Genomic DNA, 72,089 nt, shown 5'->3' with positions numbered 1-72,089 from the left:
AAGTGTTTAGATAAACACGTACAGAAGAGACCGCTAGACACACATGTAAAATGTCAGCCTCCAAAACAATCCGCATGGCTAGCTTTTGGAGTTAATGACTGGGGACAAGTGGGGTTGAATGGCTGTTTGAACCCAACCCGAATCACAGGGGTTGCTATTGGCAACCACTGTAACATATGTCTGCTATTAACCTTCCAAATGCCTACAAATCTAAAGAAAGTGTAAAATTCAAAGTCCACCCTTGTCTGTCAACTACTCAAAGTTCTAACATGAAAAGCAGGTTTTGATCTGATACTTTTCCATGTTTCACTAGATATTTTTTTTCTATTGATTCCAAATCTAAAGGATTCTGTAAAAGTACAGATGCAGAATCAGAAATTAAAGAAGTAATTTCAGAAACAACTGAGCAAAAACATTTATGTTCCTTGCCATATTTTGGGTCTTCCTATCACTCCATTAAAGGCAAATTTTCTACATGTTAACAAACAGCCTCTTCTTCAAAACATTCCCATGAAATAGGGAAGGTAAAAATTAAAGGTACCTTGCCTGAGATTACACAACCTTTCTTCTAGCCTGATGACAGATCAACTCATTGGGGAAAAAAAACCCCAAATAAACCAACAACAACAACAACCAAACAAAAAACCCAACCAAACAAAAACCCAAACAAACAAACAAAAACCAAAACACACACACACACACACACACAAAAGGCAAAAAAAAACCCAAACCCACAAAACACTTTAATAGCATTCCTTTTAATAGGAGTCGCAGGTTATCATACAGTCTCCAGGCACATAATGAGACGTTCATTTTGTCTATTTTATTGGAGGAACCACTACCACAACCTTTTCTGTCTTTTACAACTTCCATTTTCAGTGCTGATATTGTAGTTTGCTTCCAATTATTTTAAGCCTGACAAGATTTCTAGCAAACATTACTATTATAAAAGGCAAAAATGCAGGAACTAAAGAATTGTGAACGCTCTCAATGCAAGGCAGTTTCAGTGGATTCACTTAAACTGAAACAATGTATACTAAGTCAGGCCCACAGTGACTTCTATCATATATTTCTAAGTATGAAATGTTAAATTTCCCTAAGTACACATTTTAGCTTCTTTCCCATATAGGAAGTTTAATTCTTTCACATGTATTTTCAGTCTGCAATTCAACTGCCAGAGTTGCAGACCTTTTTGCAAAGGCATACTTCTTTAATAAACACAGAAATAATACAGAGTTGAATTATTAAATAAATGTATACAAGGATATATGACTGCAAGTATCCCTATTATATATGTATACATAATGTATATTAAAACATGAGGAAAAAATCATCTGTATACCCACAACATGAACCCAGTTTTCATGACATCCCACACTACTTTCAAATGCTTCTTGTTGTATAAAGGCTCTTAAAGAGCAAGACACATACATCCTTTTCAATAATTCATTGAACCAACAGTTTCCTTTACATTGCTTGTGTTTCTTTTAAAATTATATCTGACTAACAAATTTACATAATCATTTAATGCAAATTGAGCTATCCATAAGTGACACCCTTACATTTTTGTAAAGCCCTGCAAACCTCAAACATAACCTGACGAAGGAGAGAATGAGAAGAGGAAGTAAGAGGTTTAAACATGTCTTTGGAACTGAATGTTTTGTTGCATAGCATAAAATTTGCTGAAGTCCCTGTTAAACCCGAAGCATTAAATCCTTGTGCAGCATCTTTTATGTTATAGTTCTTCAAACTACAGTCAACAAATCTATATAGAAAATTCTGTTATGAACTGTACTAATATGCAATATCCCACAATCTTACCACCTGTTTTCTCCTTCTGTGCCATTTCTCTGACATCTGGGAAAGTAACATAAGGCTGATAATATTAACAGAATCAGTTGCATAATTATGCAGTTATCACCCACGTCAGGAAAACACATTTTGTTCCTATTCTAGGTCAAGTCATTATGAAAATTTGTACGCCTGACTAGCAGAATAATTTGTAGAATGTTGTTTGCCCTGACATTTTGCTATCATAGTACCTCTAAAAGCGAGGGCATTTAAGCCTGTTAAACTTCACAATTATGTTTCAGCTTCTGGGTGCCACTGGACAGGTCATGAGAAGCAGACAGGTGGGTGGTGAGGGTGTATTTCAACACTTGCAAAGGAAGTGTTCCTGAAACTGTTGTCTCCTTGGTAGGTGTTCAAATTACCTTTCAACAGTGGATTGGCACAAAGTAATGGTCAATAACAACAGTTTGCTGGAGGGAAGCCTTCCACTCTGTCACCATGGTTTCCAGAGCTGAGAGCCCCTTAAAAGTAATTTTCAGCAAATGGGACAAAATCAGGAATTGGATGTAAATATTCTTTTCCAGTATGTTAAATCCCTGCGAGAGATTCCACAGCTCTACTTTACAGCTGAGACCAACATGGATATCCTGGCTTGTATTTAAGTTTAAATAAGCACCATGAAAATGTACATGTTTTTACACTATTAAATGGTATCTAGAATGTTATTGTACATTATTATAAACAAGATACAGGAACGTCACAGTTGACTAAATTCCTATCAATTATGAACTTAATTTTTACACACACTTAATACTTATCTCATTTCAGACTTTTCTATACTGAGAAATTTTCTTTTAAAGAAAAATGGTTTATACAGTTCACTTCCTGCCATAATCAAGGTCTTTCTAACCTGATATCTGAAGGTTATGCTTCAGTGAATAATTCAGTAGGTTAGTGAAACTGTGGCAGCAAAGAAAGTGCTAATCTTAGATGGAAGCTGTGAGGGATATTAAGAAACAATTGCAAAAAGTGACATATTTAATAGAGAAAGATTACTCTGTGCTACATCTATTTAATTTGAATTGAATAAATTTTGCCAGTATTTTATGAGATGCAGTCTGCAAATTATGTGAAACTTCATAGTGTCACTGAAGTCTAGAGGAAAGAATAAAGGGATTTTTTTCTCCCTCAACCATTTCATGAGTATTGTGATTTTTGAGGACTTCTCACTCTTTCAAAAGAAATTTCAAAGGAACTCAAGAATCATTCACTGCAGGACTTTATTAATTTGAATTAAGAAAGAAGAAAGGGTAGTAAAAGGTGATAGTACTGAAAGATAAATAACAAGAGGCAATAGAAGGATCTTGTGTAATGAGACTTCTTGAAATAACTGAATTCCTTCTGGACTGTGACTGAGTGAGGCTGGATGTGTTCTCAATCTTTCAGGGAAAATTTAGTTGATCTAGCTGAGACAAGTCAGAAAGTATGAGTAAATGCAAGTGTGAAAAATGATGGGGGCAGATTTTGCCCTTAATCACTAAACAGATCCTTAATGTAAACCCAGTCCTGACAAAAATAATTTAAGTCTGTGTTCATGTGATACCTTGTATGAGTAAGTTGAATAGGAATATGATGCTACTACTAAAACTATTAACCTCATCCTGTGTTATTGTAGAGATAGAGAATATTAAAAAAAAAACCTTTTCTGTCTATTCCAAACAAACATTAATACTTCTTTCCTTCGTATTACTGATTTTTTTCTATAATCTACCAGAGTATTAACAAATTATACAACAGGGGTATCCTCTTGACATATTCTTTGAAAAAATAGAATAATTTGCAACATCTGGTAAAAGATAACCAAAGACTTATTTACAGAGCAGACCAAGAAACACCTTGAGAAGATAAGAAGATTCCAGGTACTGTGAAAAATAAAAGCATATGAAGCTATGTATTAGTGCAGCTTATACATTCAATTCTATATTTGGTCTATATTTTACTAATTATGGTATAAAAAGTAGAGACCTTGCCCAAAATTTTGTTCAGAAAACTCCCTTTCTGAGAATTTTGAACTTTGTCCCTGCACCACCACCACCTCACCCCAAGTTATGCTGATGCTCAATGCAAATTGGTAGGGGTTTGTGGGTTTGGTGTATTGTTTTTTAAGTACTTACACCATTTTATTTTTTGAGTAGATAACAGACAAACATAAAATAACTCTTGAATACTCTGGGAAGGTGCCAACCACAGAAACTAGCTATACATTTTGAAGTTAAATTTTGCAAGCTGTTGGTCCCAAATGTGGATTGTTTCATATTTTCTTTTTCTCTAAATGATCACATTATTCAAAACCGAAAGGAGACCATAGCTCCTTCCCCCACAGCCCTGTCCCCTCCAAGTGCAAGAATGGGAAAACCATTAGAAGTCCATACTATGGACAAAATTGTTCTCTTTGATCTGCATGGTGGATCCAATATTCCCAATGGGAATTCTGTGCCATGTGAACAAAGAGACAAATTTCACTAATATTATGAAACATAATCATTTTACTATGCATGCACTGGTATTGTTAACACTATAATTTCCACTTTACCTATTCAGAATTCCTTTTGCCTGCTCCAAGTAGACAGAAAGGACAAAAACACAGATCTACTGTGCACTTCAGAGAAAAAAAAAATATTCTTTTGTATGCATGATTAACCTTATACTGAACAAATTCATATATAAGCAGGAATGGAAATAGGATACGGAGCATTTCACCTCTGCTATAGGTTACCAGATCAAGTCTGGTTCAGGTCACTGATAACCTAAAGATATTACAGCCTAATGGCCGGTTTGTGACCCACATGAAATGAGCTGGAATTATTTAAATTCATGGAAATACACTTCCGTATCACATAAAAAAATAAGAACCACACAAAAACCACACAGGACCAGCAACCTTCCTGGTAACGTTAACAGCAAACAGTAACTGTTGAATTGTAGTACAGATCGGACTATCTTTTCACTTCAAATGTTGGTCATATGAGAAAGCTGCAGCAAGAAAGCAGTCGAAGTGTAGGAAAGACAGAGAAAGAGGCAGAGAGGGGATGCTGTGTTTGTCTACGTATCGTCTGATATGTGTACAAAGAGAAGACTTCAGTCTCAAGGCCTGTCAGTTCAGCACCTTTCACAAGTACAAAATGTCATGTACTACATACTGATGAAATAAAAGACAAAGGTGTCAAAGGAACCATTACACTATATTCTAGCAATGATCAGAGGATCAACAACTTCCCTTATAGATTGACACTATGTTAAACTATGCCAACATATTTGGCCTAAGCCCCTTCTTACCTGACTCAGTTTTATACCATGGGTGGAACTTAATTTATCACAATAGCCTGACGCTCTGTCAAGTAGAAGAGAAATGAAATACATATGTATTTCCCTTCTAGGTTGTCTTCTGGCTATTTTTCAATAGACAATATAGCTGCATACATTCATATGTATTAGTAAGCATACTGTTTCTTCTGTTACCAAAAATAAGGGATGTATATTTACTCACCATACAGATGCAGTGAGTAATCATAGAATAACACCTTACTCTGAGAGGGCTGCTTGCAGCTGGGAAAGCAACATGTGAAAACACCACTGTTTCAACTTTGCAACATCCTGCATATTTGGATCATAATTCATTTCTTGCATGAACAGACTCTTCTGTAAGTACAGATAATTATGGAAGACCTCTGCATCTCAGCTATCATTAACTGTGATGGCCTCAGAGATACCGGAATGTATTATCCTATGGTATATTCCACCCACACCAGCTAATACATGTTAGGAATTCTCTGAGACACCAAACATTTGAAAGATGTTCCTAGCAGTGCTTCTGACCTGAAATGTCAGAAGTGACTTGACATGACTTTCCAAACTGATATTCCAATTAAAAACCTCTGGTTTGATTACTGAACTTGAATAATCAGTGCGGAAGAAAAAATCTGTCTTTTTTTTGGCCATTACAGTGGCCTTTACAAATATAATTGCTGCAACAGCAGTGTCCATTTGTCAAGTTATGTTACCACACCCAGTCAAAATCAGACTAAGTGGCTCTAAAAAGTTGAGATACTTGCTTTCCTCACAAATATTTTTACTAGTTCACCAACCTGCAACAGCTTTGATTATTCAGCTAATGTAGGCTAATTGCCTACAGGTCTCCCTGTATTACGCCACTTATGTAAATACAGTCATTAGTCTTCAAAGAGTAGCAAGCTGGCTTTTACAGGACCTAAAGTGAAATAATATATAGCTTACTCTTTCCCAGATGCACCTTTTTCCTGGCAGGAGATTTCCCCAATCCATTCCAGAAGCACAGCTGTAATGCACAGCTATAATGATGGTCAACTGCTGCGCAGAGCCTCCTGCTGCTGACCAGCATGCGTTCCTGGTGGAACGGGGGCTTCTCATCCTCACAAGGAGTTGCTGCTCTTAGGCTCATGTCTTAATAAAGTCACCCTAAAATATTGTTCACTTTTAGTTATATCATGTAATGAAAACCTTATAACAACCATTATCTGGACAGATGCTATTCCAAGGGCTCTGTCGCATAAATGGCAGCCTGAAAAAGGAAGGAAGGAGGAAAGGAAGGAAGGAGAGAAGAAAGAAGGAAGGAAGGAGGGAAGGAATGTGGGAAGGAAGGCAGGAGGGAGGGAAGGAAGGCAGGAGGGAAGGAATCACAGAATCACAGAATCACAGAATGTTAGGGATTGGAAGGGACCTCAAAGGATCATCTAGTCCAATCCCCCTAGGGATTGGAAGGAAGGTGGGAGGGAAGGAAGGAAGGTGGGAGAGAAGGAAGGAAGGAGGGAAGGAAGGAAGGAAGGAAAGAAGGAAGGAAGGAAGGAAGGAAGGAAGGAAGGAAGGAAGGAAGGAAGGAAGGAAGGAAGGAAGGAAGGAAGGAAGGAAGGATAAAAAGTCATCATTCCCACCATGCTGCCTCACCATGAGCTACACCTCATAGATAACTTTTCATCTTTTATTATGTTTGCATAAAGAACATATCTACTTCTTTATCTAAAATTAATATTAAAATTAACATGAATTGTGGAATGAGTGCACAGTACCAGGGACAGTCACAGTGAAACCGCTCACATGGCCTACCCTAGTCTTGGTAGTAATTTACTTAGTCACACCATGAGAGTCTCAGTTCCACAGATTTCTTTGTGACTGGTCATTTTTGTGGAGACTCAGGTAGCTTTTCTGCATTTTTTCTCCCATTTTCTCCAGTTCTTTCAGCCATTATACTGCAGGCAAAAGGCTCTAAACCCCTTTTCCTTTTCCTAAGCTCACAGGACAATTTAAAGTAAAAGAAGAAAAGCACAGAGACAGGCAGTTTCCTGTTGATAAAATGTCATTTTAAAAGCCCTTCTGTGCTTCTTACTTTAGTCTGACCTACAGCAGTTCAGTAACTTTTCCTGAAGGTTTTGTTTGTTTGTTTGTTTGTTTTTTAAATCTAGAAAGAAACATGGAGGTTAGCTAGGATCATTCTGCCTTTCTAGATCTGATCAGCACAAAGTTGGTGTTAAGTTCCAGCTTTTGTTGTTCTTGTCATACACAAAGAGATGCAGTCACAGTAACACTTCAGAAGAGAAATGACCAAGTAGAAACATAATGCTGCAGGATTTCTAGACTGAAGTTGCTCAGGTGTGTTTATATTCTGATCTATTAGTTAAGAAATAAATTTTCAAGGCTTGCCACTCAGACAAGAATTTACAAAGAATTTCTTTCATGCTCTAGCACAATTTGGCACATCTATCAGATGGACATACATTACACAACTATTTCCAAATAATCTCACAGGTTTTACCAATCACAAGCTGGAAGATATCCGATTAAGAATGTATTTATATAAAATGCACCTTTTTAAAAAGGTGACAGCGACTTCATGAGCCCAAAATAATTTTTCTCCAATCTCCCTTCACACCCCTCTGTATTCTTACAACATAAAAATGTCTAAGGTAACCAGAACTTTGGCTTGTGCAATGAATATCAGTCTTTAAGTATCTCAGACTGACACCATGCTGCACTGCAGGCTGGAGACACCTGCACATGTACACTATCATTAATATTACCTAAAAGGCGCTGCTGGTTTATCAAGCCCTTGGTTCTTGATCCTAAATTGCAAAGAAAAGGCAATCCCCAGTATAGAAGAACCTTTGATATCTGACTAGTATTCTTAAAACGGGTCACAGGATTGAAATACTTTTTCCAATTATGTGTCAAAAATCACCCAGACTCTTTTGGAAATGTCAGATTACCAGTTTCATGCTGGATCCAGCATCAAAAGAGGAATAATCAGATTTATACAGGGTCTAAACTACTGAAGACTTTATTAGTCAGACGCACATCTCGCATTTAATTGAGAAACAAATGGGAAGCCAGTGCAATCTCTGGGGAAGAGATAACAATGCTGCCCCCACTAACCAGGTACATCACTGCTTGCTGAACCCTGAGACACCCTTAGGGGCTCATTGCAGCCAAGCAAACCACAGGCAGCAAAGGTTTAGATAGCGCCAAGAGATCTTGCATCTGAACAAAGATTGTGCCACAGCTGTGCCTAATACAGAACGAAATGGACACACTTGGCCAGTTGAAGTATCCCGCCCTTCATAAACAGCCAAGGTCTAAAAGGACATCCATGGTTGTGAATCTGAGTAACAAAGCACAGGCACTTCCATTAAAATGATACTAGCCCTGAACCTGCAGACAGTGAACCCCAAGGGCAAGCACACTTGTACATCTGCCACACCCGACTTTTCATTATTTTTTTTTCTCTTTCAGTGTTTAGTGGTATCCACCGCTGGGGGTCTTGACCCTTCAAAAAAGATGACGTGATAACTAGATGCTTAAGGCTGGTACAAGGGTGTTGAGGTCCCACTTGAATAAGCTGTCCAAGAGGACTAGATGATCTCCAGAAGTCCCTTCCAACCCCAACCATTCTGTAAAACAAACCAAAAAGGAGCTTTCTGAAAGGTAGACACTGTTCTGTCTCTTAGTTTTGGGTACTGAACACTGAACTCACTAAGCTTTACAAAGACAATCAAATCCTTGATTTCACCTGTCTCTGAATAATGTATTGGCATTGTGGACATACTAGACATCACTCTGTGCTTTGTCACTTCATTCATGAGAATAACAACTGGGAAGACATAGCTTTTTCTTCTTGCCTACAAATGCAGAGAAACACACACATGCACACATATAAACAAATAAGCGCAGGCATACAGCCACATAAAAATTCACAGTAAGGCTCACAATCAAACAGAAAATTTGCAAATGCTCTAAACGTAACATGCAGGCTAACTAGACATACAACAAAAGACTTCTGAACCTTTATCAAATACAAATTAACAGGAATACATTTGAATGGTTAAGACGAACATTGCCTTTCAAATAGGTTCACGACTATTTCCTCCTTAGCATAAGGCCGGGAAAAATATTGTTGCAGCTCCACCCAGTGGAAAATGGGGAAAAATACAGCGACAAAACACAGTCCAGGGGGGCCGCGACCCCTCGGGGGACGAGTCCCCGGCAGCGAGCGGGGGCAGCGGGGCCGCCCCGGCCCGGCCCCGGCGGGAGCAGCACCGACCCCCGCGGCCGGCGGAGCCGCAGCCCCCGGCGCAGGCAGCGGTCCCACACGCTGCTCTCGCTTGCGGGGTGCGGGGAAACGGTCTTTTTCAACCATAAAAAATGCTCTGCTTTGGAGATCAAAGATAAGAGGTCAGTTGTTTTATTTTGTTTTGGTTTGGGTTTTTTTTTTATTTCTCAGGTGAGGCAGCTTTGTCAGAAAACGGCACCCTTTAATACTGGCAGGGTCATTCATCAAAACAAAAGATAAATCTGCCAAAATTATATATGAATTGAATCAAAAGGAGTCTGAATTTTCCTGTATGTTCAGAATTTTCCTATGACCTCTGCCAAATTAAAGGTAAGGGGATTTACTGTGCACACAGTTTACTGAACTATTAATTTGTGCTTCTCTAATACATTCAATTGCTTCAAAGTTCTTTCCAAATACTAATGTGGCAGTATTGTACATGTAGCTAGACATAAGAGAATCAATGGGATTGTTACTTTACCTTCGCTTGACATTTCCAAGTTGACAAAATATGAGAATCATGATGTCATACAAATGGATTACCTCTTTATGGCAGATATTGAAGGTAAGAACTGTAGAAGAACTGTAGGCAGGGAAAAAAAAAAAAAGAACAAGAACAAAACCAAGCCCCCAAACCTTGTAGGTATTAGCTCTCTAGCAGCATTGTTTTCTGAAAGGCAGTGAATGCAATGGAATGTTCTCAGCGGAAACCCTTGATTTACTTTGGTTTTATTATTCACTCTGAATATTTTCTTACTGTTTCTTTCACGAGCAGTCTGTGTTCCATTGTGGCCCATTAAAAGGATCCATTTATTTTAAAAAGAGCACTCTGTTAAGGCCTATTACGTAAACAACATCTTTTGCTTCTATATTTTTACCAAGTTGTTGCGCTACGCAGTTTCTTTGCTCCACATGTGACAGCCAGAACTGACCTTACATTTTGCGGGGCTTTAAACCACTGGCACTAAATACCGGGGCTTGAGTAGCCAATGCACCAGCCCTGCTGCCAGAGGGTCAGTTTGACACTGAGCTGTTTCCTTCTGCTAGAAGAGGTAATATAGAAGAGAGAGCTGCAAACAGAAGAGATATTAATGGACAACAGACTGCAGATGAGTAGGGCTATACTGCTTCTCCTTTAAATATAGCATATCCACAGATTAAGTTAAAGCAGAAATATAAATAATTTCATCACACAAATAATTTCATTCATTCCAAAATATATAGTATCTGTTCTATACAGCAAAGAGAATAATGGCAATTTTGTGCATGCTCTTACGAAAATGCTTGGTACTGTCTGGGGTAAAAATGAAAAGAAAGAAACCTTACTGAATGTTTAAATAATGAAATAAATAATGAAAATATTTAGTCAGATTGAAGCTTTCGAGTATTACAGCTAATGGGACAGTTTACAGACTTTAATTCAGTACAGGAATATATATTTGCAGAACTGACTCCACATAAGCAACAGTGGGAAGGGATCCATCCACCACAATTATTTACTTCAGTATTTGTATCTATTTTAGTTTGGTTCTCCTGAGAATGTAAATATTTTTTTTTCCCAAAGAAGAAACCTGAAAGGTGCATAATGATTTCACTAAATTCACGTTAACTATACAGGGTAAATTAAGCAGAAAGCATAAAGGCCAAACACTGTACACAGTAATTAAGCTCAATATTACAGGGCTGTACTGTAATAATTGCAGCGAGCATTGCATGCATACTCTGATAATTCACTTAAATTGCTTTCAGAACATGCCAAGAAAATCTCCTTTACTCAGACAGCAAAAAAGATTTAAAAAAAAAAAAGAGATAGAAAGAAAAGCAAATTTGTACTTTTCATTTTGAAAACTATCATTTTTTCTTCCCCCATCTTGTCTCTTCTGGAAAAAAAAGCCCTAAATATAAATAGAGCATTTGCTGTTGTCTTTCTACTAAAGCTTTTAAATTTAAGGAATAATAGATGCCTGTCTAGACAACCCTAAAATTGTTTTAGTTACTGATGTATGGATGACTGATAAATGTCATCTTTTCTGCCTGCAGTGCATTTTGCATCCAGTCTAGTGACATTTGTCTATAGCTGACCTGAGTCTGCATTTTTCATTTGCATTAAGCATTTAAATTTTACAACTCTGGAGCTTCAGGATTCACTGTTTACTGGAAAATACAATACCATTCCCTCCTCCCCGCTCCCACCCAAAGGAGAGATGCTTTCTTTGCGTGTCACATGGCCATTTTTAATTAAACCAGCAGGGAAGATTCTAATCAGACAAAGGCAATGGAATTTGCTTCATACCTTTCCAAGTGAAATAATTATTAATTCCCTAGTTTCACATTTCTCATACAGATAAAATGAAATATGTAGCATGGGCAGTGAAAGGAGTTTTTTATTTAAATATGGACAGTTTTTGAAACAATGCAAAGAACATTTAAGTATGGCAAATAACAAATACGTAGAGATGTAAGAAATTAATAGGTTTACAGCTTGCTTTTAAAATATGCTTTCTGGTATTAACATCTTTAGGCATGTGATTGCAAGATGGTAGAATCACCTCATATAGAGATTTCCATTGCAAAACAGATCACTGTATTTTTACACACTTCTACTGAGAAATGTTTGTTGCTGCCTACTTTGTAATACAGATGGTTCCAATATTTTACTGTGTGTGAACCCTATTCTCCAAGCCACCATTGCTCAAAGTATGATTTTTGTAATATGTCACCTCAGAGAACTGAACTCAATCAAAAATATTTGCAACCTATAAGCAATCCCCCTGTTTTTGAGCATGGCTTGTATTGTAAAGACCATGCAAATCTGGGCTTGCACCAAGCCTTTGCTATTCACAGTTATTGCAGGTTTTTAAACTTTGGGCTTCTTAAAAAGTCACCAAGAAATAATTCCTCAGAAATTGTTTTCTGTTAACATTTTTTGTGACAAAACTAGAACTCTTTGCATTATAAACACTTAATACCATGTTTTCATGGCAGGTTTTTCCTACCAATACTTTCACAAATGTTACCAAGGTAAAAGCTGGAGGGACTGTTTTGCTCTTTTGTTGAACTAACAACAGAATGGCTTGGGTGGAAGTAATGGAGACCTGAAGAAGTGTCCAGCTTTACATACATGAATAGTGCCATCGAGGCCAAGGGATTTGCATACTTCCCACTAAGCTTGCACACAAGTAGTCCACAATAGACTTTTTGTTCTACTAACAAAGCTACATCAGGTATCTGCCCCACTACAAAAGCCCTGGGCAAACATTTTGCCCCACGGACTGGCACCAGCACAGTTCCTCACAGCTTTGGGAAAGTCTCACTCCTGTAAACCATTTTCTTTGACAGAATTAGGAAAAGGTTTCTCTTTGGTGTAAGCCTATCAGGACTGTTCAGCTGATACAAGGAAAGGCAGGGGCAAGCACCTATGTTAGCCAAATCTCACCCTACCTGGTAGGGGACTCCTTGTAATGCCTTTGGTCTAGAAAAATCTTTTCTTGGCAATTTTTTTGTCAAGCTATACCTTGCTCACTTTTCGTTCAACAGAGCTGGCTCTAATATTTTCACCTCTCCACCACAAACTAGCACAGACAACCATCAACCATCAAGCACTCTCAGCAGTCACAGTGACTATGGGAAGAAAGAATTTGGGACATGTATTTTTCTACTAACCACTGCTGCTAAAAATACAGCTGGACCCTACCAAACAAAGCTAAGTGGAAATTATTGTTGTACATTTTTAACACGCATAGAGGGTACAAGTCTTAAACGGGACTTTTTACCACATCTAGTCAAATAACCCCACCCTCCAAAAGAAGGTTCTTTTGAAACAGTATCAAGAAAGCAAGTACTCTGAGCTTGGAGGAAGTTGTACCGAAAGGAAAACAGAAATCAGTTAACCTCCACCTTGTATATAAATCAGTGCAACAGATGTAAAAGTAAGTGTACATTTGGAACCTACTGACCCAGAACATCAGCACTGAACCTTTGTTTGCTTTCCAATACAACTCCATCCTGTGATTTTTGTTCAGAAGACACAGAAGACAGAGTAGTTTAATTCTTTTGCAGGATTCACTGAAAGTAACATTTCTGCCTTGTCTTCTAATGCATCTCCTTTCCTCGGGAGAGGTGAGGAAAGGTGTCATCGTAGGACAGCATCCAGTATTCACGCAATCTAAGCTGCCTGTTATTCTTAAATGCAGGGATCAGGTATTGCCAGACCTGAAGGAAAAAAAAATAGCACAAAATCACTCTAGGATTGGCCTAAGTAGTCTCTCATCAACATTCAGCTGCTGTGCGATAGCGAAGAGGAGAAAAAAAACACACCCCACAGACACATGAGAAAGAGAAAAGATAAAAGGAGGCCTGAATGAAGAAAAATGTGTTATTTCTTAACTGGGCTGTGGATTAGGAGGAGGAAAGAGGCTTTGACATGGCCTGCAGCTCTTTATTTATAAGAACATCCTTCCAGTGATCTGAACCAACATCAGATGGGAGCACAGAGATACTCTTCACCTGTTTTCAGTACTCTGGCTCCTATGCAAACTTAGGGAGATACTAAGTGCAAATTTGTGTGAAAAGGCTTGTTATCAAAGGCTAGGAACGGATTTTATTTCAATGCTTCATGCGGGATCTTTAAATTCAATGCTAGGAAACACACTAGAGGTTTACAGGCTTCTCAGGAGTGAAGTTCTCTTACAAGAGCTCACATGTACTATACATCAAGGTCCCAGTCCTGCAGTTAAGCCCCTGCAAGAATGTGAGAAGCCCTGTGCAGTCCATCCCAACTTCAGGAACGCAGAGGCCTATGAAAAGATGAACAGAACAGGAAGAGCAGTTCAAATACTGATTTGGCTTCTAAAGCAGGAGGTCTGCACCAAACAAACAAACAAACAAAAACCCCAAACAACAACAACTCCTCCAAACACACACAAACACACACAAAAAACCAAAACTACCCACCAAACACCGGCTGAAAAACCAAGCAAACAACCAAAACTTCTAAAAATGTGTATAATTTATTTTTCTATGTAAGTACTTGTAAATACATGTATATTCTAGTTAACAGAAAATTGGCAAAGCTCTTACAAGGCTTCATTTATTTCCTTTCTTTAGGAAGGTCTTCTCAAAGTCTTATTTCCTTTCTAAAGGGCTAAGTAAGCATTTTTCTTTGGGAGTCTGGTCTACTCTACATTGCAAACTAAAACTCTTTAATTTCCAAAAGAACTGAACATTGTATTCCTGTGACATAAGAATTCTCTCTCCATAGGAGCAGACCCTTATCAGAAAGCTTAGGTTTTAGGATGCAGCTTGTACATGTTGGAGAACAGTTGTGTTAAACTGAAAGTGAAAGCACTTTTAAGGAACCGGTTTTATGTCACTGAGACAGGCTCAAAATCATCCTTCTGAAACTTCTTGTGTTACACCAGTACAAAACTGATCCAAATTTGACCATTCAAGCTTTTTCAGGAGAAAGAGAATAAATATGTTTTCTTTTACAGAGGGGCAGATTATTCTCTTTCCTGGGGCTTTTTTGTTGTTCTGACTGCTAAAGGAGACAATTATTAGGACTGTCCTCTATAAATCTCTCTGTTTATCATTTTTATTTGTTTATTTGTCTATTTTTAAGCCATCCTTCTGTCTCACTTGCCTTGATAATAACAATAGGGTTTGCTTGACACCTACAGGGAGATTCTTCATGACTTTCTGTATTCTGTGCATCCATTTATGTATATAATGTAGCATTTAAATACAGAAATAATGCCATGCTATATTGGAGAAGATTGCATCCACCAAATATTTGCCTGGGAGAGATAGGAGGCTAGATAGATGGAAGTTTGGAAATGACATTAAAGGAAGGACAGGTTGCAAATTGCTTGATCAATACAGTGAAGCAATGGAGGGAACTGAAAAAAGTCTATATCCTATAGGGATAAGGAGGAATATGGGTCAGTGATGAGAATTCAATTGCCATAATAAAAGAAATGGAAATGAAAAACCGCAACTTTCATGCAGGGCCAATAATTGTGTTTGCATCCAATGGCTAGTGCTTGAAATAAAAAAAAACAAAGCTATAAAAGCAGAAAAATAACACAAAAAATAATAATGAACAGTTGGGTCCCACTGTGCGTGACTGCTCTCTCTGTGCCCGTTCTGCCTCTGCAAATCTCTGCCTGTGCTCAAACACATTTTTGGAGTTGGTCCACACAGTTTTTATAACCTGCTTGTAACAGCGCTGATATTTAGTAGACATCTACACTCAACTCTTGCTTATATTCAGGGATCTCCAGGGGCTGTGGAAATGGCACACACTAGATGTTCTTCATTTGCAAATGGGGAAACCGAGGCCTACAGAAAGCAGAATTTGCATGTGGTCCCGTAGGAACTGAGTGTCAGGGAGCAAAAGCTGCTGTAGGAGCCTCCTTAACAGCAGTCTATCTTCAAGCCCTCTCGCTAGTGACCAGCCAAGTCCCTGTCTCCAAATGTGAAGCTCATAGGAGGTTTTGCTGCCATAAGGCAGAAAGAAGAGTAGCATGGCAGTTCCTGGGCGAGGAGGCACAGTGCCCTTGGTACTGGTGGGTGAAGGGCTGCCCCTCACCAGCTGTGAGGTTTTGCACAATCCCTGTCTGCAGCTGAGGGTCCTCACCCTTTCCTCCCATTTGACTCCACGGTTAGCTGTGTCCTGTAACACTGGCTCTCACGTAGCACGGTCTCTACAGCCAAAGCAGTGAAAACATGAGAGTTCTGCCTAGAAATATGACTTAGCTCTGTATCTTTTAACTCCCAGCTCCAGACACCATTCTTTTCTCCAAGAGAAATTCCTGTGCATCCCCCACGCTCAACTGCATGACTGTAACACATCTCTGTCTTCCAGACGGTGTCTTTCCTGCCATCGTATGAATCAGATGTATAAAACATGAGTCTTCCTTCTCAGCATGGGAGACTGCTGGTACAGACTCCATTACAATACAGCATCAGTTACAACCCTTTTCATGTTCATCATATCAAATTCAGACCTTCGTAACTTCCTGACATACCTATTTTGTGGGCTGAAATTACTTGAGTGTAGCTTCTTCCTAAAGTGAAATTGTTTAGGCTGTAAAAGTTTTCCAGCTATTTCCAAGTGTTAGCAGAAAGACATAGAAACAAGACAAAAAAAAAAAAAAAAAAAAAAAAAGGAAGTGCTCTAAATCTAAATGTTGAAGAGATTCAGAAACAAAACAGTTTTCCATAAAATGAATTTTGGCCTAAGTAAGGAACAGTGTATAGATTACTCCCCAAACAGCATATTAAAAATAAAAAAAAGAAAATGTGTATTGGTCATATTGGCAGGGGGAGGGTGTGCGCTTTAAAAAAAGCCTATAATGCATAAAATGTCCACACTAATGAATCTTCCATGTTACTTATAAAAGATGACAGAGGATGCTTTACCATATAAAAGATGATAAAGGATGCTATACTGAGTGAGATTCACCAGTCTCATGTGAGATCACGATAGTAATTTTTTCCTTACTATAAATCTCCTCCTTTCTAAAGGATGTAGTTAAGGTCTTCCACAAAGTTTTAAGATGTAATTTTTATGTGAAACTCATGACTTTGGAGTTGCCAATTTCAAAAATCTTGAAAAGTTTAAAGAAATTATAGGTCTTAAATGTTGTTCGGAAGTTCTGTTGAATAGGTATTAAATTGTTGATTTAGGCTAATACCTATGGCTTTATTCTCAGTTGGTTTTTACCTCTTATTTTCAAATGTGCTTCATCATAAAAAGCAAGTGGCATATGAAGTGCTGTTGAGATGGAAAATATTTACAATTATTTTGCACTAGTATAAACAGCTAGATGATGTTCAACACAACAGGGAACCAGTCCCCTACCTGTATCTGCAAGAGCCCCTAGCAAGGTGTGCATTGCACAAAACTTCCGTTTATTTTGGACGCACTGTAAAAAGCAAGGACAAAGGTCAAGTGGCTCTGGTCAGCCAGAAAATGGGATTGCCTGTTAAAACTATACTTTCTTGCATTATTGATTCCACACTCCTTTGTTTCCTATTTGAAACAAGTAAGCAGCATCTGTCTAAGGCTTTAATTTGTACTTGAACTGGTTCTGCCTGCTAGTAGCACATTCCAGGTTGCAGCAGTCCAGAAAACCTAAAAGCCTAATTACAGGTGACTTCACAATCCCTCATGTATTCTTTCCCTCAGCAATCCACGCTCAGTTCTGTTGTGTTGGGGAGGCTTTATTTCTGATGGATTTTTATGGGATAATATCATCCTTGTTGCTTTCCTCTCAGTTTAACAGGATGGTCAAGGAGCTCTACTTTAACCTCCCCAGGACACAGGAAAATTGAGTTGTTTTCTCCCAGCAAAGAAGGATGTGCTAATGCCATGACAGTAAAGTCAATGGGAAGCTTTACACTGGCTCCAGCAGGGTCTGGATCCCACATCTTAACCAATCTGCATTTTACCTCTGTCTAGGTTTTTAACTATCCTTGACAGCATTGCATGGTAACTAGCAAAGCTCTCAAATAGCATTTAAAAGAAGTAAGATTTGATTATATTTTGTTCAGTGAGAACTATGCAGCCTTCTTACAACTCAAATACGAGTTAATGTCACTTCATGGAAAAAGAAGGAAACCAGATCATTCGAATTACAAGATTGTTGATGGATTAATATGTGACAGAAGAAAGTGAAAGTGAGGTGGTGACAAGGGAATTAGTTAACAAGATGCAGTAAGAATGCTAGGAGAGCTGCTCTTGCTTTACAAATACACTAGACTTTTTGAAGATATTGCTAGTATGACAGATAAAGGGAATGTAGCAGCATTATATATTTAAATTTTCCAAAGGCATTTGAAAAGATACTGCAAAAATGGCTTATTTTGAAAATAAAAGCCTATGTGATGAAGAGGAAGCCGCAAAATGAATTAAAATGTAAGAAGAAAGGAGGGCGAGGAAAGGAATAATGAATATAATACACTTCAAATGGAAGGTATTCTGAGAAGTATCACAGAGCTCTGCAGGCTTAAACCAGGGCACCTCCACCTTGTTATTTAATCTATGTAATGCTTTGCATATAGACTCTTTTGACTGAATGATGAAAATACTTTATGGGAATGTCAATGTAATTTTTTACCTTATTTATAGTATTTATACTATATTTAAAGTATGAAGCTCCTTCCTTGATTTCACAGAGATGGAAGAAGAGATTAGCAATAACCTTACCATTACAAAACTCATATGTTATGGGCTTAATTTTTACAGAAATCTTTTCCCCCTCCAGACACGGAAATGACTTTTCTGTAGTACCTCTGTTATGGCTCATCTTATGCTGAACACTTGGATCCCCTAGAAAGAAATGCCTAGTGCAGTCTGTAACCGAGATGTTACAACTTATGAAGTTTCTCATTTCAGCCTCTGTGAATCACTGTCTCGCTATCTTCATGCATTATTGTGTTATTAGGTATCTATGCACAGAATTTACATGGTTCCATTAACATTGTTCTGCAATTTTGTAATTGTACTCATAGAATGTGAGAAGCACCAACATCCCATTTTTGTGGACAAGGAAACAGACGAGGAAAACCTTAAAAGGCTGGCCCCTTAAAAGTAACAAGATGCGATACTGCAAAATTCAAGCCATCACCTAATGGACTCCTCAGTCATTAACCCGCCATGAAACTCATGAACCTAAACCTGGTTTGCCCTTTTGCAAAGCAAATTATAGAAAGAGCATAAAGTAAACTGAAGTCTAAAGCACTCACACAGAGGTATGAGATCTGCATTCAGGTTCTGCCTCTGCTGGAGCTAGAACAAGAATTTTTGGCATAGCTCTGCCAGTTTCCATGTGAGTACCATAATCATAAAATACTTGGCTTTCTAGTGAAGTGTAAATTTATCTTATTGGAGTTACTCTGTCCTTTATAAATGATTTAGTAAGGAAAAAAGGAGTGTCTCTTTAATGCAGCAATTTTCATCTATCACACAGAACGTCTTGTGCTAGCTCACTGCCATGAAAAAAGCAGAACAAGGATCTGAACCCAGTTTTCCCCACACCCAAGGGAAGTGATTTTAACACTTAATCACCTTTTTGTTGGATGCACAAGTCAATAATATTGTTAAAGAAATATCTATTTCAGATGCAAACTTTGTTGTCTCTCATTCTAAGCTATGTGTCTGTTCTGAGGAAGTGTTAGCTCTTATGCAGCTCTGTCCATATTCTCTCATATAGTGTTAGACAACGATACTGTAAATGGTACCCAAGAACTAATTAAAACCTGTTTTGAGGAATCTGAGAACCACCTGGGCCAAGAGACTTGCCAAAAATCCCACAAGGGAAAAAAATGGAGAAATTGAACCCATTGCTCCTGAGTCCACAGCTTATGTATGAGACATTCTCTTACCAAATGGAGAAAGGGAGAGCATGTTATGGCATTTCCTGTGATTGGTCACAATGCAATTTGTCTCATGCCACTTCAAAACTTCGGTATTCTACCAACTTTTCACATTTCCTAGGTAATTTGATCTCCTTTGTAGCCACAGTTTTGAAGAAAACGCTGTAATTGAACATTTTGAAGTTGATGTTTTAGCAGTGGTACTTGTAGAGAAAGTTCAGAGACTGTCGAGTCAGGTTCAGCATGGATTCCTAATCGGGCAGGAACTTTCTACTTGAATGCCATCCTCTCATTCCAAGCCACGTTGCTGCAGGTGAGATCAGCAGAGGTGATTAAATTCTCTGGGGCCTTATCTAATAGAAAAACTCCATTGACTTGAACAAAGCAGAGGCAGACATTACATAAATAAGACAAACACCTGCTGTCAAGGATGTTCTTGCAGCCTAGTTTATGATAAAATCATTCCACACATGCTCAAATTTAACCTCATGCTTAATTCTTCTCAAATTAAGTATTGCATGCAGATCTGAAGAAATTTCTTGGAAGGAAAATTGTGCCTACAGTAAATTTTGAATATGCCCAATATTAAGATTTACTGCTTGCTTAGGGCATCTGAAATTCGGTTCTTTTCCAATATGAATCATATAATCTCTCTTTTGTTGATATCCAGGCATCTGCAAAATTTGGAGGACAGGAAATTATGGAAGCACTTTGGCTCAGAAATTACAAAGAGAGAAATTGTTATGAGAGATTGTGATTTATAATACATTTTGTATTGGTTTGTATTTTGTAATTGGGACAGGATATGCTGTTACTTTGGATTCTTAAAAAATTCTGAGTTTTATCTTGAAAATTCATGAACATAAAGTACATAGGCTTCCTGTAGGCATGCTTAAATTCATACTGTACCTCCAAATAAATGTGCCTCTACCTGAGAGAAAGAGAAACCATACATATGGTCCACAGTGCGCAGTTAACATTTCTTCAAACGGCTGTTTACTGTGATCTTTAATAGTAGGAAGGCATCTTTCTAGTCTGCTACCAACAACTGTATTAAAAACAATAATACTCATTTGACCATTAATTAAAAAGCAAAATAAACTGTGCAAAAATCCAGTAGTAACTGGAAGAAAAAAATATCAGGAAATGAACAGCTATGAAGTCAATTCTAGGGACAACAATATAATTCAAAAGACATTTCTGATGTGTTCTGCTCTCCTTGAATTTCCTGATCTGTCTTCAAGATCAATTATGTATAATGTTAAAAGGATTGTTCTCAGTTTAATGAAGGCTATCATGCTCATCAGCATGGTTTGAAGAAGTCACAGCCTCACTGCAAACTAAAGACAGAAAATGTGGATGACTATTACTTCTTCCTAGAAATTCAGAAGGAACAAAAACTCCAACAAGACACAGGATCTAACTAGCAGAAAAACAAACTTCAGACTTGTATGTCTGTTGGATAATACAACTTGTATCTTGATTCTTTTCTTGTCTCTCTCCCGTTTCCAACTCAATAAAGCCTCAAGGTGGCATGATTTTCATGAACCTGCTCTCTTGTGCACTGAGGATAGGTTCAGGAGTAATGTAGCATGGACTTCGCATAGATCTCCAGAAATCCAGTGGGGGAAGGCTGAGAACTTGCCGGAAGACAGAGCAAACCCTCAGTGGAAGAACTGGTAGGAAACCATCTGCCTATAGGCTTTTGCATTAAAGCCTCATTAATGAAAGAATAAAATAAAACACAGGTGTGGGTTGTGAGATTTTTTCCTCATTCTGGGCTGTTGGCTGTGCATTTGATGCTCTTGGCTATAACATACATTTCATTGCCTGTTATAGTTCACTGGCATCTTAGGAAATAGAACCCAAACCTCAGGCTTATCAAAGCTCTTCTGTAACAAACTGCAAATGTGCATTACAGACAGAAAGTATACCAGTTTCATCAGCTTTTATTTTAGAAGGTGGAGACTATACGAGGTATGGAATGGCTTTGTTGTTAGGGAAAATGTTAATTGCTGAATAATGATAGAAATAGGATTGTCTAATTTTCACATCAGTATAGATGCAAAATTGTTTATGCTGGCTTATTGCTACAGAGAGGTGTTAGCTGTCAGATCCCATCGATTTCAGCTTAGATGTCTTAATTAGTCAATTCTATTGATTTTGATGAGGATGTCATGAAAAGTAATTACTCTACATCCAGCACAGTCATTTTTCTATTTTAACATCTTGTCTCTTTCAAAAAAGCAGACTTTTAAAATTGCTAACGGCACTAATACCAAGAAGTCAGCCAGATTATTTGGTTTAAGAATCAAGCTAGACTCCTAAGACCACTTATCATTGTTTTGACAGTTTTTGAAACAGACCACCAGAGCTACACTCAAAACTGTCAAAAAAAGTTGTGTTTCAATACTTCTTCTTCCCCAAGGCCTGATTACAGTTTGGTATTCTTAACTTACTTATTGAATTTTCCCTCAAGTAGTCTTTGTGCCTGAAAATTGTTGAGCTGTTCCATCATATTAGCAAGAAGTGCTTGTTCTAGTATAGTACAACAACGACAACAAAGCTCAACCAGTGTTATGTCACTTCATTCATTTTTCACGTCTTTTCACTTCTGTATTTCATCTCTGACAAGATCTTCTCTATGTCTTTGTATGATCAAAGTCAGGAAAGTTAGTTTTTGGTGTACTGAATATGGATCAAAGAGTCTTTTTATCTAAAAAGCTTGCATTTGGTTAAAATCAATATACATATTTTATAAAACATTTCCGTTTAGTCTCAAGTGCTGTTTCAGTCATTCTTTAATTTAAAATTAATCACATTTTACAGATAGATGAGCCCAATTAAAAGTATTAATTCATGGAAAAATACTAACCACACTTGAATGTGAGTATATTTATCCAAACTGTAAGGAAAGTTCTCCAGAACTAGGACAGCAGGAAACATTTCTTCTACTGCTCTTATTTAAATAATACCAAAAAAAGAATAAAAACTAATAGTAATTTTTAAGAAAAATATATATAATAAAGCCAACTACTCTTCATGAAAGTTACCAAAATTGCTAGGAAACCTTTTTAATACACAGAAGTAGAGGAAAAAAAATGACCATACAATGGCCCTATTTGTGTGACTCTGACTGGTTTTGCAGGTAAAGGTAAGACATTCTTTCAAATTTCTCTTTTTCTGAGCCTTCCCGAAACTATTATATTCCAATTAAGGCCAATTGTATATCAGTGGCTTTCCGATGTGAATACTAAAAGCAGGCCCAGAGTTTTAGGAGTTGGGTAGATGATTTAGAGATTAGGAATAGTAGTTTTGGAAGAAGAACTGCACAGAGACTATGAATATATATTACACATAAAAAGTAGTAGCCTGATGTCATGAAGTTTGATGGTAAACAATGGAGTCCAGTTTCAGAGGAAATTTCAGACTTAAAAAGGAAAAGTTCCGTACTTCCTTGCCTATTCCTAAATTGCTTTTTCCCTTCATAGTGTAGGGATTGGGGAAAGTAAAAGAGAATATCAAATGGGTATGCAATTATCAGATAATTTTTTTCCTGACAAGTTGGCTCACTGCAAGACACTGTTCTCTGCATAGCCATGAGTCTCCTTGGTTTTTGTCTGATCAGTCCTTGGAGCCTCGGTGAAACAGAACCTCATCCCTTCCAGTAGTCCAGAAGTAGCTCTGATGAGCTGCAAGGTTGCTTCACATACTCTTCCTAAAGTGTTACATGGTTGTTTTGAGAAGTGGTGAAATAGTTTAAAGAGATTCCCAGTATGTTATATCCAGGACATTGTGATCTTGTATACCTGCTCTTCTTTCACAGAAAAAATAATGTCATTTTTCAATGAGTTTATACAGAAGAAGAATTAGTTGATCGTAGTTTGTGGGCTAAGTTCCAACACTAGAAGAATAAGAACTGTATTAAAACCTTCTTTATTTAGACTAGATTCTGCTAATTTAAGGGGATAATAAGTGGTTCACATAGTGGTACTGAATGCATGTCAATTCTTCTGGGAATCATGGAGTCTACAATATCTCCCAAGACAATGAACATCCTGTAAAGCATGTTAGACCTGTTTTATAGCAGCAGTAATTGATTATTTATACCTGTGCCACATCTATTATAATAAATACTGGCTTATCGTGGAACTTGATTTCCTTGATTTCCTAAGGTATAAACTTTAATAAATTTACTGTTCAAGCATCATTCATTTCAGTGTTTGAATGTGATGTGTTACATAATTGTATTACTATTTAATTTTATTATAAAATCACTGATTTCCTGGTGTGTCATATTCTACTTGCTTCAATAATATACTTTTCCCTCTTGAAATCAGATGCCTTTTTTTTTTTCAGACCTTCTGAGCACCTGCTACTTTAATCGGGACGGGCAGGACTGGTACAAGAAGTACCAGTACCTCAGTATCTTGGAAGATAAAAAACACAACACTAAGTTTGGGAATACATCTAGGAATTTAGTTCTTACACAGATCTATAGGAACTGGTTTTCTTTGAGATTTTGCATTCTGATAATCTATATGTTTATTTTGTGACACTTTTTCTGAAGGCCATTTTTGAATCTTGCTATTTCTGCATCAGCTTTTTCTTCAGTAAGATGTCAAATCTTCCCATTTCTCTTTGTTCCTGAAATGTTCAGATTTGTCTCCAAAGCTTAAGTTGTAGAAACTATCCATGAAGCTCAATGACGCAAAAAAGCAATTCTCAGTGAGATTTGTGGCTACCATTTTAATACTCTTTATATCTATTATTCAGGTGCACAAGTTAAGTGTAATATGGTCACTTAGATCATTACCGATTCTGTGACTATTGTATTTATAATGTGCAAGATCTAGTAGGCAATAGAAGACTTCTTGCATTTTAATATACCCCCCTGAATACCAAGAGGATTGTTTTATATCTGTGTCTGTGATTAACAGTGTTACAGAAAGAGAAGATCTCTTATTGCAAAATGACTAGACCAGAAATAGCTTTCTGTATATTAGCTCCTTAGTTCCGTTAGGATCATCTTCACAAATTTGAGTCTAGTCAGTGTTTAAATTAGGGTGATAGTTTATAATGTGCTAAACTTTTATGATTATGAGAGAAAAAAACAGTGTCTTCAGGTGCTACAGTAAGTCGGAGTTTCCATGGAAGAAAGAATACAGATCTGTCTTATTCTGGATATCTAAGTTTGGGTATAGAATCACAGAATCATAGAATGTTTTGAGTTGAAAGGGACCTTAAAGTTCATCTAGGACACCTTCCACTAGACCAGGTTGCTCAAAGCCCCATCCAACCTGGCCTTGAACACCTCCAGGGATCCACAACTACTGTGGGAAACCTGTTCCAGTGTCTCACCACCCTCACATATTCTTCCTAATATCTAATCTAAAACTATGCAAAATGATGTTGGTCCTTGCAGGGACCAGTTTCTTCCTAAAGCTGCTGAAACAGTTGAAATAATTTCATGTTCAATGTATAACTGACAGAGAACCAAAGAGTTGAATTGGCTAAGAATTCTTAAAACATTGTGCCAGTGTTTATGGGCGTATGATAGTTGATCAATGTAATATAAAAATATACAAATATAATTCATATGTGTATGCACCATAATATGCATGCTTTATTTAAATAAAATCACAAATATACACATTTAACATAAATAAATGTCTAAAAATGTTGCAACAGAAACTTTTCTATCAAAAAATATAATTCTGAAGGGTCTGAACGTCAATATACATCAGAGTTCAATTCTTTCTAGTAATATGAAGTTGGTTTTATTTTTCTTTTAGATTGCTTTTGTCCCACTAAAATGAATTGGAGCTGTGGATTATTTTGTTTTCTGATGTGTATGAGGGTTATGTGTTAGAAATATGGCATCTCAATTTCTCATTCATCTCCTATAAAAATCTTGGGCTTGTGGAGTTCTTATGAAACATTTGGGTTGTAACCTGAAAAAAACAGGTTATTAATATCCATCTGACATCTTTTCATTGATAAGTCAAAGGTAAAAAGCAGCAAAATTAAACATTTCCCTTTTATCTGTGGTCAGAAAGATACTGTGAAGAATAGGGACTGTCAAAGGTGACACTGAGCTTATAAGCAAAGTCAGAGACAAAATACTGGAAGCAGGGGCTGTATGCATCCTGCAGGTCCTGGACTTCCCTAATTATTGCAATCATATGCAAATTTTAGGAATATATTAAACAACATTTCAAGTAGGGCAGAATGTGCATAGTCTGACACCCCTTGGCCATTGCACTGCCACAGCACACCCCTCCCAGCTGTGGGACTCCCCATTGCTGCTGGCCAGCAAGGCAGGTGGCTGAGGAGCATGCTGAGCCCTGCAGATGAAAAGTGGCTGTCACCTGGAGGTGAGATGGGACCGCAAATACGTTTACAGAAAAAATGTCCTGCTCTCATGGACAGTTCTTCTTTTTCTTCAGAGAAAACTTTTTTTTAGTTTTGCTACCATAGGTTCCAAAGATAATAATCACAGTTTTCTTTCTCTCCTGTGCTCCCATTTTCACATCACCAAGAAACATGACCAGTGTTTTCTTACTTGTTCTTTTAACTGTGCTGAAATTCACTTGTTCATTCCTATTTCTTTTTTTAGTCTCTTACTGAAAGACTGTTTATTAACTTCACTCTTATGACTTTTGAGTTATTTAATAGACTAAAAAGTTTTTTTGGAAGACGAAATATATTTCTCCTTTCCTTTTCTACTATTTTGTTAGTATGCTCAGGAGAATGGTAGTGTATAAAGCTCTGAGTCGTCAGATCACTTAATCCCAGGTTTAAATCTTTTTGAAACACACAATTAGGTGGGTGTTCTACTGAGTCAGTTCTTCAGGATGTGATTTTCTTTTATGAAAGTGATGCGGGTTATAATAAAATGTAGGGATCATTGAACTGGTTCAAAACTGTGAATTTAATTTCTGTGGTTTTTTTTTTTTTCTCCACTGTGCCTGATAAGATTAATATACCTGTAAGTCTCAGTATCATTTTATACAGTTTATTCAGGAGATATATATTGCCTCTTTGTTAGTTGTGTGATACTTAACAGAAAGAAAAACAGATTCTCTTGGTTAAAGTATCTGCATGTCAGTACCTTAAGCTGATTGACCTCCATGTGTCTAACTTCCAGTTTCTGTAATTCTTATTTTGCCTTGATCGCCTCTCTAAGCACCATACATAGACTAGCGTTTGCAGTCTTTAGGCATTTATGGCCAGATGATTCTCTGATCTCCAGAGCAGGCATGAGCGATCTGTGGCCTGTGCTGTTCCCCAAGGCACGTCCAGTTCCCATGAACCCTGGAGAGTCAGATGGGCTTTTCCATTGGGAGATGGAGGGCCAGGACCTGGAGTGCAGGCTCGCGCTGGAGCTCGCATTGAAGCTTGCAGAATGCATGAGGCCGAATGCAGTATCACACATATCTAGCTCTATTGCGCTGACCCTTGAAGATCTGGCTGGAAATAAAAATACTTCCCAGGCATAGAGAAGCTGGCCAAGCCTGTAAGGTTTAGGAGATTGGAGTCAGTTATTGGTACTGAGGTGGTATCGGTTTGTCAGTGTACCAGCCCTGCAGACAAAATGGCCCCAGATAACACCCTCTCCCGGTGCATTTGTATGGACACAAATGACAGAATTACAATGATAATCTGCTTCCACTGGGCAGTTGCTCTTTCAGATTCTTCATTAACAATTTTGCCTCAGATAAGTCATATCAGCTACCCTGACTACTCTTTTTTAAGGTAAATAAAGGAGTTAAAACAAAGCCCTCATCTGACCCAAAGCTAAAGAATTGCTGAGTGTTCATGAAGCTTCAAGTCAGGTCTTGAACAGGATTTCACATTTCCAATCAGTTTTTTCAAGTCTAAAAACTGGCCTTCCTTTCCGAAGAAAGAATAACGGAAGATGCCAAGCCATTACGGAAATGCATTTCTAGTTAATCCCTTGAGGCCTTCTGTCTAATTACTTCCATAGTGTCCCCTTAGTTCTTCTGGAAAGTCACTGGATGCCACTGTGGCTGTCTGCCTGCAATCTGAGGTTTTACAGAAGGCTAGTTTAGTTGTACCACACTTTATCACCATTTGGGACACCAATGCGAACCTATCCTCTGGGAAAAGATTAAAAAGTACTGGAAAGAAAAGGTCTGTGCCAAACATTTTGTGGCACAGAGGAATGCTTGTAAAGATGCAGTGCTCAAATATAAAGTAGTGCTTTAAGATGCATTAAGTACTACAGGAAAGAAAAAAAAAAAAAAGGAAAGAAAAAGAAACACCAGAAGGAAATAAAAGATTCTTTCAGTCAGTATATACTTACTGGAAACAAAGGCCCACCACTCAACTGAATATTTGTTGGAGTGATTCTGGCAGGAACCCTTTAAATCAGCTTCCTTTTCCTTTGTTGCCTCATCTTTCAAGTATTCTGGATTTAGTAAATAATTATGAAGAAGACCATATACGGTTGTCTGCTATTTTTTTCTGTTACTAGCGTGAGCTAGGGCATTTAAACAAGTAATTCACGGGGGACTATTGTTCCCAGTTTGTCCTAGGTCCTGGTTTCTTCCCATTTGCATTAGTGCCCTAAAGCATTTCATAGTTTTGTTACTTGAAAAAATCAGCTGCAGGACTATATTTAACTGATCACTCTCACACAGCAAATTCAATCAGCAGAATTTTCTGCAGCCACTTGTTTATTTTTTGGTGGTGGTGGTCAACTGCACAATGACAATTGTCAGGATACTGGAACAAGACTATGTTCCCTAACACGGAGGTCAAACGATATTTTAGCTGGTAAGTAGTAGAAGCTCAATTAGTACATGAATCATTTAAAACCAAATTGAACACAGCAGTCAACAACATTCTTTTGGGAGTAATCTTGAGCTTGCAGAGAGATCTGCCTACTTCGGAAGGCAGCCTCAGGGCTGCTCTGACCTGTGTCTGAGGGCTGGCCCTGCACACAGCAGCCCCAGGATGAGGGGAGGGCTTAGGTAACAGTTCCTCCTCCTGTGTATTGCCTCCTTCCCCAAATTGGACCACGCTCTTAGCCATCATACCTGGAGACCTGGCCTGTGTATCAGCACTTGGTTTCTTAGCCAGTTCTTCACTATCCAGGTTCTTAAATCGAATGGCCCCCCCAACTTTTGAACTGGCAGAACAATTGCAAATTGGGATGTTAACAGCAAGCTGGGATCACTTGTAGCCACCAGAGTTAGGCACCTACTTCCTATTTCTAAGCATTTAGTGTGAAACCCCATCCTCCTTTAAGTCTCACAGATTTTCCCACCCCATTTCCAGGTATGCCATCATGTATTGTCTTCTGTATCATCTTGACTATCAATTTGTATAACAGTTATCATATTCGATTATATTTAATTTTAAAATTTACTTACTTCATCCGCCGTGTCTGCATCTGTAGATGTAATCATCTGGATCAATTAAGAAGTCAAACTCAGAGAAGTGACACAGAATCCTCTGAAGAAAGCAACGAAAACTGAGTCTACAAATGGATCCAACAGGAATATAGGCCTATCCTGCACAGTGCAGCACAGGTGAAGAAGGACAAGTTAGCACAGGCATACCTGGAAACACTAGTGTGGGTCTGAAGACAGTTTAGCCATCTCAGTGCATTATATCTTCAAGTTTAATGTTGTACTGACACAGGTATAATTCTTGCAGCATGACAGCTGGCATGCCAGTGAGAGCCCAGAGGTAGCTCAGAGGCCACAGTATCGTCCTGCATCAGTGAATATAGATAGGACCAAAGAGGGGCTGAGGTCCCAGCTGCCATCCTCAAAACTCTCCTCTGCCTAACACCAACGTCCCATAAAAAGGTCCTAAGTTTTTGCTTGTATATACACCCAGAAGCATCTTAGCCTCAATAACTTTGAACTTGATCATGTTTCATCATGGAGCTCCACAGCCTGCTCAAGAAAATGGATGAAAAAGAGGGCAACGTGCTGTTCTGCCATTTAGTTTCTAGCTCAGTGGTTAGCATGCATGCAAATTCCCATGTAGAGATGTCTGGACTAGGAATGTTTAACTTTCTGGCTCAATGCCCACTGGTCAAATTCTCAGTCTTGATTTAGGGGCTATTTCCTTACCCTGCTTGGGAGCATGCTTTAAATGATAACCATTGCATCTCGTAGGCTAAATGATGAGTTCCCTGTGTTATCCAGTAGCAAATGACAACAAGTTTCATGCTGGTTCCTCAATTGGTGTTTGCTCAGAGAGACTGAGTGGCCCTATTCAGGATACATCCCTCCCCAGTGCTGGGTGTTTGAGGTAGGTCAGACCCTTGAGCCAGAGAGAGATTCTGCAGATACAAAATTGGGCTGGGGCTTCCACAAGGGAAAATATATCACTGCTACTATAAAGATTTCAGCTTACTCTTTTCAGTGATTTATATACTGCTAGTGTATAAACCTTTTTGTCCCTATATGAACTGTAAATGGTAGCCACATTTTTTCAGATATGACAGTCTCATGCAGTAGGTTATTTTTTTCCATTAGAACACATGCCATTAAATCCATTATCCTTTCTAGTTTCTCTGTCAGTACAATCTATCTCTTTCCTTTGCTACAGTTAATGCCACTATTAATTAATCTTATCCTTAATTCATACCTCATATATTTTTTAAGGTAAATGCAGAGCTTGTAATGAGCTGGACTGACACATTTTGAGATCAAAGCCACAGATCCTCAGAGATACTTGGGCACTTAATTACCATTTAGGTACCAAATTTCCATTGATTTCAGTAGTAGCTACATGTCAAACTCTTTGAAGCTTGGTGCCAAAGTTTAGGTTCAGGTATTAGCTATAGCGCAAAGTTCCCATCGCTAGACTCATTTTGAGGGGAACTGTGTCCAAAGGTGTTAGAACATAGCGCAGACTCTCATAGTTCATTCAGTCACAGACCTTCCTGCATGGATGTGGGTGTAATTCTACCTGCAAGCATAGCTTTGTGATAGGACAAATGTTTCTACCAGCGGATGGCTGAGTATTTAGTTCCACCAACACTTCGTACACAGTTGGAAAGATCTACTCACCCCCTTCAAAACTGTCACCAATGTCCAGGGATAAAAATCAGAATTTTCAATCTGTGATTAATTTTGTATTCAAAATTATGAGGAGGTGGAGGAACCTTTGCAATTTATACATGGCACTTAGCTCAATCTGCATCTTCTTACATTGTTCCCTGTGGACAGGAGAGAGCTGCAGCTTTCCTGAAAGCGGTTGTGTTCTTTTAAAATACTGTGGCTGAAGCAGCAATAATTTTTATGATGGGCTGAAGCACTGCACAATTTTCTGTTCCACAGGGTGGCATGCAGTGACATGTTGCCTGTCCCTACACAGCACAGCGTGCCAGAGTGCGCTCGCCTTTAAGCCTATGAGCAGCTCCAATGAAGTCAGCCATGACTCTGAAGCTAAACATTGCTTAAGTGCTCTGTTGGATTGAGTCAGAGTGCTAAGTGTTTTTTCAGATCGTATCTCAAATGTCTTAGCATCCTGAAGAGCTCTACCTCATGCCCTGAGGGCAGATGCTTACTCATGTACACTAGGTTACATTGGTGAGTGATACTCAGATACTAATTTCTGTACGAACAGAGGTAAGACAACCCCTGCTATCTTTCCTCAAGTTCACTTATACAACAGAGTTTGATCAAGCTCCAACGTAGGTTTGCTGTTGTCTTTAGCAAAATTATTCTTTCAATAACACCGTAGTGTTTTGTATCAATGTCGCTGTCCTGGGTTTTGCCGGAATAGTTATTTTTTTTCCTAGTAGCTGGTAGAGTGCTGTGTTTTGAATTTAGTATGAGAATAATGTTGATAACACACTGATGTTTTAGTTGTTGCTAACCAGTGCTTATACTATGTCACGACTTTTCAGCTTCCCATGCTCTGCTGTTGAGGAGATGCACAAGAAGCTGGTAGAGGACATAGCCAGGACAGCTGACCCAAAATGGCCAAAGGGATATTCCATACTATATGATGTCATGTTCGGTATATAAACTGGAGGGGAGTTGGCCAGGGTGTGGTGATCACTGCTTGGTTGGTGGTGAGCAATTGCATTGTGCATCACTTTTTGGTATATTCTATAATTATTGTTATTACTACTACTGCTATTACTATTGCTATTGTTATTGCTGTTATTGTTATTTTTCCTTTCTGTCCTTTTAAATTGTCTTTATCTTAACCCACAAGTTTCATTTTTTTTTTCCAATTCTCTCCCCCATCCCACTGCAGGGGGGGAGTGAGCGAGTGGCTGTGTGGCATTTGGCTGCCTGCTGGGTTAAAACACAACAGTCATAATATTGCACTGTAATGTTTTTGATATCATAGAATCATAGAATGTCCTGAGTTGGAAGGGACCCACAAAGATCATCAAGTCCAACTCCTGTCCCAGCATATGGCAGCCCCACAGTTCATTCCAATGGAGCAGCATCTTTAATGGAGGCTGAGCTGTCTTTATGCCACAGAAAAAGACATAGAAACTAACTCCCTTCCAGTTACAGGGTAAGGTAGCCCTACAGACATGCCGGAGCAGGCACTCTGCTGCTCCCTTCTTACATTAGCGGTCATCTGCACCACTTAGCCTCATTACCACTGAGGACACAAGTCACGTGGGACTGGCTGAACACTCTCGGTTGTATTCCTCATCATCTGAAGTGAAAGAATATTAAAGGAGCTTGACACTCTACTTCAAAGGTCAACAAATAACTCTCAGATTCTCCATATATAAAGCAAATGACAGTGGACAATGGGAACAGCTTTGTCTCCTGTGCTGGTTGTAGTTTAAAGCAAAGTGACAGGAAATAATGAGGTTTAAATTGGTGAATTGGTTTGTGTGTACTGGGGATTAGCCTGTAATACACATTGCACCCAAATTACAGAACTTCAGAGAAGAGCAGCTTTAAAGCATTGTAGCACACACTCTGACTGCAATGATATCTCATTTACAGAAATACTTGTATTCCTCATTACCATCCCACAGTCACATGTCATAAACTTAAATTAAAATCATAAACTGCCTTGCAATAAAATTGAGTGGTATTAGAAAATGAACACTGCTGAAAACTGATTTTAGTAAAGTGAAAGCTAAGATACGGTCCAAATGTTACATTTTTACTAGTACTTCAGCATCAGTATTTATGAATGAAATAAAGTGCAAAGAGGCAAAGGATGACTTGTGCATTTATTCTTTTTAAACAAAAGAACAGGATGAAATAACTATGCTACTTACATCCTTCCAAACACTCCCCATAACAATCCAGATGTAGATTGCACAGAGAAAATGAGTGGCAGTGTATAGACCTCTGTGTCACCATATGTCTCCCTGTGACATGAGGAACTACCGTGCAGTTGCTAACATGTTCAGAGGTCATAAACCGTAGGTAGTGAATTCAGCAGTAGTGAGTAACAGAAATGACAGGATGCTCTGCATCTTTCTAAATCTGCTGCTGTTTTCTCTTGCCCTTTCTAGTTATTCTACTGGGTGCATTTTTTTTGCCCCAGGAAACTCAGCCTGAAATGGGGCTAGCAGTGTGACAACACAAGTGCTGTAAGCTTGATGGGTTCAAGGATTCTCAGGCACAAGATTCAATATAAATTAAGCTGTAAATAAACAAGGACTCTTACTCTGGGAAAGATAAGATTCAGGTGGGAAAGAGGACAGAGCAATGCAATTAATAGTTATTACACTAAATAACCTTTATCACCAGCAAACAATATTATTAGGGTTGAATACAGTAATTTGGGAAAATAGTTCCATTCACATGCTTTAGTTGAAGTAGGTCACATCAATCTATTTAGTGTGTTCATGGAGGTGTATTATTTGGATCTGAGAGTTTCCACTGCTTCGGCTTTTTTTTTTTTTGGCCTTTTAACGTCTTCATTCACTGCTCCCACTCCCCCCCACTAGGCAGCACATGAAGATGACATCTGACATAGCATGGTCAATTCCAAGCATTTAAAATCTGAAAAGAGCGCTCAAAATACCAGAAGGATTGACTTGTGTAAAAAATCAATAAGCTGAATTGTTTCCAAATCAAAATAATATTTGTTCTGATTTTTCTGCGTGTAAATGTCATTGCTTAAGGAGGTTCTGTGTTAACCTTGATGCCCTGGAGCTTGCTCTGACCATGACAAAAGAAAGATTCCTTTTCACATACTCATATACCTCTAGAAGATAAGGCATTGCAAAAGGTGATAGTGCTGTGTAAAAGGCAGTACTGCTGCCTTAGCTCCTTTGCTGACTGTCCTTCTGTGCTGATCAAGCCTTCTTGAATCTGTCCTCTCTAACTGGGTACCCTTGAGACAAACAACACTTTATTTTTTTAAGGGATTTTTTTCCCACTATTACCCATATTTTCAAAGTGCAAATTTCTCCTTAAGCAGGAGTTTCCTCCTGTAAGACGAAAGCTCCAACTGTGCTTTCCTCACGATCAGGGAGATGTGGATTCCTCTTCTGCTCTCCAGAAGGACTCATCCTTATTTTCATTTTCAAATTATTTGTTGGTTAATGAGCAGCACCTCAGGCTGTCAATCTCTGAACAGGCAAAGTGTCACAGGAATGGAATATCTGCCTATATGTATTTAATCACACGATGCAATTTTAATCAATCTGCAAAAAAACACAGATTAAAATAGAGGACAGATCATGCTACAGCTAAATTGTGATTTTGCTGTCGAGATAAAAAATGGATATTAATGTTCATGTTGCAAAAGAAAAGTGTGCTTCACAGTACATAAATTAAATATATAAAGTTCGCTACTTTATAATACATCTGTCTGCATATTTTAGAGTATTGTTCCCCTTTTATTACATTTCTGATCAAGACTAATGCTCATTAAAAATCCAATATGACAATGAAAAATTTTATATGGAAAATTCTTGTCCTCTATTACAATTGCTATCTGCTTCACTTTTTGGAAACCACAGCAAATTAGTCTTGGGCCATGGTAATCTTAATTATATCTTGGAATAGATGATGTTGGAAATATATTGAATAAACTCTTTTGGTGAGATTGCCTTTGCCTCTTAATGCGAAATCTCTATGTTCATATGCTTGCATTATTTAAATTACAAAAGGCAGGCATCTGAAAAATGGGATGCTTTGTTGGGCAGTCATATTCATGAAAATTCATTCTGTTGTGAGGGGGGTCAAAAAAACATAGAGGGGGAAAAACTGCTTGCTGATCAAAATGTAACATAAGGTGCACCATTTCATTTAAGCAGCAAAATGCATAGACTAAAAATATGATCTCAAAGCTGTCTTTCTATGAATTTGGCATATTTTTAGCCAGACAGCAGTTGTAACACAATCTATTTTGCTGTTTTATTTCAAAAAGATGGGAAATAGGGGCCATTATAATAGGTGACATAAGTAGTCCGCAAATCAAGTGGCTGATGTTACCTGTGAAGGTGACAGATGAGAACATCACCAGCTCCAGTGCTTTTCTTTTGCCTCTGTATACAACTAAAAAAACTTGACCAAGTTTTTAGCTCATCTCAGTTGGCCTGTAGAGAAGTATGAAATAAAACCTGACTTAGCATAAGTGGATCAGTTGCTACCATGATCACATTGCAAGGCAACTCTGGCTGCTGGCATTGTAGCATCAGCTGAGTGCTCACTGTGTTGCAGTGTTCCCACTATGAGGGAACTTGCAGAGCTGCTCGAAGAAAAGTGGTCGGGACATGTACACATGTAGTGCAGGTGATGCAACTGGCAAGTTCAGCCGTGCCACATGCAACAAGATGCAATCATAAAAGGGGACTGTTGACAGTAGGCACTGCCGTGGTTTACATGAAGGGTCCCATTTCATTCCCATGGCATTACTGCCCATTGATGAGGAATGTGCCCAGGCCTCCCCACACTGCAGTCCTGTGGACAGCCAACAAACTGTCTGCAGGCACCTGAGGGCATGCTAGGTTGCTGGGATATGTTTCATGAACTGCTCAAGAAAATTTGTAAATGAATCAGCTGTTCCAACTTAATCCGATGTTTGCAATATACAGGTGATATACTGTACCATAAACCAAACTATATCGAGCAAAACTGTCTGATCTTATACCTCCACTGTAGAGGTTCTCGTAATCTCTTTATGGAATTGATCGTGTCAACAGATTTGTGCAGGCCTTCTTTCCTTTCCCCATTCACTAAATTCCTTTGAAAGACTGTAGTACACCTCGTCATATACTCTATTAAAATATTTTCATCTAACCACTCACTATCTCCTTTACAGAGTCATAGAATCATTTCAGTTGGAAGAGACCCTCAGGATCATCAAGTCCAACCATAACCTAACTCTAGCACTAAACCATGTCCCTAAGAACATTGTCTAAATGCCTTTTGAACACCTCCGGGGATGGTGACTCCACCACTTCCCTGGGCAGCCTGTCCCAATGTTAACTTCTTAAGGTAATTTAACTCCCAGAGAAACATCTCCCTGAGCAATCTTTATTGCAATATTTCCTTGAAGACATTCAGGATTCTAAAATCGAAAGACAAACTGCTGTCTGTTTGGTCAACCTACTAACAAAACTGTGAAAGAGGTTATGTGGGACGCCAAACCCCACAAAGCCCCTGAGCCTAATCAGACACAGGAGGTTCTCAACCACTCAAAGAGTGCCCTCTTGCTATAGTAACACTCAAAGAGACCGGCCAGTGCCATTCAAATCCAAGTCAAAGAAATTTTAAAATGTGAATTTCTAGGCTTTCTTTTCTAATCTCAGAGCACAGTGTCTAAGCTTCAGACGGAACCGTCCCTTCATCAGATTGGTTAAAAGAAAATCACTACTTGCTGCTGTTCACCCCATGAAGCACAACTCATCATGTTAGAGATTGGTGGCATTCACCCTTGCAAAAGGAAAAAGTGGTCTCAGGCCCAGAATCACTGGCACCTGTGATTAAGAGCTCTGTTCTGGTGCAAGGCCATACCATCACTGTGTTACCTGAAGCAGCTGTCACATCGGGCACAGTTAGTGAGGAGGTGACAACCCTCTCAGCCCCACCAGTAAATCTAGTGCTGATGTGGCATCTTTGACACTTAACTCAGATGAACTAACAGATACTGTCAACAGCAATAATAGCTCCAACACAACATTAAGGAATAGACATCATTGTCATAAGAACTTTTCCAGGCATAACATGTTAGCTCTCCCATCTTGTTGAGATTTTGCCCATCCTATTCAGAGGCTATTTAGCTATGTTGATATTCAATAAGAATGATTCGTCTCTTTCCATCTTAGGGTACAAGATGGAAACTCTCTTTCACTGTATAAGTCTTTAAATTTCATTTCTGTCTTTAAGTTTCTTACCCTTTCATAAAATATTTATCATTTTGCTTAGAAATTAGGCATCCATTTCAATTTTATTTTTATGGAAGACATTTTTGAAAGTATATTTCCTGCAGTTCAGCACCTCTGCTCGTCTCTGTAATCAATTTATATTTTGGCTTCATAGAGGGCTCTTTATTTATAACTAAACTTTCCAATTAATGAAACTATCTGGATTTGCCACAAGAAAACAAAGAATCAAAAGGAAGTAATGATCAATGTCAGCCTTGATGACAACTATGTTCCCTTTCTTTGTGTATTACAAAATTGACAGAAGAGAAATAAACCTGTTAATGCAATGACTTTAAATTTTGGAGTAAATATTTATTTCTTATTTCTATTTGTTTTTTTCCTATGGAGAATAAAGGGAAAGTTAATGGCCCTACATCAAGGACAATATGAAAAAATTAGACATTTGCAAACCCATATAGATGATTTATTAAAGACTTTCTGGAAAACGTGGAGCTAATTATTTTCCTCCTATATATTTTAGCATAAGTAACAAAAATATTGGAGGCGCAGAACTAGAAATAGTCTATTGTAAATACATAAAAAATTTTAGTCAGTCATAGACTGACAGATATCCTTCTGGTGAAAACAGAACTGCCAAGAATACAAATATCAACCAAGACCTGTAACAGTTTTTGTTCTTATATTCTAAGAATGTTAAATTTTCTGTCACAGAAAGTTCCTGGAACTCAATAAATACCTTCGCCCATGTTCAGAATTCCTTAGTTGGGAGGAATTGTGTACAATGGTTGGAACTGAAAGCTAATATATCCATCTCTCTGTAAAATATACAGCCCTGATTCACCTTATGGAGCTGTTTGTAAACTTGATTTATAGAAATCCTTAAAGAAGACTCTGTCAGCGCTTCATGGCTTTGAAGATGTAGAGGGTTTTCCATGTTTTCTTCATTGTAGGCTGAAAAAAATCCCTCTTCTATTCCCTGAAATCATTACTTTCCTTCACCCAAGTCAGCATTTACAAGTAAAGGGCAGAAAAATCCTTCACCTAGAGTAATCAGCCACAGACACAGCTTCCCAAAGGGACCTAAAGATCTCCAGGACTCAGAAGTGAAGCCTCTTCCACCTTCCACCTCAGCTTTGGCTTGCAGCTCTGCACTTGAAGGTGGAGCCCACGTGAGCAAAAGCAAACAGCCCAATTCATTGTGTATTATCACCCCCTCAATTAAAAAAAACCAAAAAAACCCAAAACAACCCCGCCAACAACAATAACAACAAACCAACAACAACAACAAACAAACAAAACCACAAAAAAACCCAGCTTTATTCAAAATCTACTCAAAATCTACTCAAAGGAGACATACAACTGAACACACTTTCCAATGCTAAGGAGTTAATGGTTATTAAAAAAAAAATACATCTTAAGGAATCTTTCTAAAGTTTCCAAAGTCTTTATCTACAAAACAAATAATGGCTTAGTTGCAACTAAATTGCCCTAAATAGGAATGCACTGGAGCAACGAAAAGGAGTGATTTGTTAAGTTATTCCTGTCCAGAAAAGAAAAAAAAACCACCAACCAAAGGCTGTAGAACATATGCTTCATTTTAAACACAGATGGAATTAAGCATGTGCTTCAATTCTTTTCTGAGTCAGAATTAAAATTGAAAACCATAGCTATGTAATATTTGCCATGTTACAGTAGAATCAACTAAAATGTTGCCATCATATTCTTTCATATGATTTCAATATCCTGCTTGAGCAGAGGGGTTGGACAAGATGACCTCCGGGGCTCCCTTCCAGCCTCAGCCACACTGATGTTGTGAAGACTGTAGAGATGAAAGCATGTTTCAGTTCTATATTTACTCATATCATAAGCAATATAAAGCATCGTCATTGTTTACGTAAATAGTCACAAAATTAGCAAAAGGCAAATGTGTAATTTGGATCATTCATTTTTCTTTATTGAGCTTTGATGAAAAACAGTCCATTTGAAATATTTCCAGCAACCATTTCAATTCTAAATGCTCAACACAAAAACTTGATATCAGAGTTCAAACATATAAAGTTACATCTCATTTAATTTAATATTTAACAAAGCTAATCATTTCTGATTTTTTCATAATTAAGTTTACAAAAATAATGTTACATTTAAAAAATAAATCAGCTTTTCCCAATAAATTACAGTGGTGTTCTTCTTATTCAAAACTGCAATATATCATACAAAATAGATAACAACTTTTTGTCAGATAAAATACTAAAGTATATTTTTCATCCAGTACATTTTGGCAGTGTGTTAAAATATTTTATTGTACACTTGGTATCTAAAGTACCGTGTGAAAACTAAACCCGTTCAGCTATTATGCACATTGCTTATATAAGGCAAGGGTGGGGACAACTTTTTATTTCCAGTTAAATGTTTTTAGTTAGGCCAATACTGCCACGTTTATGTGACTGACTTAATTAATCTGACCCAGTAAAGTCATGGAGATCCATCTTCAGCCAAACATTCTCTCTATGACTAGTACACAAAAGTGACCCCCATCAGTCAACTTTTGGCTGCTCAGTATCTCTCATGCATGCTTTACCTTTGTGTTTCCTCAGAAAGGATTGGTGGTCAACCTGTAAAAATAGCACAGTCTGGATCCCCCTAAAGTTAATGGTGAAACTTTGGTACTTTATTCTGTCATAAAAACCCATACTAAAAGGAACTTATAAAAAGAGCAATGCATTGATAAAAAATAAACAGTAACCAGCAAAAAGAAAAACACTCTGAAGAGCAAAAGGCAAACATTAAGAGCTACAATATGCAGACTTTACGAAAGCAACTACTTTAAAGTAACATAAAGAAATACAGCATTTACTTGGTGGTAAATGTATTCTCATTAAAGCCTTTCGAACGTTCAGGTCAGCTCAGCATTTACTGTGTTACATTTCCTGCCTGCTAAAGATATATCTGAAGAATCACATTGGTTTGAGTGAGTAACTTTTAAAAGCCAGAGGGTTTAACTACACCATCTTTGGATGCTGTGATTAATGCAGGTATCTAGTTCAGGATGATCAGCGTCTCACCTTGCAGAATTTCTGACTCCACTACGTTATCTCTTTGCAATAGTTCAGCAAAGTGCAGTATTTTATTCTGTCTTTTTTTCTCTGTTTCTCTCTCACATTACTTCTGGGAAGAAAGCCTACCTTAAAGTACTAAAAAAATCATTGCTGTCTAGAATAAATAAAATGTGCAAAGAGGTGATTTTCTTATGACATCAGTATTGTATGAGCAACAGGTCACTTTATATATCATAATAGATCATTTTCAAAATTGTTACTGAGTGAGCATATGCCCAAGCGAGCATGTGTCACAAGGTCCCCTTTGTGCAAATCCACAGAGGGTCCAAATCCAGACAGGTTTTTATAGACTCCAGACACAAAGCTTAGTCAATGTTGGCTCCCCCAAGACCAGCAGGGGAGGAAGAAGAGGAGGAGAAGGGGGCTCATCACAGTAAGTCAATTCATCCCAAGCTTCTGAAAAACTCTTAAAAATCCAGAGAATGAGCATTTGGTGTGCTGGTTCTTTTCCGGCTTGAAATACCGTGGCTCAAACCAGGAACATCTGGAGCTGAATTTAGGCACATCTGCTGCTTGAGTTAGTAAGCCATACCTCTCCAGACGCAGCACTACTACATAACTACAAACACTCTGTAGGTTAAGTTTAGAGTAATTGCTGAAACATGGATTCACTAGCCAGTTAGGCAAGTAAACACAATGGCTACATTTACACTAGTAAATCAAACAGTAAAAAGTCTATGCTCCAGCCCTGAGGTCAAGTGGCATGTTCCTAGTTATATTCTCTGTGCCCCTAAGGAGTGGTGGCCATATCCAAAGCACCTAGTGAAACGTGTCCTAGACTGGCTTAATTCCCAAAATCTGCTCAGAAGTTGTTAGGGAGAGTACTAGTTAGTCCTTACCAAAAAGCATACCAGTCACTGTTCTAACAATTTCACAATATAAATGCCTGCAGCCATGCCTTGGCACTGTTCAGTTGGCTGATACAGACATCACTGTGTATGCAGATTTTAAGAAGTCCTCAAACATGTTTGCACGTGGCAGGCCCTCTGAGTCACACAAACAGATAAGCAGGGAGGATTCAACTCTTTTGTTGAATTTTTACTTGAAAGGGAAGATTCTTTCAAATAAGATTTTCTTTTTTTTTTTTTTTTTACAATTAATTGGGTATTTCTGTCCATTATTTTCTCCTTTGTATTTAATACATGTGCTTTGTTTGGTAGCCTACTGCTTTACCATTTAAGGAATCTTGGCTTTTGTTTGATTAACCTGCTTTCGATGTCTACAATTCACAGCTAAAGAAGCGCTAACGAGTTCCGTCACAATGAAAAAATTATTAATATATACACAACTAAAACAATAATATTAAGACAAAAACTAAAACAGAAATAAAAAATTAATCTGTGCAGTTAAAAGATCTAAAAATAATATCAACCTCTATACATATTTGTCGGACTGCAGTGTCCACAGTTACAGTTGTACATGGCAGTCAGAACAGTGAGTATTACTTCCCAAATCATGAGGTGTTTTAAGAAGCACCCACAGTAGTGGCTGCTGAGGAAATAACTTCCCTTATCATCCTGAGATTTTAAATGTGCAAGTGTCCTACCAGTTTATCTAGTGCATAAAAAAGAAGGAAGGAAGGAAGGAAGGAAGGAAGGAAGGAAGGAAGGAAGGAAGGAAGGAAGGAAGGAAGGAAGGAAGGGAGGAAGGAAGGAAGGGCAAAATAGACAAATATTATCACAATGGTTTTTGTTTCAAAATAGATTGCTGTGCAATGACTGAAGCCTGATTTGTAAGCGTTTTGTATTCTTGCCCAGAGCCTTGAGGAGGGGAAGGTAACGGGGTTTCTGGAGTTGCTGAAAAAGAATATAGAAAGAATTACATATTTCTATATTCCGACCTATTCTGCATACATATATACCTACTACTGTCCCAAAATGAAGTTCTGTTACATTTGGCATGCTAGATAAATAGGATATTTTATTTATCAGATTTTTTAGTTTTTTAAAAATCGTGCATGTGAAACCAATGATATATCAGAATAGTGCTGAATTTTAAAAATCAGATTAAATTCAGGTCAAAGTCGCTTACTTAAGGTTGTTTATATACATATTTTTTTAATGCACAATTATTTTCATTTCAGAATTATGATGAAATAACTCTATGAGCACTGACAGGCCACCATTCTAGTTAATATTTTTAACAGTAACACTGAAGTGTTATGACAGAAGGTTAACTTGTAATTACTTACAAATCTGTTCTGTATGTACAGGAGCAGACATTGAACTTATGAGGATAGTTTGGCCAGTTAATGGATCTTGGGCTAAGTGAGGATGTACTGGATGATGCAGATGACTGGCATCATTAGAAGTACCTGCAAAAAGAACATGAGCACACATCAATTTAAAAGAGCATGTTGTTGCCAGTGAGTTATATTGCAATAATTACATTTCCAAAGAACAAATATTTTGATTGGCAATTTGAATAATTGTCTCTGGGTATTCATTAAACAATTTAACCAGACTTCAACCATATTAAGTACTGTGTTTATTTTCACTGTTTTGACTGCTTTAACAGTGAATTTCATTAAATATTTGTAAAGATTCTTCCATCTGCCTAGAGAGTCGTATGACTAGATACCCAGCAATGACTGAGAAGTACACAACACAATCTGAGGTTGTAAGACTATGACTAAACGAGTGGCCAAGACAAGAAGGCTTTAGCTAACAATCATATGACTCAAAGCTCAGCCAGCAGGGCAGCGGTCAAAGTGCTCGCTTACATCATAATTGCCTCGACATCCCAGTATGCTAAAGTTGACATAATACAACATAGTAAATTTAAAAAGTTGTTAGCTTACCTCCCAGTAACATTTCCTGAAGCAAACTGTCAATTTTAACAATTCCAAATAATTTAACCAGTTGTATTTGTTCAATCATTTGCCAAGTGATGCTCTGGAGTGTAGGCAGTAGAAGCAGAAGTTCTCCAAATCTTCCTCGGGAGTCATACTGACGGTCATTAATATAATCCTCTAAACTGATTTGGACTTGGAACCGCATGTTCTTAATCTTCATTGGATTACTCAGACCCTTTGCATCTTAAAAAATGACAAAAACTTAAAGTCAAGGCAGATTATGATTTGGGAGGAGTGCCTTTTTTTCATTTTATTCTTTCCCATCCAGCTAGATAACATGAGCAGGTGCAACATCAACAAAAATTACTTTCAATATAATAACGTGTACAATAATTCTGAGAGATATTTTCAAAAAGGTACCTGGATCAAAAAATACAATTGCTTTCAAGCAAGCGTACTCATTGTCATCTATTTGAATTTCCTGGAAGGGTCGAACTAGTTCATCTAGAATCCGATTTGCCACTCGGCTGATCTCTACTTCAGTACTGTTGCGATGGATTATGTAATTGTTGCCTTGGAGAGAAAGAATACCAACATATGGATTGATATAAAGACTTTGATGTAACATACTAGATGTAGTCCATTTTCAACAGCACCTTTTATTCTGCCTAATCAAATTGTTTAATATTTTTTAAAATAATAACTCTTCTTTGTATCATACAAAACTGTTCTTTGCAGGTAAAGTATATGTATGAAATACAACTGTCACCCATTAAATAATCTGCGCATGTAAATACACCAACACATACAGCTACTGATTAGTCCACAAGACTGAGGTCCATGTTTGAATGCAGAAGCATGGAGCAAGAAGGTCTTTATCTTTACATAATAGCTGAATACAATGATAAACTGATCTTAAAATTTCATGTTTCCCCATTAAAATAATAAATCTAAAGCTGAATGATCAGGATTTGTCAATGGACAAAGAAGCCTTTCTTCCAGAGGAGGCACCACCAGGAATATTTCTAACAAATGCTTCTGCTACTCCTAATAAAATTTAGAAGCATCTTAATATTTTCAGTGAAGAATGAATTTTCCCTGCTCTTTTAATTCAAAATTTTCATTTTGGAGAAGTCTCCATCATGGCATCTTAATTTACCTTCTGTCCAGAAATCATTTGACATAAGTGCTGAGAAAAGTGGGAAAGCCACAGAGCTTCCAGAAGCCACCAAGCAGTTTTTGAAAGAAAAGCTGATTATTATATTGGTATTGATATATCACAAGACATCCATACCAAAACAACTCATAAGCTCTACAGATATGTACCTCCAAATATCAAAAATAAGCCTTGGAGCCTCAAACTGTTTCTTCTTTCAGTATATATGCTGATGTTGGTGATGTTGACTATCATTTTCTGCTTATTATTTTCTCATTATTTGCCCTTATTACCTCCTAACCCAAATAATGCTGTAAACATTTCCTTTTTATTTCTGTTAATTTTGTCAGTAAAACTGTTATCTAAAGAACTATGTCATGAAAGGACTGATGCAGAGTAGTATTTCCAGCACAAGCCCTTCCTGTCCCTTTAATGTTACCTTATGTATAAAAATGAATTCAGCTGATTAAGAGCTATGTAAAGGAAGGCCCAAAGAGGAAGGAGAACAAGTAGCAGAAAACCCCCTTGCACCAGCGGAGAACCTAGTCTGAGTCTATATTCTGCATAATCTCGCCTCACATCAAAAATCCTGTCCAAGAAGACCTACACATTTTCTCACAAAACAGCCCAAGTGCTGCACATGTTTAATGAGACTGTTTTTGCCAGGGTGCACTTCAGACGGGCAGAGAACTGTGTCAACCAACACTAACAAATGCCTCATCACATCACTATTAACACAGGCACACATCTCGTCGTATTACTGTGCTTCTCTCTTGTGTGAATGGAGAGGAGACATGCTTCCACCATGCGATGATGTCCCCTTCCCTAAAGCCATGCTCTCTTTATACAACCCAGTGAAGGAGACATTTCAAATGACCAAGAATATGCTTATATGGGTGTGACTCCTCGCTCTGCCATGGATGCACCAACCTCCCACATGGCAGCGGACAGCAGGCAAGCTGTTTACAGGATGGCCACATGGTGACTGTCAAGGCAGCAGTGAGAGGACTCTTGGGAAAGCGGGTTGCAGAGAACAGGCTGTCCAATTTTCTAGCCTGTAGGGTCTTCTCTGACTATTTCTGAAGGGCTCTCGGGAAAGATCCAGATAAATGGTTTTGACGAAGACTGAAACAAGTCTATTTGCCACTGGATGGCTGCTCCTCTCTTAAGCAAAGGTTTTATATGGGGTTTTTTGTTGTTTTGTTTTGGTTTTTTATGGACAAAAGTGCAGAAAGGACACTAATGTAAAGAGACAATCTGCCAGAATTTCCCTGAAGTTGCAGTTTCTGGTATCCAATAAACCTTTAGCTGTATTAACTCACACAAAACTGTCCACCTGCTTTTGCTGGAACAGGGCACATGACATTATGTCATTAATAGCTATTTGGCATTCACAGAATACATTGCTTTGATTGTGCCAGAACAGTTGCCCCACTTAAGTGATTACATGGTTGCTAATGTACTGTAACATCATCATTATTAATTAAAACAAAAACAATATTTACCTAAAAGTAAAATGTCCTTATATGCCATGGACCGTTTTGCTGCTCCAAGCAACAGGTGTTCCCCAGCATGTGCTCTTAGGAGGGCAACCTCCGGAGAAAAACAGTAGACTCATTAGAAGATAAAGCACTAAGTTCCAATAAAGGCAAAAGAAATGAGGATGCATATTACCATGAGTGTATTCAGCTATAGGTACATGTTTAAGACTGTTAATATTCTAATGTAAAATGTAAAGTGGATGTAAAAACCTTAGCACTATATTAACAGCACACTATAATTAAATTGTCCTCTGTCACTTCTAGCATTTGGTCTAGCTTTTAAACATGCGGGTCTGCAAAATACTTCTCTATAAATACTTGAATTTTTTTCGTAGTGCCTATTCCCTTGACAAAGTTTTCTCTGTAATTTTAAGTTGACACTAAAGACTAAACTGTTACAGTAAATTTGTCACTACCAGTGTCTCACTTTTCTTAACTTGAGCAAAAAAGTTAGGTGGCACTTAAAAGAGCTTTTTCCCCAACAAAGCCAGATATGCTGAAATATCCACTACTGTCAACAAAGAGGAAAACTGATTCATACCAGGAAGGCATTTAAAAATGTGGTAATTAGTTTACTCTTTGTCATCTATTTACTTTTGTTTGGTTTTAATGTCTGCTTGAACCTTCAGTTTCCTCAAGGAACTCCTCTCTTGGCAAGTAACTATTTTCTTCCAAATCCAAACCAATACTTTATGGGTTATGTAAAGGTACACAGCACCTAGGAATACTTAATTGTTAAGACTTTTCAGATTCTCAGTAGAGTTAACTTATATGCTCTGGCCTGCTCTATGGTTTGTAAATCAGACTGATTCCCAGATCGGGAATCATTTGTTCAAAACCAGATGGTCTATTTTATAACTAAATGCACAATTCCCCTTACAAAGAGGCTATCACAAATGCAAAAGTGTCATTTGTTTTAACTCCCAATACCTTTGTTAATACTCTTCTAAGATACTTAAGGTTCTGGAGTATTTCCCAAAAGGTACTCTTCAAGCTGCACGGCAGGGGTGTTTTCAGCCTATCTTTCTAAGCTGATTTTTTTTTAATACAGACAGGAATTTTTTAACGAAGTCTGATCCCTTCTCTTTTCCTTCATGCCATCTTAACAGTAAAACCAGAAATATTTTTGCTTGCTTTTGTTTCCCTTGTGTAACCAATGCATTTAAAATTCTCCTTCACATGGACGGATTTTTAACTTATTCCAGTATGTTGAGCTTGTGCACACATATCATATTCTGTGGATCTGCAAAGACATCTTTAAGCTCCTATTTTGGGGGGTCTTCTGTGGCCTGAAACACCTCCATATTCCTGAGGAAGAGTATAAAAGGGAATGAGCTCAGTTTGAGTCTCAAACCCAAGGATGATCTAACCCTCCTTGCAGGATTTTGTTAAAGACTAAGAAACTGAAGAGGCAAAAAGGAGGAATTACTCCTCACACTTCACAGTCATTTTCAAGCTGAATCAGATTTTAGTGGACTGGAATCAAGTGATTGTGAGACATGAATTAATCTCCTGCCCAGGCAGCCAACGAGAGAACTGCTTACCACAAAGTGGAGAAACTGGTTCTGAGTGTGCCAGTAAAACTTACTCTGAAACCCAGTGATATGTTAGGATATATTACAGATGTGATGATAGATCAGACCTCTGTCATAAAAACCCTTAAGAATTTTCAAGATCTGATGCATTTTCCGTCACACTCATTATATACAACATAGTTTTAGTATATTGTGTTATATGAAAGATTATTTGCTATGGATTGATAACAGTATGTATGGCGTTTGTTAGAGATTTTAATGGCTTTTATTTTTTGCAAGTACAGAAGACCTGCTTCAAATGAAAAAAAAACAGGCTGTCTTAAACCATATTATAAAGAAAGGTGAACATGTAATAAATACTCTGCAAGATCAGAAAAAACATGGGGTTTTTTTATAATATTTTTTTCACTTTTGCATGCAGCTTTGTATCTCTGCTTCCAAAAGAATACAGAAAAGCACAAAACACTGGAACACATACTGGTTTGCTGCTTCTTTTTTTTAATGTGCTAGAGCCTTACAAACTTCCTCTATTTTTTTGTGGTGGTGCTATTTCAAAACTTTAAAGAATTTTAAGACGTTCCAGCTCTATTTGATCTTAAAATAAAGGAGTGTTTAATCATAACACTTAAATATCACAGAAATATCAGGGCAGTAATTAAAGTTCTCTCTTTGGTCTCCCCTTATACCTGGTCATCCAGTGGTAATTCACAGAAGCCTGGAATATATTTAGCCCATTCCACCAGGACCAAAAGTTGTTGCTTCATAGATTCACAGACATCACTAATACTAGCAATTTTCTTAACATTTATGTCAGTGCTAGCACCAGGACTGGAGATTGAGATCTGGCCATAGTGAGAGAAAAAATTAACAATGTTAAATTTCATATAATTGCATTTTCACTAGTTAACAGCATATTTAAGAAAAAATCGCAGTAGTAATTATGCATACTCTTGAGAAATTCCTTCACCATACGGACCATTAGTCTGCACATAAATGATACAATTTTATTTATCATTATTACCAGTGTGTATTATAGTATGTTAAAAATTACACTATTCTTATCTTGATACAATATCTTCTCATTCCGAAGTACTATTTTTAAATTTTAAACCCTTTATTACTGGGGGGAGAGGGGGCAGCTTTTCCTTTACAAAGGTTGATATTTGCTTAATTTCAAAAAAAGAAAAAAAGAGCTCATAGGAGCATGCAGTAACATTAAGGTCAAAGAAAGAGAGAGATAAAGGGGTAGCATGTTCTTCTAGTGAAAAGATAAGTATCATTAACTTTGGAAAGTAAAATGGGGGTTCTGTAGTGCCTGGAGGAGAATGGTTTGTAATGATGAAGCAGCAGTATAGGCAGAGGCCTGAGACATTTCAGAGCAAATGTAAAGGAGTGTGCATTAGACCACCTGCAGTGAACAGTGTTCTGTGAAATAAGAAGACAGCAATATATTTCTGGGCCTGAAGCTGGGGCACTTTCACACAATCACTGAGCCAAATCCTGAAATTCTTAATGACTTTTCAAGTAAAGGAAGAAAACCAGGCTTGCTCTTAAGCCAGGTAGGAAAGACAACATAAGATAAAGCCAAGCCTGAGAAAAGGTCAGTTTATAGTTGCCATTATACCAGGGAAGAAAAAAGAAGAAGAAAGAAAGAAGACAGAAGAAAAGAAAGAAGAAAGAAGACAGAAGAAAGAAGAAAGAAGAAAGAAGAAAGAGGGAAGATGAAAGAAGAAAAGGGAAAGACAAAAAGGGGAAGAAAAAGAAAAAGAAAAAGAAAAAGAAAAAGAAAAAGAAAAAGAAAAAGAAAAAGAAAAAAAGACCCCACCACAACAACAGCAAAACCTCACCACTGTAAAAGGCCTACTAAACTGACTTTCACCTTACTTTTTGTTATAGAAAGCATACTCGGGAAATTCTGTAATTTCATTATCTCCCCCCACCCAAAAAAATTTGTTTAATCTACCAGTATTGTGTAGCTACAAATTTCAGGATGGTGGATGCTATTTAGGTTGACTCCTACCAGATCCCCTTCACTTCCAGATCAATGTTAAATCCCCCAGTGAGATCTGTGGTGAAACCTTATTATCCTTGGGTCATCAAAAGGAGCTATACTTCTGAACTAAAGCTCTGTGCTTCCTACATAATTCAGTAGTCTAAAACACTGAAAACATCTTAGATATAAATGGCAGTTAACCAGCTGAACATTAGTTCTCAGGAAAATACAGCAGCTAAGCAGGTGAAAAAATCCTCAGACACCTAATTGAAAGGTTATCATGTAAGAAAAAGTTAAAGGTATTGTTTCTTTGTAGACACAGAATTTGCGAAACCCCTGCTGTAATCACGAGTCCATTTCTGGCATCTGTTCTACAAAAACGTAGTTGAAATACTGAATATCACTGAGGTGAAAGTTACCAGAACAATTCACTCTAGAAAACCTTCAGTACAGAAAGAGAGTAAAGAAATTCAACATATTTCATTTTTTCCAGGAGAGTAAGAGGAGTCTTGATCATGATTCAAAAGTACCTACACAGAGAAGAGTTCTGATAGCAGGAGACACTCTCATCTACCAGAAAAAGATACCACCGTGCATCAACTACGAGTTAATTCAAGAAGGTGAAGAACAGGCAGGTTGTTTAACCATTAGACTTTCTGACTCATGAACTTACTACATTGTCCTTCCTTTTATATCTTTTAACCAAAGCTATGCATCTTTATAAATTGTATCTTATAGGACAAACTATGGACTCTGTGCTGAAATTACTTGCTGAGCCTCTGCTGGGGATTCATGGGATGACTCCCATGGAGCTCATTATGAATACCTAGGCTTGCATCACTTCAAAAGCATATGGAGCTGAGAACTTTCCTCTTTCTATTTCTCAGTTGCTTTAACCTGCCTCTCATTTCTGGGGTGCAACATGGGAGTTGCTGACTTCACAGAATCATAGTTCAGCCCAGGTTGGAGGGGACCTCAAAAAGCCATCTCATCCAACTTTTTGTGAGAAAGGGAGACTAGATGATGTTACCTACCACCCTGTCCAATCACATCTTGAAAAACTCCAGTGACAGAGACTCCACCACAGCCCTGTGAAGGTTGTTCCAGTGATTGATTGTTCTCACTGTAAAAAATTTCTGTCTTACAGTGAGATTAAACCTCTCCTGGTGCAACTTGTAACCATTAATGACTTGATGAACATGACCATATAACACTATATGCCTATCGTTCTGAGAACCATCAGAGACACATCTTTACTCCTATGATAGTCCAGTATGTCTTTTTCATATCTACACAACCTAGAAAGCCTCTCCTGGGTCCGTAGGAGAAATATCAGACTTGGATAGTTCGCCCCTGTAAATGATCTTCAGGGATAAAATAATTCCTTTTCTTTATTTTAACATGAAAATTTTAAAAGGGATGAATCTCACCTTCTTCCTCATTTCACAGCTGAAGGACTTGGCTAATGATTTGTGACACTACCACGTCTTCCAAGTCCCTCCACAGGACTGAACTCATCTTACAGACTCACTCAATTGAAGAAAAACAAAGATTTTTAAGAGACTTTTAAGATAACTTTTCTATCATGTTAATGTGACTCTTGGTCTTTGAGGCCAAGATCGTATCTTCACATATGGTTGGCATAGTGGGAGCAATTCCCTCTACTACAACATACCAAGTAATAAGTAGAATAAATTTGTGTGTATACTCAGGGTAATGTTTGAGGCCAGGAATCTACAGGCTGAAAAGAACTTTGTGGCAGGAGAGGCTGAGGATGTAATCCTGTTTAGGACAGCTCTTATTCCTGAGTTGCATATAGCAGTTGTAAATGATTAAGGGAGTAACACAAAAAAAGCACAATAAGCAAGTTCAAAGAATTACTAAGGAGGTAAAAATAGGCATATTTTTCATGCTGTATAGGTATGAAAGGTAGAAAGGTCCATTATGTTCAGCTAGTCTGCCCAGACACGCAATATGTGCCAAAGACTATCACCCAGTAATTCCTACATCAATTCTTTACAGACAGTTCCACCCTAAGAGAGATGCTGATAAAGGATGAGATTATGAAACATTTGGGGATGTATAAATCAGTCAGCATGAAATCATAAAGGTGGCAGTTAAATTCTAAGTAAGTTAGTAGAGGTGCAAGAATGCAGAATCAATGACCATGATTTATCTGAGGTGCAGAAAAGGACTGGAGACTGTTCCATTCAGCAATTGATTGGATAGGAAGAAAAAAGAAGGAAAATGAAGTTCAGATGAGACAAAGAAAATTTAAAAGCGAGATGTGAATAGACTCTGCAGTTGGAACACTTCTGTTTGCCTTATTTATTATGTCTAAGGATATTAAAAATTTTATTTTCAAAAGAAAATAAGGAAATGAGTGTCCACACCCCTTTGAATGTAATGTCTTTGGACAATTTTTTTGCTAATGTTTCATGAGAAAGCCAGCGTCAAGAATAGATAGATGCCACCAGCTCCCTGAGACAGCAACTGATTTAAAAGCAGTCAGAACCATAAAGCTTTATTAAGAAAGGTGCCTAGAACATATTGTCCTGGACAAAGTAGAATTTTTTTTTTATTGACTTTGCTTTAAGAATGTATTCTATTATTTTTCTTTCATTGCGAAGCGGAAGCTGGGTGCATTTTGAAAGTAGAATAACGTAATCCCAATAATTATATTCAGTAAGAAACTGAAAAGTATTTAATCTTAGAAAAAATAGTTTTAAAGTCATAAAAAAATGTTGTGGTTTATCTCAGTACCTGACGGGAGAGTGTCTCAGCTTGTGACAATGTGCTAATAGAGGGAATGTTGGAGCCATCAAAAGTGTTTCTTCTTGTACTTATCCTGTCCCGTTCGTTTTGTACAGCTGGAAAAGAATAATAATCTCATTTATTGACTTGTAGACATTGCCACATAATATAATTTCAGAAGTTTACTAGATAACTACAATAATCAAAAGGTATGACATTCAAAAAAGACCTTGTGCTTTTAGTTGTCAGTAATGAGGAAGGGTGACGATATATGTTTATGGTCTTTATCTGTATATAGTTTGCCTGTAGAAACTACGTGTAACTAATCATAGATGGATACTGAATAATCAGCACTTTTGTGACTGGCTTTATTACAGTAAAACCTCTTCTTCCTTTGAACTTGAACACATGCTGTCATTTTGTTATTTTAACCAGTTTAATAAGTGAGGCTTTACGATAATAGTAGAAATGGACATCTCCAGACTGCTGAACAGGTCAGGAGGTACAGCACCACCACTGACAAAATGTCTCAGTCAGAGGAAGTGTGAAAGTTATACTCCTGCTCTCTTCTGAGAAACCTGAAACAGGAATGAATCATGAACTAAATCCACTAGTAAGATAATTCTGAAACTTAAATCTCATGGTCCTCCTCAGTGACATTGCATTCCTAGACAGTTTACAGAACATTAACTAAGTTAAAAAAAAAAGGCACTAAAAAAGTTTTAGGCCAGTAAGTTTTGTCTTATGGGGTCCAAAAGAAGGTAGTTGAAAGGGCTTTGGATAAAGAATCCTTAATCAGCACATGCAAGGCTTATGAAGCAACAAGCCTAAGTTTTGAACTGAAGCAAGAAGGAAAAGTAAAACTATCAATCAGATTTTTCTAAAACCTAGATCATGTCCAAGGTTAGGCCAAGGAGAAAAGAAAAAAAAAAAAAAAGTTCTGCTGATAAAAATCTTTTTATTGCACAAGGAATCTCATCATCTTTTAAGAGCAGCAGCTTTATTTCCAAAGATACGTTTGCTGTTTTGTGGGAAACAATCTGCATTACAGAATTTAGGAGTAGTACCAAAGGCTTCAATAAAAATATAAAATATTCTATACACTGAGTAGTTTTCAGGGTTTATCTGAACAATGCACATAGTTTATTCCAGAGGTGTACTAACTTTTTGCCAAGGACACTCACTGATGGGCCTTTTATTAAGGTCACAGTAAGAAATGTTGTGCACTGATAAACACAAAGCAGTAAATGTTCCTGCAGACAGGAAACAAAAAATATAACCTTTTTAAAAGAATGGAGAAAAAACTGAATCTCAGCAGCTTAAGAGCTATATAGACAATTAAAAGAAGGTCAGCACTGATTAAGTATTAGAAAAATAGTAAGCTATTCTGACAATCACTAGTGAAAGCCATTGGTGGAGCACTTTGAGAATCATAAGGAAATGCTTCATTTTTCTCCTGCGTATGCATAAGTTTTGATTATTAGACTGGATTCTCTGTCTTGCTAAAGTCTTTTTGTCAGTTCAGGCTAAAATTACCTTATACAGAGGCTCCAAGAGGAAGGGGGAATATTTGCTCAAAGAGAGCTTATATAGCTTTTACCAGCTGAATCCTTTCTCACCTCCACCCTGAAGAAAACAATTTGCTAGAACCAAGCTGAGAAACTATGATGTAGACTATGCTACACTTATGCTACGAGACATCCTCTGATGGTGTAGGGAGGAATAGAACAACACACAAGTAGTGAAATTTACAGTTCAGCATTTTGAATTATTTTAGCACTAGAAAGTCTTGAATAAACATGGCTTGGATGCAATGAAAAGTGAAAGTTTTACAGCTGGTGGGACCAGAAGAGGCAGAGCAGTGTAAATTATGTTAAAAGTTCTGTGTGGGATATATCTTCACAAACATGAGTCAGCAGCATGCCTCATGGCAATGTCAGCTAGCCATGCACCAGGCTGCATTAGCAGGTTGAGGGTAGTGATTGTTTGTCTGGTTTAGGCTCCCCAGTACATGAAAGTTGGTGGGAAATGGAGAAGTGTCCAGTGGAGGGCTATGGAGATGCAACGCGCAAGGTGAATCAGAGAGAGGCATCTTTGTTTATAGGGAAAAGAGAGGTCTGAGTGGAGGTGGGGTTTATAGAAAATGGAGACAGATTCTTCTCAGATGCACATTGAAGGACAAGAGACAATGGACACTAACCTAATTGCAGTAAGACACATTCCAACTATAGATAAGGAAAAAGCTCTTTCCACTGAGGGTAGTCAAGCATGGAAGAAGTTGCTGAAAGAGGTTGTGGGATCTCCCCTCTCAGGGATGGTATAAATCCATCTGGAGAAGGTCCCAAGCAACCTCACTGAACCTAGAAGTCAGCCTTGCTGTAAATGGGGGCCTGGAGTCGATAACTTCCAGATGTCCCTTCTGAGCTAAATTATTCTTTAATTTGAGGTTTTAGAAGTCTGTGAAGCTCTGCTTTTTGCAAAACTTTTATGGCTTTTGTGAACAAATGGGTCTTCCCTTTTCTTCACATCAGATTGATAATATATATATTATTGATTTTAATGGCTTAAATTCCGAAAGGCTAAACTGCGTTCAAGGCGATACACAAGAATTAGCAAACCTATTTCATACATACAGAGTGTAACACTGTTTAGAATATCCCCATCCAGCTGCAAGGAGAAAATCCATTTTAGCTCATACCAAAACCCTATAATCACTAGCAAAGCAATACTATAGTATAGATATACAAGAGTATAAAGAAACAGCTTCCTTTATCTTAAGAAAGCTATGTATAGACTAAAAATATTATAGACTAGTTATAGTGCAGGAGAACTGTGCACCTTTACATTGCAGACTGGCCTTCAGGCAGATATATCATGCTCCTAATAAAAGAGGTGGCAAAGCTTGTGATGAAAGAACCATTTTTGAGTGTTTACTTGAATCAGATCAGGGAGACTTTCACCTCTACATCATAATTTCCAGTGAAGTAACAGTCCCAACAACCCAATGCAAAAATCCTCTGATATTCCCACTGCCTTTCTTTTGCTATTGCTCTGCTCTTGTGGTCATTTGGTCTTTCCATGCTGGAGTTTTTGTAGAATTTTTATTACATTTTAAAACTAATTTAGATTATTTCTCTCTGTATATCAAATAATAAATGATTCTATTACCTTCTTTTTTCATTCCTGCTCGAAAACACTTTTTTAAACGACAATATCTGCATTGATTCCTTTTATCCTTGTCAACAACACATTGCCGGTTGAATCTATCAGAGACAAGAAAAGGTAGATGCATAAAGCATTAATAAAGCATCACCCTGATTATGCAGAAAAACAAAACAAAAAACAACCAAACAAAAAAAAAAAAGGCAAACAAAGCAAAACAAAAACACGAACAAAAAACCCCCAAACCTAATCTGGACTGTCAGGACATTATCTATAACTACAGACTTTCTTCTCCTGTTGGATTTTTCAACTTTTTATTAATCAGTCTTGAGAGCTGGAGGAATATATGTGTGTGTATAGGCACATATATCCATTGGAATGGGCAAGTATGGAAAATTTTGGACTTATGTGCATCATTTACATCTCAGTGTATTTGTGAGATATGTCAGCAACTGGTTGCATCAAATGGCAGTGAGGGGGGAAATAAGAAAAGCCGCAAATAGAAAAAGGAAAGGACAATCAAGGAAAAAGCCAAGTGTCACTGGCATGAAGAAGTCCTTAGCTGCCAAACCAGTACCCTTGGGTGGCAAAGTTTACTCCTTCTGGGAGATACCAAAGAACAAGCTACATGTTGTATCATTACAGATGACAATCTAAACATGAAAGGGGAAGAAAATTTTCTAACACCACAATGACATAAAGACGTGAGGAAACACACAGAGCATGACACTGCAAGAAGGCTCACTCAAGCTCTCATGCACACCTATGGGTATGCCTAAGGGAAATGTATATGAGCCATCCCCTCCCTCCCTGTTTGCTTCTGCCTTTTTGCTGTGTGTTTGTTGGAGAAACAGATCTGTGTTTTGCAGAGCTCTTTTTGAATTAACTTATGTCAGCCCTTGTCACACCACTTTAGGGGTATGTCTATGCTATATCACTGTGGTATTTCTATAAGGGAGAGATTTCCTTATAAGGGGATTAAGCAACCACAGAAGAGTGTAGCAAACAACATTTTCAGTAATAAACCATTCTTTAAAAAAAGTTTTCTCCTTTAGTCATTTGTCTAAAGTCACAGAGCTTTCCATATATTCTGTGCACAGCTTAAAACTGACATTTTACGCACTTGCGCCTGCACAGAGCAATTCGTCAAATATGGTGCACAGACCTGCAGTGCGATAATTTGGGCAGCGAGACATCTGGAAATTAGCACATTGCCATTCAGACTGACAGGGGGCAAAATGGTCATTCAAAAGAGCAGTGTGTCAGCCAAAGTGGGAAGATGTGCAGATGTGCTTGCATAGCCCTTAAAACAAGACTCATAAATCTTAGACTTTCTATTCAGAAACTGCCTTCATAAGAAAAAAAATTTAGAAAACAGTTAAGAATTATACTTTTCACATTGCCACTGAAAATATGAGAATTTTTCCTGGTTTTGTTTTCTTGGTTTTTTGTTTGGGGTTTTGTTTGTTTGTTTTGGTGAGTTTGTTTGTTTGTTTGTTTTTCAGGAGAATCACCTTTGTAATCATTAATAAAAGAGGGAAATAGGTCTTCAGCGATGTAATGACATCAACAATATCAACAGACATCTGGAATGTAGTATCTGGAATGTGCAATATCAAGTAGTCTTGAATTAAAGACATTTTTTTCCAATCATAAGAATATACCATGAACCACATGCTCATCAAAAATGCTTGTTAGAATCCCTTAAGAAAAAGGACATAGTTCTGAAAAGTCTGAAAAGATCTGAATGTAATTTTTGCTTGCATTCATTAATTTAGACAAACTTTTGCATAATCTAGACAAACTTTTGCAATACCTGCATGTATAGACGTGATTTTTCCGTATACTGCGTCTAAAGAATCCCTTGCATCCATCACAGCTGGAAGCACCGTAATGTTTTCCAGTCGCTCGGTCTCCACATATTGCACAGAGACCACTGACCCCGTTGTCAGCAGCATTCATGTTGACAGATTCTCCTGAACTGTCTGAGGAGAGGCAAGAACAACATACGTAGTTACGGACAAGACTTTCAACAGCTACCTCATGAACAATTTGTACTTAAACGAAGGCTTTTTCTGGCCTTTTCTCTCTTAAATGCCACTTACTTTTCATATAGATTTTTATATTTTTATATACCAGATTATATCTGGTTCTGTCTATATCACTATCTGTCCAGATGAACACTTTGAAAGTTATAGAGATGTCAACAGAATTTATGAAGTTCACAACAACAAATAATTTTATTTAAAACTCTTTCCAACCGAAAAGGGTTAAAAATTAAAGTGTAACTCTGGATGTACAATTGCATATATTCTTACAAACATAAAGATGAACTTTGGCACAAAGCAGCGTTGCCTAGTTAGCTGGCAAAGATCTCATGTAGCAGTTTCACAGGAGCTGGCAATAACTGTCAACTTTCATACAAAGATGCACTTGCATATGTGACATTAAAAAGAAAAAAAAAAAAGACAGTTTTTGCACAATACTTAACGAAAAAAAAAGTTATGCTAAGAGGACTGTGTGTTATTTCCTTGAAAAAAATTTGCAAAGGAACACTGGTGCAGACTTTACTTGCACAAGAGAATATTAGCTATGTGACTAACAATTAGTCATCAAATATGACAAACAATACTGAAGAAATTCACCTGAAATCAACGCAGACATATTTATTCTTCTTTGAGTAACGATGTTTAACAGACATGTGCAAAGAAATAATTGCAAAATAGCTTTTTCTGTTATGCTTCTGGGTTTCAGAAGGAAAGCTGTTTGTAATTGCCCTAATCATTTGTAGTTGTTCAGTCAGGAAAAGAGTGCCATGTTAACTAGTTAGTCAAACATACAGTCAAAAGTCAAGTACGTGAGTTCATGAACAGGGGATAGGTCAAAAACTAAAACTGTTAATATTGATACATATTATTATTCATATAGTACTAAATCCAACTGAAAAATATTACACAAATATATTATAAAATTTTCATTGTGTCCTGAAGAGCTTAGAGTTTAAACAGAATTCTTTAGACAAAGAGGGCAGTAACGTTTTTTTCTGTTTTACAGATACAGAATTTATATGAATTACGTTAAAAATTGATTAAATAAAAATGAAATCTTAAAGGTAAGAATTCAGTTCTGTAAAGATTTTATTTTAAAATTGTTTGTCATGACTGGAAAATTATTTTTAAAAGTGGGTTACAGAATTACTTTAGCTAGAAATATGTAAAATCTTTCTTTTGGAGTCTGGTAATTTTGCATCAAAATGATACAGCAGAACAATTTGAAATGCAATATTCAAATTTAATGATGAAATATTTCATAGCAACATAAATTGTATATATATAAAAGGATATGCTTATTTTCCTTGGTATTGTTCTGAAACAAAACATCTGGGAAATTGACCTGATTTTGCAAAATTCTTTGATTTCAACAGAACTGCATGATCTGCCTGGATGTGGCTTGTGAAACTTCTCTGAATTATTCTCATTAATTTAGACAGCTAGAAAAGACACACGGGAAGGTCCATAAGAGGCAGCTTTCAGTTCCAGACTAGCACTGTAGCTACAAGACAATGTTTCTATAAATTCTATAAGAAAATACTTAGGTTAAACTCAAAGCAAACTCTAAACACAAAAAGGCTACACCTAATAACTAATAATTATCAAACTCTTACAGTGAATAATTTAAATAGCTATATCACCAACACATAATGCAACACAGCATAACCTCCCTAATCTGCTTTTCCGTTATATGTAACATTAACAGATCTGAAAGGGTGCTATTCAGCAAAAAACATATGACCAATGAAATCATCCATATTAGAACAGAAAGCAGAGAAATCATCTAAAAGTTACATAATCATTGTAATAGCTCCAAAATCACTTTGGGCATAAAGGTCTGTTTTTCCTTCCTCAATCAACAACCAAATCTACCTTTTTGTTTACTCAGCTTGCTTTAAAGTAACATCAGAAATACAGATAAAACTTCAAACCCAACAATAAAAACTAACTTAGGTTCTAAATGGCAGGAATAAGTAGAAATGCAGGTGCTAAGTATTTTTCCTGCAAATCACTAAATACTTGTTCTGCCTTTTAAAAATACATATTAAATATATCTATGAATTATATTTTATGATACAATAAAACAATTTTTAAGTACATTAGAACATTTGGAAAGCCATTTTAGAGTAGTTTAATTTGCCTTATACTTTTATTCACTTTAGCAGACTGACATTTCTTTTTTTTTTCCTTTGGTCAGCACTTGATGGCAGAATGAAATGATGTGCTTCCTATTACAAGCATAACTTATCCATACTATTTATTAAAAATTCATTGCATTAGAAATTACACCTAAAGTGTTACACCAAGCAAACACAAATAGTTTTTCTCAGCTAAACATTAGCCTCTAACAAGCAAAGTGATTTTTTCAAAAACGTTCATATATACACCTACCTAGAAAGACTAAATTAACATTTAAATAAATAAATTATTAGACCAGCAATTATAAACTAGGCATCAAGAAACAGTAGCTATTTTTTTTTCACAAGGCGCTGGATAATTTTGTCCTGTCCTTCTGAATGTTATATAGGAAATATACTTTGATGTCCAAACCGTCAATACTAGTTATTCATTTGTCTTACAGTAAATAAAACAACTGCTGAATACACCACTTTCTTCCTTCGATTAACTGACTGGTGACAGTACAGTTCAGTTACTTTATTACATACGACCTCTCTTTTATTTTCTTTAATGTAAAAGAATTATAATGTTATTAACTTAGAGTTGGTGATGAATCGTAAAAGATCAGATTTGTAGTTTGAAAACAATCCCCCCAATGCTCCATTAATAAAACATTTAACTAACACCTTATAGCATTACTAAGCTTCACTTTTTCTGTTAACTGGCTTGATTTTGCATCACAGAGCAGAACTCACCATTGCCATTACACAGAATCTGCATAGTTTCAAACTCCAGTGCTGTGTATGTTGGATCTAAAACTTCACTGTAGTTTGCCATGTCCATGTCTAGCATTGGTTCTGAGAGCCTCATCATTGAATGCAAAACCAGTGAAAAAGCTGCTCAAATGTACAACCTTCCCATTCTGTTTCACAGTGATTGATAATCCAGAGTTAACTATGACTCTGTCACTTAGTGCTGCAATGGGAGGAGCTGGAAAACTGCTTCTGCATGCTATATTCTACCTGGGGTTTTTTTTGGTTGGTTGGTTGGTTTTTTATGATACAAGGCAACCCTTCTGATAAACTTGGAATGCTTGATGAAATAATCTTATCAGGAGTTGTACTGGTTTCAGTTCTTGAGTGAACCCAAGGACGTGCAGGAAGCTTTCTGTCTCCTATGCCGAGCTACACATTGGGTGGTACAAATGGTCCCAAACAAACCACTCCAGTTGTTCTGTGCAAAGAGACTGTAGGTTAATATGTCATTTTTCTCTCTTCAGAACAACAAGGAAGTGTGATACAATTATGGATTATCCTTATACCCCAAATATCCATAATATTTTAAAAGACAGCTGCAAAACCTTACATTTTTACAACTGTTAGCGTTCTTTAACAGTAGCAATGAGCTGGCTGTGTAGGCATGCTCAACCAAGGGCCCAAGGAACACAAGCTGTGCAGCAGGAAAGGCCAGTTTATAGATCCCCTTCATCACACACTGTGCTGCTGCAATGGCTCCAGGCAGTGGACCTCACACACTCTCAGAAGGTGGCTTCCTGCTCCAACTCTTCTTCATACGAGATGTGATGGCAGCACGTTGTTTTTTTTTTTTTTTTCAAGCACCATTCAGACACACAGGAAAAAAAAATCATTCGCCTTCTCCGAAAAGAAGAATCTCTGGCTAGGTCCACTGCTCATCAGTTGGTACACACAGCACGTACAAACCCAGCTAGAAACCCTCCTTGACTCTGTGCAAAAGACAGCTGAATTTCTCCTGCTAATCAGGTGGTTTTAAATGCTGGTAGCAGAATTTCAAATGTTATTACTTGTCAAAAAATTCTTTATACATCACTGCCCTTTACACTGCTGACCAACGGTTACATTAAATATACAGCAAAACCACCCATTTTACATTTAACTAACAAGACCAAATAACTGTATATAGGGTATTGAAATGCTTATTTGAATGGAAAGAGTGCCTGCAGTTGTCGTTCAGTAGAAGTAGCTAAAAATCACACCATAAAAAAACTCCTTGATTAAAAAAAAAAAAAAAAAATTATGACAGACAAGCTACTGAAAAAACCCCAAAATTTACAGGAAAAGACCTAGAAAAAAAGCATACCAAAATTCATCCTTCTCATTTCCCAGGGCTACCTGAGAGGCACAAATCATCCTGTCACCTTGTGAACGCACAGATACAGTATCGGGCTAGTTCTCCTCCTGGCCTCGGTGGAGTCCAGTGGCCTAATTAGAATTCTTGTAGAAGCACCAAACATCGAGCTATCCCCAAAATGAAGAGCATTTATGATTGTGTTACTTCTTGCAGAAATTCTCTGCAGATTTTGGAGGGACTCCACAGGAGTTGCCCTTTTCAGACTACTGCTATTCCTTTTCCTTTAAACCACTCATCCATTATTATATTCAATGAGATATCAAAAAGCTGTGGAAGTAACTACTTTAAAAAGAGCAAACCTATAATGCCTTCATATGAATAGCACATTTATTAATGACAATTATAACTACAAACACTTCCTATGCACTACAGAAGACAAATAATACATGCAAAATTTATAAGTTATTTAAGTTTATGACTGAAATGTTAGAATATTTTGTGCCTATAATCATGGAAAAAGTTCTACTCAGCCTCATTTACAGTACTGTAAGTGTACAAACTTTCACCATCTTTCAACACAGCTAATATATTTTGATTTTTCTTAAAGAAGGATACTAAGTATCTTTGTAAATTAAGATTGATGTTTAGGAAATCACAGTAGTTTCATCACAAGATGGAATGATTTCCTATTATCCAATGGTTCATTTTGAAAAGTTTCTTCAGTAGTAGAATTTGTTGTATTAGCTACAACTATTTGTATAGTGTTTGCTACAAAGCTTGTTAACAGACAAATGATTCATTGCATTAAATATGCTATTTAAAATAATATACAAAGCTTTACATGTTAGCATGAACTATCTTTCGTTCCTTAGTGCATAAATTGATAGGATTTTTTTATAAATAATCTCTGGCTTTTTTTTCATGCCAAAATTGAATGCTGCACAAATACAAACATATGTAAGACTAGCTGAATTTTATTTCAAAACTTCAGTCTCCAAAACACTCTGGCATATGAGCAACTTTAAAATAAGGGAATGAATGTAAGATGGAAGATATCATCTATGACATGATCAAATCCTGCTATTCCCACCACTGCTAGCAGAATTTCTTCAGTGCTGCCAAAACAGGCCCCTCAGTGACTACTAAAAGAGAGGGAATGAATTGACCCTTCATGCTTCTGTCATATAAAAACTCATTTCAATTGATTTTTTAATATGGAAAAATGTACACCATAGGAAAGCCGTTCTTTATACTATTTTTTTCATGTTCTGCTAAGGAAACTTCTTACAGTCAAATCTTTCATTCATAAAAATCTGCTTTCTGGGGACTTTTTGGCATCATGAAGTAAATCATGAACAATCAATGTATACTAAATGACTACTGTAAAATATTAATACGTTTTCTTTCGATCTTAGGCGGATCAGAATGCAGCCCAGCAATCAGAGCAGTTAAGGAAAGAAGCCAGTGATGAACAGCTTTTGGTCCCATGTCAATCCAAGCTTTATACTGTTCACTAGTATTCAGACCCCCACACAGTAGATTTCTTTCCATATTGGACACCTCCACTGTTTTCCAGATTGTGAATGACCTTGCAGATTGAAGTATATGTTCTTTTAAATACTAAGTCAAGTCATCCACTGCTGACAGCAAAGAACTATTAGCCATAGGTAAGAAGAAGTTTTAAACTTGTATAATTAGTCAAAATTTGAAACACTCCTTTCAGATATGTGATACTCTCAACTTGAGTAGGAAATGATTTTTCAAAATAAATTTTGCAGTAATTGTGAAGAAAGAGAAAACTACACAATAATGTTTTTGTTCATGTATTTTTGGTGGGTTTTTTTCTTTAAATCTGATGACCTCACAATCACATACAGAAAGCATTCCTATCTTATCTTTAAGACTATTAACTCTGTTAATTTTTCAGCTCTCCATATTAAATGTAATCATTCTTTCTGATTGTGGTATAAAATAGAACATAAGCTAATAAAATCAAGGTTATTTCCATAAAAGCCCTTCTGAAAACAAAAACAAATCTCAAGCTACAACTGGAAATAGTTCGGATTTTCTTCCTTTTTTTTTATTTTTAAATAAGTAACAATATGTCCTTTTATTATTCCAGCTTAGTAAGAATTGTAGTTCTCTTTAATAAGGTCTTTATTTAAATGCTGGTTTTTTTTTTTCTTGTTTCCCACATGTTCTGGTAAGGAATACATCTTCACAGTACTTCACACTTGTTTTGCAAGTACAGTGAGTTGTGGTGGACATACTTGGAAGGCATCCTATTTTTTTTCAATAAGTTGGCATATTTATGAAGAACATTGATAAAGCACACACTTCGAAATGTCTCCCCTCCCATTTCCTAACACGCGCATGAGACAGGGTACACCAGGAAAACCTAATGAAATCACACGAGTTGAGCCAGAACATCACCTTACTGTAGTAAACTCGGCCAAAGATTTCCAAGTTAGAGAACTTATTTGCCAAAAGCTTCCCACCCAGGAAGTGGTGTGCAAATTTCCGCACACCAGTGGGGAATCTCGTATTTGGCTTACAAAGACACACACCCATGTAATACCAGAGATTGAGCGTCCCACTCCCGCAACACACCCTCAGCACCAGGGAGAACACTGCCAGTCACCGTCACATCAGCTCTGCCGCCACCCACCCCCAAGCATTTCATAAATCGCCCATGAGTAATCACTGGGAAATGTTTGCTTGTATTCTAAAACATATAAAATTATGACATGTTTGACATGAAAAGATTTGTAACACTGCAGCATTACTTTATCTGATAGAGATCACTGGCTTTTTTTTAAAATAAAAATGTTAGACTTGAATCAGATCTAAAAAAGAGTGATAACATCTAAACATGCATTAGAAAACGTCTTAGACTTTTTGGAAAATAAATAGCCTTTTGTGCTTAAGACCTAAATATCTTGACGAAAGTATGTCTACAGTCCTCTATAACTCTATAACATTACAGCAAGTCTCTAACATCGTCATGCCCCCCGCTCCAAAAAAAAGAAAAAAAACCTCCACGTTCAGAGCCAAAAAAGGACAAAGTTGCCTTTGAGCTGGTTAATGTTAAAGGATTTTTCAGAACAATTAGTGAATCATGAGAGTAAATGAGTAAATGCACAGCCCAACTACTTCCAGTAAGATGGTCAAAGGCATCATCTCACACGCACTTCTCAAACCCAACATCAACTATCAGCTTTACCGAGTAAATTTATGGCACTTAGATGCTTCTCTGCCTTTTAATTTTGCAAATTCCTTTTGTCTTTTTCCTAAAAATATAGTGGTTAAATAAAACACTAGAAAAGCAAAGCCGGTATCAGAATGGAATAGCAGGTTTTCAGGGCACACTTATTAGGCCAGGTGGTAAGATTAGCTGCAACAAATCATGCCAGGTGAAATATAAGTAAAAATCTTTGTGGGAAATCTAGGCTAAGCCTGTTTCCATTACACACATTTTCAGACACTTAGACCACCCCAGGCATTCTATAAAAATGAGATTCTTGCACATATTGAATCTGCCTCTTTTTTCATTTGAATTGGTGATTCATTATGTTTGGCTCAACTGTACCACACAGCAAAAATACATAGCTTTCTTTAACACATTATGATGAGGGTTTTTTGTTGTTTTGTTTTTGGGGTTTTTTGGGGTTTGTTGTTGTTGGTTTTCATTTTGGTGTACCAGGGAACAGACCATTACTGCAGGCTCTGAATTGTCTTTATGCTTTTGGCTTCATAAAGTATCTGTCTTGCGGAACAACCAGCTACAACTTCAACAGCCATCGATATGAATAAATACAGAAAACAAAGAATGTGCCTGGCTTCTGCCTTGCCAAACACTATGGACCCACCCTATTTAGCATATTTTGCAAGGTGTAAATATTGCCAAAATAGTTATGAAGACGTCCATGACTAGTCTACATCAAAGTTTCAAAGCTGAGTTGGAGATTTAACACTCCAAATGCTATGAAGTGCAATTTACAATTTTAATCTCGCCTCCACTAGGTTCCTTGCCCTGACTGCACTTGAGGGGAAATATCAAATGAATACGAAAGCTCTAAAATATTTTGAGCCTGAAGAATAGTTGCTGCAGGATAATTTTGAAGATAATTTACAATGGTTGAGGACATAGCCCACTTTAGGATCCTCTCTCCTGACTCTAAATATTATCTGCAGTTCATTCTAAAAGGATAAATGATTTATTCACTTTATATATCACATTGTCATTGAGGAGATAGCACTACTACTAGCACAGCAACAGTAATCTAATGGTGCAAAGGGAAGATGTTACATCCACTACTTGAAGTCGAAATAAACAAAACTGTCTGGTTATCTGAGTTTATTCATCACTTAGACATGCTCACATACATCAGTTTACAGATCATCAGTGAGTGCCTTGGCTAACATCTAAGAAAGTACAAGACACATTCCTGTTCACGAATGCTTAGTTGCACTCTCTCTTTAACAGAAAGGTGTGTTTCGAGGATGATTATCACATTGTATACACCATCAGTCTTAACAGACCAAAATTATCAAGGTAATATCTTCCTCATTTTCCAGATGCCTTGTGCTACTTTGTGTCAATGGTTTAGTGAAACCAGTGGTGCACCTGTGTGTGGTGGTCCTGCTGCTACACTCTCCTGCCCTTGATTACCTACCGGGATTGTTATTATTTCACTTCTTTATTATTCTCATTTGCAGTGAATTTCTTCAACTAAGGAGAACTGGATTACACCTATAATAATTGTATATTAGCAGCGAATACTTAAAAACTTTCTTCTGAGATATTCCATCCTTCAACTTAGCATATGGGTTTCAGGTAGCCTACCACCAAGTAATGCCACTTCTGAAGAGCAGAAAATAGCCCGGAAAAAGCCATCTCATAGCCAAAAGGTCACATAGGGACCACTGAATATAGGTCATCATGAAATGTCAACTACTAGCTCTGCAACGGTACTGACAGAGAGCAGTGTGTCTGGGTGATGGAACAGTCAAGGCCATGATGGTGCCTGTTAGAGCAGCACATTTCTAAGGGAAGATGTAGAAGGACAGCTAATGGTGAAGTGCAAGCCTGATGGCAGAACACAGTATGCCCAGTACAGGGGTTAGGAGGTAAAGACGGAATGCACAAAGTAGTTATATTCCTTTACCAAGCTTTTCCAGGAGGCTGTCCATAGTAGACTTTGCAACATATGTAGAATCATAGAATCACAGAATCGTAGAATCAGACTCACAGGATCATAGAATCATTCAGGTTGGAAAAGACCTTTAAGATCATTGAGTCCAACCTTCATTATCTTACACAACTATTCTAAATTTCTGGGGGAGAACAGAAAATGCAAGACACCTAAAACTTCCCAGATTCCTCAGTGTTTCTGTAATTCTTACTATAAATCGTATATCAAATGTTATGCAGATTTAAAATCTTGGTTTATATATGCATATATATATATGTATGTGTATATATGTTCACACAGGAATTTTTTTTTGGTGGCTTTGTGACAGCTGAATTTGCGGCCTGAATTATCATTAAGTATACCTACAAAAATTGATTTGATGGGGGAAGCTTACACTCCTACATACTTGACCCTAGTAATTATTGACATTGTGTTGTCCATGTGCAGATTCTCTCCATCAGCTAGCAGTAAATCTGTATTTTGCCACTTCAATCCATTCCTGTGCTTTGCTTTGTGTCCAAATTAAGAGTAAATTTGCTAACCCTGTCTGGACTTAGCAGGCATCATTCAAAAATTGTGCATTTTCATGGGGAGGAAGGAAAAAAAAATAGGATACTTTTGCTTTTTAAATACCAAAAGATAAGGTTTACTGTTAGGTATTCCAATTAATGTCAGCTATACTTTAGTATTTAATATTTCTATTTTAACTGAGTATTCTTTAGTTCATTTTATTCTTGAAAACTCACAATAGCCATCAATTGTTGCCAGTTTAGAGGGCTTAAAGGATTTTTGTAGCATAGAGTTTTGTGGTGAGATTTGCTGAGTTACACTTAAATGACTGGAGTTACTTGTTAATTATTTGCTTAGATCAGGTAACTTATTATTTTCTGATACGCACAGGAAAATTAATCAGAGACTTGTCCCACAGAGCAGAATGAAATGAGAAGAGGGAAGAGTTCAGATAAAGTCAAACCATCATGATATTGATAAGCAAAACTTAACACTCCTGTTCAGTCATCCCCAGGTGATTAGAAATTTCTTAATGACCCTCCTTGGCAGATTTTTATACAAACTTGCTCATTAGCAATGTTTTATATAGCCACTTAGACAAATTTTACTTGTAATTTATTCCTATTTACCTTGAAAAATACCATATAATTATATATATACTTTTTTTCACAGATAAACACCCTTCCGTCTGTCATGGACAATAAAAGAGTTCAAAAAAAGGTTAACCAGTATCAAAGCAAGGTTGATTTGTTTGTTTGTTTTCAGCTTGCCTAGAGTCTTACTTTTCTGTGTGATGAATTAGTCTCAGCAAGTCTTCTAATTTTTATATCCTATCCCCTGCTGAATGAGTTATATATTCTAGATAATGTTTCAAAACAAACTCAGCACACTTCTGCCCATGCTAGTGACTATATAACTCTTGGTCCTACGTAAAAAGCTAATTAAATAACTGAATAGTCAGACAAGTCCCATTATTTTCAGTTACTCTGTCTAACATTAAAATTTTTAACTAGAGTCTAAACTGACTCATCACATTCCTGCAGAAAGAACGTTGTGTCAACACATTTGGCTTAATTCTTCCAAGACACTGGGATAGTTATGCTTAGCTTGACAACTTCTCTCATTTTTATTGTTACAAAAAACAGTTAATAAGAAGTTCAGAGTGTGTTAAAGACTAGGAGTTTAAACTGAAAGTACTGTAAAGGGACAGATGATTCAAAGTACCACCCAAATAAAGGAACAGTATGAAAGCTTAAAGGCGTATATTCAGCTTCAATGATATTTTGAATAAGCTCTTTAACAAAATAACTCAATTTTATGCATCAAATAAATATGAAGATTTTTAGAACAACTCAGCTCCTGGGGAGGCATGTGGGTAAAATACCCTGATTTTCAAAGGGATACTTTTCCCTCTGAGAGCAAAATATATTATGGGATTGAGTACTCCCGAAAACCTAGCTGTCAAAGTGTATCGAAACCAACAATCCAAAGCTTCTAAAAACCCTAAATTGGGCCAAAGAAACCATTATACTAGGTCATAAACCAAGAAATTTCGCATTAAAATTATTACATTATTTTCCTTACAAGAACAGAATCATTCTTGGTTTCAACAAACATGAAATGACAACAGTATGTCCTTGAAAATACAATCAACAGGGCTGTTCTAAGAATCAGGAAGGCCCTGGACACATGATATCTTTATGGGCAGAGGCATCTGCACTGTAAGTGCAGTAAATTCAGATCTCAGTGCACATAAAACAGAATGCTCTGGAGAAAGAGCTTAAGTCTATTCTTTGCTGTACACATACTGATTTGATCTGCCATTGGCCAGTGGTTATCTCTTAATTTTAACACATGATAGGTGTGTTCTCAGGTAGGAATAAAACATTAACTACTGCGAATTCGAAGAAATACAGATAAATCTGCTCCTAACATATTTTTAACAGCAATTTGAATAAGTTCAAAATCAATAAAAATCCTTTTTAAAAGCTGATGATAAATATTAGAATAGTAAGTTGGGCTGCACCTCTCTGATTAATAGAGCCAGAACACTGACCGGGCTGAGCAGGAAAAAATTCACAGGCATGGAAACTATGAGAGAAGCAAACCTGCAAAGTTGTACTTAATCTCTATCTTAGGAGCAGGTAAGAGGAAACTGAAAAATATTCATAGGTGCAGTTATGAGTAAAAACACAACACAAATCATCAATATTCAATCTGAAAATTTATGTGTAGCTGCAATAATGTAGGTTACTTGATCAGTTCTGCCTTAAATATTCTAGATAACAGCTGTGTCTGGGTGGGATTTCTGGACATCACCAATATTCATGTGGCCATATCCCTTTTTTTTAATGTATTCATGTAGGTAGGCTCCATCATTTTATCTGAGAATCTTGCAGTCAGTAACATTATGTCCTTATCTGTGAGAGAGGTCTAAACTATATTCCTCTTTTTTATGAACAGAGAACTGAGGCAAAGGACAACTGAAGACAGCGTTTATGATACTTGAGTCCATATGTCTACAATACAGTCATCTGCATGCGAACTAACTCTCTTTGTATACAATGATCAGAAACAGGCACTTCTACACAGATTGATTAAACCTATCTTTTAACACTAGGGTGAGCTGAATCACCTCTCAAAACATTCATTTCTTCCCACTGGTTGTCTAGGCAAAGCATTCACACAAATACAAAAGACACCTAGAGTTAAGTGAGGTCAGTCTACCCAAATGACTCCTCAAAATCAGAGAAGAGAGCTGAAGATGGAGACCCTGGATGGAGACCTACCTCCTGCACTATCCACCTGAGCACCTTCTCAAAACTGAACGTATATCATATACCCCACCTGTTACAGGTTATGAATACCAGAACAAAACATCCTTTATCAAATTTTAAAACAATTCCAAATATTGTTATGCTCCTAGTTTACATAATGGATGCTTGCTCCAGCTTAAGAAATGCTTCGAGGTCCTGAGCTTCAGCAAGAGGGTCACCCAGCTTAACATGTGTGTAATCATAAAGTATTGGGCGTTAAACCAAGTGAGGATTAACAGAATCAGACACAAGTATCTCTGTGTTAAATAAAAATGGAGATACATGTAATATAATAAAAAATAAGCTAGGTGAAGAACATTCCTCATATCAGAAAGTGAAAAAGCAAGTGTTAAGTTACCATACCTAAATACAGGACAGCTGTCCTGCACGGTCTTGACTGTAGTCCCGGTCTGTGAATGTCTACCCAAAATACCTCTGACTGGAGAATGGGCCACTATAATTACCTTTAGAAGGTACCCTGAGCACTCACACAGGCTCAGAGTCCAGCTGATACCTGCTCTGGACCGAGGAATAAAAAATTGAAGGCATGTGGAAGGGACAGGACCCTTTCCCACCCTTCTGGGACACTATTGAGGTGCATCTCCTGGGGCCAGGACTGTGATGTGCTTTTCCCACAGTGTAGATAGAGCCACAGGAACAGCTAGAACTTAGGCTGCCTTATCAAAGTTATACTCTGTGTTGAACAAAAGGAGAAATCACAACTATTCTGCTAAAGGTATCTCAGTGGACACACAAAAGTTGTGGTTTGGTGATTTTTTGCAATAATGTGTGAAGATATACATCTTCTCGTCTGATTAAGGAGAAAAAGCAACTGTAAACTGTACTGTGTACTGATTAAATGCCCTGGCAACACTATCTAAAACTGATTAATCTCCCTGATAACATTGCTTTAATTAGACACATGAGAAAATATCTAAGATGACAGTCCACTTTTGATCAATAAGTTCTGTAAAATATGTCAGCGTTTAAAACACATTATTATTTCAATACCCCGCACCTGATTTGTGAAGACGGCAAAAGCAACGTCATGTGAAAAGTTAGTCTTTCAACTTCCAAAAAGAAGCAAAATCACAGTAGAAAATAATGTCCTAATCAGAAAGAACCACAAACAAGATTTGTGTAGGAATCAAGAAGGCTGATTCAGTAGTGGTGGTGTGCAAGGAAATGAAGATGACTTCACTTGGGTAATTAAAAGGTCACTAGTGCATTTACCCTAATTATTTGTTAAGGTTTTATTACATATACAACAAATCAGTCATTTGAAAACAAAGCGGTAACAGGATTTTCTCTTTTAGGTTATTTCAGGTCTAGAGATGGAGGTACTGTAGAAGCAGACTGACACACCTAGCAGCAACATCATAATTGTTGCACCAAAGAGAATATCAGTGTTGGCTGTTTGAAATGGATGTCCTGCTTGGTCTAATAAAAATGCAACTTTTTGCTAATACTTGGCCTTGCCTGGACCTTTGAATAAGTACAACTAAAATACTGAAACTTCTTTGTTATGAATTTTTTTATATATAATAAATGTTAGGGATAGGAAACATGATAAATATTTCCTAATTGAAGATGGATGCAACTTATCTAATTTGATCTGTGTAGCATTCTTCGGAAAAATAAAATGAAATAAAACTACAACACTGTTGTCTACTGTTGTGTTGGAAGCAACAGTTAAACAAACAAACAAACAAAAACAACAAACGAAACCAAACCAGACAAAAAATCTGAAATCAAACTATTTCTCGGAAGTGTGGCAGAAATAATCACTTTGGGATTCCAAACTCTTCAGAAACACTGAATCCTAAAAAGGCATGAAGACACAATCCTTGTTGCAAGCAGCTTTTTTTTATGCAATAATTTATCTTATATTTTTAATTTGCTAAGAAAGCAAAGCAAAGAGAAGACTCAGAGGTGAATCAAGACACCAAGTTCTTTGTTAACTTCTGAGACTGAAGACAATTAAAGTGACTGAGGTAGTATTGTAGCAGATTGTCGTGCTGTATTATTTTGAAGAGAAGGAATAACAATAAAAATGTTTTGGTTTGTTTTTTCTTAATTACTGTCTTGAAGTTATTTCTTGAAGGGGATCTG

The 72,089-nt window shown here is 37.2% G+C and overlaps 1 protein-coding gene across 2 annotated transcripts; it reads right to left on the bottom strand.

Moving 5' to 3' along the window:
• Positions 1 to 41,920: 41,920 nt before the first annotated feature.
• HNF4G (hepatocyte nuclear factor 4 gamma) lies at positions 41,921 to 60,220 on the bottom strand. 2 transcript variants are annotated; one of them, XM_065628868.1, is made up of 10 exons: positions 60,099 to 60,220; positions 56,995 to 57,159; positions 55,185 to 55,279; positions 52,026 to 52,132; positions 47,956 to 48,111; positions 45,699 to 45,786; positions 43,458 to 43,610; positions 43,044 to 43,280; positions 42,435 to 42,557; positions 41,921 to 42,039 (listed from the first exon to the last, which is right to left on the bottom strand). In XM_065628868.1, exons 1-10 carry the CDS (start codon positions 60,218 to 60,220, stop codon positions 41,921 to 41,923), a joined length of 1,365 nt encoding a protein of 454 aa, XP_065484940.1. The 2 variants fall into 2 exon arrangements, with proteins under 2 accessions (XP_065484940.1, XP_065484939.1); XM_065628867.1 differs by having other exon boundaries at positions 56,995 to 57,163; positions 60,103 to 60,220.
• Between the last annotated feature and the right edge of the window lie 11,869 nt (positions 60,221 to 72,089).

The sequence above is a fragment of the Caloenas nicobarica genome, chromosome 2 (assembly GCF_036013445.1).
Source record: "Caloenas nicobarica isolate bCalNic1 chromosome 2, bCalNic1.hap1, whole genome shotgun sequence".
Lineage (NCBI taxonomy): Eukaryota > Metazoa > Chordata > Aves > Columbiformes > Columbidae > Caloenas > Caloenas nicobarica.
Note: the sequence above shows the minus strand (reverse complement) of the source record. Positions and strands in the feature narration are given on the sequence as shown.

What these genes read in the sequence shown, in the direction of transcription:
- HNF4G (XM_065628868.1), bottom strand. Translation starts at nt 60,220, where the DNA reads ATGATGAGGCTCTCAGAACCAATGCTAGACATGGACATGGCAAACTAC. An exon ending in AGCAGGAATGAAAAAAGAAG is followed by an intron (nt 52,133 to 55,184) that starts GTAATAGAATCA and finishes ATTCTTTTCCAG; the next exon opens with CTGTACAAAACGAACGGGAC. An exon ending in TCAGGAAATGTTACTGGGAG is followed by an intron (nt 42,558 to 43,043) that starts GTAAGCTAACAA and finishes TTCTTTTTGCAG; the next exon opens with GTACTTCTAATGATGCCAGT.